The 72,089-nt window shown below is 45.5% G+C and overlaps 3 protein-coding genes and 1 pseudogene across 5 annotated transcripts; 2 read left to right on the plus strand and 2 right to left on the minus strand.

Annotated features, from left to right (window-relative positions):
• Positions 1-2,430: 2,430 nt before the first annotated feature.
• Positions 2,431-14,564, minus strand: LOC142915643 (uncharacterized). 3 transcript variants are annotated; one of them, XM_076061367.1, is made up of 8 exons: positions 14,367-14,564; positions 11,189-11,331; positions 10,968-11,045; positions 10,117-10,209; positions 9,829-9,934; positions 8,369-8,535; positions 7,232-7,483; positions 2,431-3,216 (listed from the first exon to the last, which is right to left on the minus strand). In XM_076061367.1, exons 2-8 carry the CDS (start codon positions 11,277-11,279, stop codon positions 3,029-3,031), a joined length of 975 nt encoding a protein of 324 aa, XP_075917482.1. In that variant the 5' UTR covers positions 11,280-11,331; positions 14,367-14,564; the 3' UTR covers positions 2,431-3,028. The 3 variants fall into 3 exon arrangements, with proteins under 3 accessions (XP_075917482.1, XP_075917481.1, XP_075917483.1); XM_076061366.1 differs by having other exon boundaries at positions 10,956-11,045; XM_076061368.1 differs by lacking the exon at positions 10,968-11,045.
• An 11,283-nt stretch (positions 14,565-25,847) lies between these two features.
• LOC142915644 (uncharacterized) lies at positions 25,848-28,885 on the plus strand (annotated as a pseudogene).
• Positions 28,886-30,218: 1,333 nt separating this feature from the next.
• LOC142915645 (uncharacterized) lies at positions 30,219-36,460 on the plus strand. The gene is made up of 3 exons (XM_076061369.1): positions 30,219-30,294; positions 32,115-32,209; positions 34,319-36,460. The coding sequence occupies exon 3, from the start codon at positions 34,329-34,331 to the stop codon at positions 35,304-35,306; it is 978 nt and encodes a 325-aa protein (XP_075917484.1). The 5' UTR covers positions 30,219-30,294; positions 32,115-32,209; positions 34,319-34,328; the 3' UTR covers positions 35,307-36,460.
• A 3,902-nt stretch (positions 36,461-40,362) lies between these two features.
• On the minus strand, positions 40,363-47,270 carry LOC142915620 (gap junction gamma-1 protein-like). Its single transcript, XM_076061345.1, has 3 exons — positions 46,943-47,270; positions 45,039-45,503; positions 40,363-40,918 (listed from the first exon to the last, which is right to left on the minus strand). The coding sequence occupies exons 1-3, from the start codon at positions 47,242-47,244 to the stop codon at positions 40,738-40,740; spliced, it is 948 nt and encodes a 315-aa protein (XP_075917460.1). The 5' UTR covers positions 47,245-47,270; the 3' UTR covers positions 40,363-40,737.
• Positions 47,271-72,089: the final 24,819 nt, after the last annotated feature.

Below are 72,089 nucleotides of genomic sequence, written 5' to 3' on the forward strand. Positions count from 1 at the left end.
TGAACAGCACCACTCACCTTCATTACAGTGGAGATAACCCATGTATATCAGTTCACCAACATTGATCTGTTGTTCACACATTACTAAGGTTGTGGTTATGGTGGTGGAAACAGAAAAATGCATTTGTGGGGGCTACCGTCCCCCGCCATCACCGAATTGTCGGGGCCGTTGGCCCCCGACTCCCCCGTTAAATTCATACCACTACCACAACTGCAACACCCGTTGTATGATTATGCCCGTGGGTACCCGTGTACCTCACGGCGCAGCTCTACTCACGCAGTAACCACCGCCAGCAGCATCGCGTGCTTGAATTGTGTAATCTTGTTTCATTTACCTTCGCAGCCGGTCGGAAGCAACTAATTAGGCCACGCTGCGCAATTCCCGCTCACCAATTGATCTCTACACGCTACACGCGCGGCGCGTGCCGTGAGCGCCGCTGCTCCTGCACGTCCCCGTACTGGCGCGGGCGAAGTGCAACCAGTACCACACAATGCAGAGGCTCACCACACCACGCACGAGTGCATTTAATGATCGAAGGACCCGTACTTTAATTCCCAGGGCGATAGCACGTTGCTGCTGCCCCGGCATGCGCGTCAAGCCCCGAGTGGACTCACCCGTGCGAGCGTAAACACATGGGTAAAATTACTCACTCACGCGCAAACAAAAGAATCACCGCGGGCAGACTCGCCACACCACACACCGCCCCTCCGTACTCACAGAAACAACACAATACGGTTTATACCCTACGGACGGTTTATTCCCCACGAATAAACGAACTAGACTGTGCGTGTCAGTACGGACCAGCAGGACAGGTCTAACCTATCTCGCTACTGCCTGATACTTAATCGACCTGTCTGCCCTCTATTTTCTCTCCCCGTGCTTCCCCAAAGCGTCCCTTTTTATCCTCCTTTCAAAGCCCTCGCACCGCCCATCCGCGGTGCATCACGGGTCAGGCCGTTAATCTGCGGTGCATCATGGGTAGGGCCGTTAATTCGCGGTGCATCATAGGTAGGGCCGTTAATCCACGGTGCATCATGGGTAGAGACGCTAACCCGCGGTGCACCATGGGTAGAGACGCTTAACCCGCGCTGCCCCGCTCCCCACCTGTCTGCTGGTCCGCGTGTGTCCTAGGCATCTCCTCACTGCAGTTCTCAGCGAGTTCTCCGTGGTAGGTGAGTGAGTGGGTAGGTGAGTGAGTGGGTAGGTAGGTGAGTGGGTGGGTAGATGAATGGGTGGGTAGGTGAGTGAGTGGGCGAATGACTGGATGGGTAGATGAGTGGGTGGGTTGGTAGGTGAGTAGGTGGGTAGGTGAGTGGGTGGGTAGGTGAGTGGGTGGGTAGGTGAGTGAGTGGGCGAATGACTGGATGGGTAGATGAGTGGGTGGGTGGGTAGGTGAGTGGGCGAATGACTGAATGAGTAGATGAGTGGCTGGGTAGGTGAGTGGGTAAGTGAGTGAAAGGGTGGGTGAATCGGTTGGTGGGTGAGTGGGAGGGTGGGTGTGGATGTGTACTGTGATGCATCTGCCAATTGTCTCAAGTCAGTCAACCCATGGCATCTGGGTCTGTCCCGTGACCTGTCAGCGAACTTGGCCTAAGCTCCGTGGTGATCTCACGGGTGGTCGGGGCATTTAAACTGGAGCATGATGTGTTTATTTTGCTCCCCATAGAATGTGGAGATTTTACGTGGTAACAACTTCTTTAAACACCACCGAGGCGTCGTTAAGCGTCTCTTTCAAACCGTGATAGTTTGCGAACGGTAGTTTCCCTTATCTCCAGATATATAAAAGGCAAAGTTGTGATTATGTGTGTCTGTTCAAAATGTTTAGCGTACTTCCCGACATGCAACAAACTTTAAATTTGCCATGTGGGTACTTTCCAGACTGTACACTGTGCAAACATTATAAAAATACACTTTTAGCTTCTATTTTAGGGGGGGGGGGGGAGCTCAATAATGCATTTATTTTTTGCACGGCAAGTGAGCTGTGACATCAAATCTGTCACGTGACCCGCGCACGTGGAAGCGTAACGCATTGTAGTGTAGCGGTTAGCGTTGTCTGTGTGTGTCTGTGTGTGTGTCTGTGTGTGTCTGTGTGTGTGTCTGTGTGTGTGTCTGTGTGTGTGTCTGTGTGTGTCTGTGTGTGTGTCTGTGTGTCTGTGTGTGGCTGTGTGTGTGTCTGTGTGTGTCTGTGTGTGGGGGGGGGAGCGGTAGTGTAGTGGTTAGCGCTACGCTGCGCTACGAACCCGGCGACCCGAGTTCGATTCCCGCTCACGGCCACCACCGGTGACGATTATTTCAACCGGTCCTGGGCCTCCCCTAGGTCGACTCAGCCTCAAACGTGTAAATGTTGTGGTGTGAACATCGGGAGACAAAGGTGGCCGGACGTGGTGAATCCAAGTCCCGGGTGAAGCCGGGTAGTTAAAGCTCGTGCTGTTATATTCACAATCAGATGTTTTTATTTCGACTCGAGGAAAATCGGTGAAATCGGAAGCCAACGATAGGCCCCAGTTGTGGGCCCTTCTGAACCTGGTAACAAAATAATATTCTTAATCAGTGATGTCCTCACCTAAGCGTGTGAGACGAGACGGACGCACAAGACTCTAGTCTCCCGTTGCTGTACATCACTCACAGAGCACCACAGCGCCCCCCCCCCCCCCACCAGATCCACAACAGCGTTCGCCCCGCAAGACTAAGGCAGCTTCTCCCTGCCTCAGCTGGACCATCAACAACGGCAACATTTGTGTCAACAACAGCAGCAACAGCTAACTTGGCGCCTTTATCATTACGTCTTCAGCACGGCAGCAGCAGCAGCATGGAACAACTTCAGGGCATGACTCAGTCGCAACTCGCGTTTAAAATCGTCACGCAAGACGGCTCTCCGCGAGACGTCGCGGGCACACGGCGCGTCACTTTTCTCCCCCAATAAAACTCGGACAACGTGAATGCGTGGAAACGAGAAACGATGTCGGAACGCAACGGGGCATCGCAAATCGTAAAGATTTTTGCGAGAGCGAGAAAGAAAAGCTTCCTTCTAGACGTCGCCGCCGCGCGCCAACGACGGCACCAGCGTGAGCAGAAGCGCCGTGGCCCAAGCGGCACCGGGGCAGCAAGACGCCTTGCTGGTGGCAGACGCCCGCCCCGCTGACGTCGTCGCCGCCGCTGACGTCGTCGCTGATGACGTCGTCGCCGCTGATGACGTCGCTGATGATGTCGTTGCCGCTGCAAAGGGGCAAGCGGAGAAACGAGACGTCAGTCGCCATCGCTATGATGAGAGCAATGTACGAGTACCGGGGGGCCTCTTACAACCCTCCGCCTCCTCCTCCATCTCCACCACCACCAACACCACCAACATCACCACCAACACCACCACCAACACCACCACCAACACCACCACCAACACCACCAACACCAACACCACCACCAACACCACCAACACCACCACCACCAACACCACCAACACCACTAACACCACCAACACCACTAACACCAACACCACCACCACCAACACCACCAACATCACCATCACCAACACCACCACCAACACCACTAACACCACCACCACCAACACCACCAACACCACCGCCACCATCTCCACCACCACCAACACCACCACCTCCTAGGAGATGGAAGATTTGTTGGAGGTTGTTGATAGTTGAGACTGAAACCTCTTCCTCACTAGTTCACTCTGCCACTCACCCAATCATTCAGAGAGACGATCCATAACACTACGTTTAAAGCTATTTGGTAAATTAAAACGCCGACTGTCACATCATCGACGTTGGGTGCCCGATTGTAACTCCTCTGCGGTGAGCGGTGGACCACCACCAACACCCGAGTGTCAACAACGCTCTTTGCCAAAACAGCAAACCCCTGCCTAGAGTTGCGATGCTGAGAATCTTTTTTTATTTTCAAAGCGTTCTTTTATCTCCGTTTGACCGGAACTTTGTTGACTGCCCTCGATGTGTGCACCTCCGTGAGTCTATGGGAGCCTTTAACATTGAAGTCTATGGGACCCTTTAACAGTGAAGTCTATGGGAGCCTTTAACAGTGAAGTCTATGGGAGCCTTTAACAGTGAAGTCTATGGGAGCCTTTAACAGTGAAGTCTATGGGAGCCTTTAACAGTGAAGTCTATGGGAGCCTTTAACAGTGAAGTCTATGGGAGCCTTTAACAGTGAAGTCTATGGGAGCCTTTAACAGTGAAGTCTATGGGAGCCTTTAACATTGAAGTCTATGGGAGCCTTTAACATTGAAGTCTATGGGAGCCTTTAACAGTGAAGTCTATGGGAGCCTTTAACAGTGAAGTCTATGGCAGCCTTTAACATTGAAGTCTATGGGAGCCTTTAACATTGAAGTCTATGGGAGCCTTTAACATTGAAGTCTATGGGAGCCTTTAACAGTGAAGTCTATGGGAGCCTTTAACAGTGAAGTCTATGGGAGCCTTTAACAGTGAAGTCTATGGGAGCCTTTAACAGTGAAGTCTATGGGAGCCTTTAACATTGAAGTCTGTGGGAGCCTTTAACATTGAAGTCTGTGGGAGCCTTTAACATTGAAGTCTGTGGGAGCCTTTAACATTGAAGTCTGTGGGAGCCTTTAACATTGAAGTCTGTGGGAGCCTTTAACATTGAAGTCTGTGGGAGCCTTTAACATTGAAGTCTGTGGGAGCCTTTAACACTGAAGTCTGTGGGAGCCTTTAACATTGAAGTCTGTGGGAGCCTTTAACAGTGAAGTCTATGGGAGCCTTTAACAGTGAAGTCTATGGGAGCCTTTAACAGTGAAGTCTATGGGAGCCTTTAACAGTGAAGTCTATGGGAGCCTTTAACAGTGAAGTCTATGGGAGCCTTTAACATTGAAGTCTATGGGAGCCTTTAACATTGAAGTCTATGGGAGCCTTTAACATTGAAGTCTATGGGAGCCTTTAACATTGAAGTCTATGGGAGCCTTTAACATTGAAGTCTATGGGAGCCTTTAACATTGAAGTCTGTGGGAGCCTTTAACATTGAAGTCTGTGGGAGCCTTTAACATTGAAGTCTGTGGGAGCCTTTAACATTGAAGTCTGTGGGAGCCTTTAACATTGAAGTCTATGGGAGCCTTTAACATTGAAGTCTATGGGAGCCTTTAACATTGAAGTCTGTGGGAGCCTTTAAAATTGATGACTGTGGGAGCCTTTAACATTGAAGTCTGTGGGAGCCTTTAACAGTGAAGTCTATGGGAGCCTTTAACATTGAAGTCTATGGGAGCCTTTAACAGTGAAGTCTATGGGAGCCTTTAACATTGAAGTCTATGGGAGCCTTTAACATTGAAGTCTATGGGAGCCTTTAACATTGAAGTCTGTGGGAGCCTTTAACATTGAAGTCTGTGGGAGCCTTTAACATTGAAGTCTGTGGGAGCCTTTAACATTGAAGTCTGTGGGAGCCTTTAACATTGAAGTCTGTGGGAGCCTTTAACATTGAAGTCTATCGGAGCCTTTAACATTGAAGTCTATCGGAGCCTTTAACATTGAAGTCTATCGGAGCCTTTAACATTGAAGTCTATGGGAGCCTTTAACATTGAAGTCTATGGGAGCCTTTAACATTGAAGTCTGTGGGAGCCTTTAAAATTGATGTCTGTGGGAGCCTTTAACATTGAAGTCTGTGGGAGCCTTTAACAGTGAAGTCTATGGGAGCCTTTAACATTGAAGTCTATGGGAGCCTTTAACATTGAAGTCTATGGGAGCCTTTAACATTGAAGTCTATGGGAGCCTTTAACATTGAAGTCTATGGGAGCCTTTAACATTGAAGTCTGTGGGAGCCTTTAACATTGAAGTCTGTGGGAGCCTTTAACATTGAAGTCTGTGGGAGCCTTTAACATTGAAGTCTGTGGGATCCTTTAACATTGAAGTCTGTGGGAGCCTTTAACATTGAAGTCTGTGGGAGCCTTTAACATTGAAGTCTATGGGAGCCTGTAACATTGAAGACTATGGGAGCCTTTAACATTGAAGTCTATCGGAGCCTTTAACATTGAAGTCTATGGGAGCCTTTAACATTGAAGTCTATGGGAGCCTTTAACATTGAAGTCTGTGGGAGCCTTTAAAATTGATGTCTGTGGGAGCCTTTAACATTGAAGTCTGTGGGAGCCTTTAACAGTGAAGTCTATGGGAGCCTTTAACAGTGAAGTCTATGGGAGCCTTTAACAGTGCAGTCTATGGGAGCCTTTAACAGTGAAGTCTATGGGAGCCTTTAACAGTGAAGTCTATGGGAGCCTTTAACAGTGAAGCCTATGGGAGCCTTTAACAGTGAAGTCTATGGGAGCCTTTAACAGTGAAGTCTATGGGAGCCTTTAACAGCGAAGTCTATGGGAGCCTTTAACATTGAAGTATATGGGAGCCTTTAACATTGAAGCCTATGGGAGCCTTTAATATTGAAGTATATGGGAGCCTTTAACATTGAAGTCTATGGGAGCCTTTAACATTGAAGTCTATGGGAGCCTTTAACAGTGAAGTCTATGGGAGCCTTTAACAGTGAAGTCTATGGGAGCCTTTAACAGTGAAGTCTATGGGAGCCTTTAACAGTGAAGTCTATGGGAGCCTTTAACAGTGAAGTCTATGGGAGCCTTTAACAGTGAAGTCTATGGGAGCCTTTAACATTGAAGTCTATGGGAGCCTTTAACATTGAAGTCTATGGGAGCCTTTAACATTGAAGTCTATGGGAGCCTTTAACATTGAAGTCTATGGGATCCTTTAACATTGAAGTCTATGGGAGCCTTTAACATTGAAGTCTGTGGGAGCCTTTAACATTGAAGTCTGTGGGAGCCTTTAACATTGAAGTCTGTGGGAGCCTTTAACATTGAAGTCTGTGGGAGCCTTTAACATTGAAGTCTGTGGGAGCCTTTAACATTAAAGTCTGTGGGAGCCTTTAACAGTGAAGTCTATGGGAGCCTTTAACAGTGAAGTCTATGGGAGCCTTTAACAGTGAAGTCTATGGGAGCCTTTAACAGTGAAGTCTATGGGAGCCTTTAACAGTGAAGTCTATGGGAGCCTTTAACATTGAAGTCTATGGGAGCCTTTAACATTGAATCCAAGCATGAATGGAGCAAGCACTTGGGAACCCGAGCAGCCAATGGAGATTCACGGGGTGGCCAGAAACCCAGTTTTTTTAAAACCCAGGACTTTCCGCGCCGCCGACCTCATTGGGCTGACCACGGCCATTTGCATCGTCAGGGTGGACAGACGATCCAAGCCGCCGCCCTCCCGCGTACCTGGCGAGGTAGCTAACAGCTCGTCGTCGTCATCCTCGCCATCGTCAGCACCGCCGTCACGGCCGCTACCGGCGTTGGGGGCCGATGGCGAGGACGTAGAGGCCTCCTTGCCATCGTCCTGGCCCTCCTCCTCGTCCTCCTCGTCCTCCTCCTCGTCCTCCTTGTCCTCGTCCTCCTCCTCGTCCTCCTCCTCGTCCTCCTCCTCGTCCCCCTCCTCCTCCTCCTCGTCCTCCTCCTCACCGTCCGACGCCACTGTGGGGGTGGTTGTGGGGGTGATGGTGGTGGTAGTTAATGGTGGTGGTGGTGGCGGCGGCGGGTGTAGCGGTCTACGCCGTGCTACGCCGCGCTACGAACCCGGCCGAACCCAAGTTCGATTCCCGCTCACGGCCACCAACACGCGGTGATGATTATCTGAACCCGTCTTGGGTCTCCCCTAGGTCGACTCGGCCTCAAACGAGCACCCGGCGCGGTGTGTGGCGAACATCGCCAGCACCGGGGAGACAAAGGCGGTCGGGCGTGGCGCTGGCCACCCACCCCCTCGTGCGCCGTGCCGGCCTTCACAGGTGCTACTTGCTAACAGCGCTTGCCCCTGCGGCCTGTTGAGGCTACACCAGACGTGGGCAATGTACGGCCCCCGGGCCTTCTAGGGCCCGTTGGGCTTTTTAATCTGGCCCGCCGAACTTGTCCAAATATTATTATTATTAAATTAAATTTTACCTTTCTCCTGTAATGCCCCCATTTCCCCATTAGACGGCGCTGTTTTCACGATGTTTGATCAGTCACGTTACGACATGTTTTTGTATTGTTCAGATTCGTGCAATTTGTTAAATTGCCTTGCAAATAAATGCTTTGCTACCTGTTAAAGGCCAAATCCTTTCACGTAATGATTTTTAACACGCCATTTATATTTAGTTCACACAAACACTCCATCCATCTGTTCCTGGCCCGGCCCCTCTGTCAAATTTTAGAACGCACTGTGGCTCGCGAGTCAAAACATTTGCCTACCCCTGGGCTACACGGTGGGGGATCTTCGTCTTCGATGGCGGCGGTTGCGGTGCGGCAGCGGTTAACGGCTCGGCGCCGGATCGGAGAGGAATTCCGGCCGGCGGGTTTGTTGCCGGCGGCGACTTTGCTCACCTTCCACGGAGAGGTGCGCCCGCAGCTGGCCGGTGTTCAGGTTGTTGATGGCGAAGCAGGTGTAAGTGTTCGAGTCCTCGCGCCGCAAGTCCACGATGTGAAGGGTGCCATTCTCGAAGATCTGGAAGCGCTCGCCCTCAACATTCAAGCTCTGGTAGTTCCTGAACCTGGCGGTGCGCGGGAAGGCGTGGGGGGCGTGGGGGGCGTGGGGGGCGTGAACCGTTGAGGTTTGACGGCGATGCCGTCGGGGGATTTGAGATCCGGGGTCGGCTGCTTCGCGAGACGCGGAGGCGAACGTCCCGGGGGACGTTGGGGCGGCGAGGTTCACGCGGCCCTCCGCCGCGTTGAGTGCCCCTCTCTCGCTCTCTCGCTCTGAGCCACGTCTGCGTGGCGGCCATCGACAGTCGCCCTACCCCGCCCCCGCGCGCGCGAAATTATAAATGTTAGCCTATGGGAGCCTTTAACATTGAAGCCTATGCGAGCCTTTGACATTGAAGTCTATGGGAGCCTTTGACATTGAAGTCTATGGGAGCCTTTAACAGTGAAGTCTATGGGAGCCTTTAACATTGAAGTCTATGGGAGCCTTTAACATTGAAGCCTATGGGAGCCTTTAACATTGAAGTCTATGGGAGCCTTTGACATTGAAGTCTATGGGAGCCTTTGACATTGAAGTCTATGGGAGCCTTTAACAGTGAAGTCTATGGGAGCCTTTAACATTGAAGTCTATGGAAGCCTTTAACATTGAAGTCTATGGGAGCCTTTAACATTGAAGCATATGGGAGCCTTTAACATTGATGCCTATGGGAGCCTTTAACATTGAAGTCTATGGGAGCCTTTAACATTGAAGTCTATGGGAGCCTTTAACATTGAAGTCTGTGGGAGCCTTTAACATTGAAGTCTATGGGAGCCTTTAACATTGAAGTCTATGGGTGCCTTTAACATTGAAGTCTATGGGAGCCTTTAACATTGAAGTCTATGGGAGCCTTTAACAGTGAAGTCTATGGGAGCCTTTAGCATTGAAGTCTATGGGAGTGTTCTATGTTGAACTTCTTTCGCTCCGTACGTGGCCAGCCATGCAAACCCGCTGGCGGCATTCCAAAACAGACTCGGCTCTCGTGCCTCTGATTAGCACGGTTGGCCACATAGGGTGCGAAAGAAGTTCAGGGCACGTACACATACAGAGAGACCCACAGACACCCAGATCCACGGAGGCACAGATTAGCACGGTTGGCCACGTAGGGTGCGAAAGAAGTTCAGGGCACGTACAGCCCTCGCGACAGGGAGCTTCGAGGCGCGTCGTCAGGGCCGTCGTTTGCGACATGGCCGGGTAGCTTCTGAAAAACAGCTGCACGGCTCGGTGGGCATCAGGCGGTGAAATAAACAAAAAGAGTCTCCAGCGAGCGGAGAGCGAGAGGAGAGGCGGAGAGGGACGGACGCTCAGGCGCGGCGTTCGGTCTCACCACAGGATGGTGGCGGGCGGCCACACCGAGCACTCCATGTACACCGCCTCTCCCTCTCTCGCCCTGTACATCCTGTCTTGCTCCGACAGCATCGACGGGGGGTTGGCTGTGTGAGGCGGTGGTGGGGGGGGGGGGCAGAGACAGCGAGCGGGCAGAGGTCGCTCCCGAGGGTGGGGGGGGGGGGGGTCGCTCCGGGCCGAGCAAGTACTTGCAGTGTTGCACCTTAACAAACTGCGTACTCAACTGGGCCCTGTACGTGTGTGTGTATGTGATGTCGCAACCGTGCACCTTTCCGTCGTGTTTCCGGAGGTTGCTGCTTTGCTGCATACACCTGATGTGAGCTTCTTTGGTACCGTATGTGGCCAGAGATGATAACCGCAGCTGCGGGCGAAAATACAGCAGAGTGTTAGTAGGGTCTCTGTGTGAGTAGTGTGTGGGTCTCTGTGTGAGTAGTGTGTGGGTCTCTGTGTGAGTAGTATGTGGGTCTCTGTGTGAGTAGTGTGTGGGTCTCTGTGTGAGTAGTGTGTGGGTCTCTGTGTGAGTAGTATGTGGGTCTCTGTGTGAGTAGTGTGTGGGTCTCTGTGTGAGTAGTGTGTGGATCTCTGTGTGAGTAGTGTGTGGGTCTCTGTGTGAGTAGTCTGTGGGTCTCTGTGTGAGTAGTGTGTGGGTCTCTGTGTGAGTAGTGTGTGGGTCTCTGTGTGAGTAGTCTGTGGGTCTCTGTGTGAGTAGTCTATGGGTATCTCTGTGAGTAGTGTGTGGGTCTCTGTGTGAGTAGTCTGTGGGTCTCTGTGTGAGTAGTGTGTGGGTCTCTGTGTGAGTAGTCTGTGGGTCTCTCTGTTAGTAGTGCGTGGGTCTCTGTGTGAGTAGTCTGTGGGTCTCTGTGTGAGTAGACTGTGGGTCTCTGTGTGAGTAGTGTGTGGGTCTCTGTGTGAGTAGTGTGTGGGTCTCTGTGTGAGTAGTGTGTGGGTCTCTGTGTGTGAGTAGTGTGTGGTTCTCTCTGTGTGAGTAGTGTGTGGGTCTCTCTGTGTGAGTAGTGTGTGGGTCTCTGTGTGAGTAGTATTTGTGTCTCTGTGTGAGACCCACAGAAACCCACACACTACTCACACAGAGACCCACACACTACTCACACAGATACCCACAAGTGTTTCGAGTACTCGGCCCCGCTTGAACGTCGAAGTGCTTCGTTGAAGCCATCATTTGCAAGAGCCGGGGCGCTTCTGAAAAAAATAAGAGCCACGAAGCTCAGTGGGCATTGCCTGGTGAAGTCAAAAGTGTCGAGTTTAATCGATGGCCTTTAGTGGGAGTAGCTTTGAGAGGGGGCATCGTCTCAAGTGGGGTAGCGGCGCTGTTTGCTACTCACGGTCAAGCGGCAGGGCGAAGGGGTTGTGACGGTCGCCCAGCACAACGATCAGCAAGGCCACTAAACGGGTGGTGGTGTGGAAAGCCTCCATTGGGGGGGGGGGGGGGTGGCAGATGGTCGGCCTGGAGGCTTCCTTCACTTGGCTAGGAGGGGTGAAGGGGAGGGAGTAGGAGGAGCAGTGGAAATGATATTTATTTAGACTGCAAGAGGAGGAATCCAAAGCGCTACGAAGCTCTTTTTGTCACAGATGTCCAGCTGTGGCACTGGGTCAAAACATGACAACAAACACTAAACAAAAACACGGCGTGAGTGCAGAGTTACAGGAAGAGTAAACAAATCACTTTAAAAAAATCTATACTAATAAAAGTAACCAATGTTTAATGTTGCCACGTGAAGCACACCACCGTGCTACATAGCTCTTTTTAAGAAGAGACCTGGCCCACAAATAGTGGGCTGATATCAAGTGGACATTCAGGGCAAAATACTCTAAACGCGTGGCGTTTCGGAATGTGGAGGGGAAAAAACCGGAGGACTCGGGGAGAGAAATCCACGCGGCCGCGGGGCGCGAGAAACGTCAACTCCAAAGATACAGCAGGGAGTGTCAGGGTCGGTATCAAACCCCACGACCTCCTGTGCACCAGGTGACAACCATGCCGGGTTAAAGACCTCCTCCTTCACAAGGGACAATTGGATGCATGCCTAAGGCTCCCTCGTTGATGGACACGTTCCTCCTGCGTTGAGCAAAATGTTTAGGTTCTCATCGTTTCGCAGAGGCTGCATTTTTTGCCACCGCAGAAAACGAACGTTGGGGGAAACGCCTCCTCACATCGGACTCTTTGTTTTTTGTTCGCTAAAGTCACGTAGGTAAAAAAATCAATAAAATAAATAAATTTTAAAAACAACTCAATTAAAATCACGACGTTTCGGAGGCAGTAGCACAAGCTTCCGTCTTGAGGTGGAAACCATCACGGTAAAAATTGCTACATCAAGTGAAGAGAACTCTAAGCCAATTCTAGATTTAAAGCTTTCGTGACTGCAAGGATCCATACTCTTTGGTTCTATTCGGTAAAGTCACGTAGGTAAAAAATAAAACAACAAAAATCACGACGTTTCGGCCACAACACAAGCGGCCTTCATCAGGTGAAGGGATCAGGCTGTCTCGAGGGCAGCACTGGAGTGAAACACAGCCACGCTCAGACCGTGGACAGCTTAAAGGTCGCGGTCTGAGCATGGCTGTGTTTCACTCCAGCGCTGTCCTCGAGACAGCCTGATCCTTTCACCTGATGAAGGTCGCTTGTGTTGTGGCCGAAACGTCGTGATTTTTGTTTTATTTTTTACCTACGTGACTTTACCGAATAGAACCAAAGAGGAACTCTAAGACACCCGAGATTGTATACAGGTTAAGGGGGGGGAGAGACAAGAAGGGCCGTGGGGGGGGGCTAAGTTAAGCCGCCTTCTGTTATGCTGCAGGGGGTTGGGGACGGAGAGATGGCCGTGTGCAGGTTGAAGAGCATTACACACGTGAACCAGAGGCAGGAGGCAGTAGTTAAGCTGACAAACTGGTTGCCTTGCAGAGCATACTGCTGTAAACTATAAGGCTGCTAAAGTTTAACTTGGGTTTAACTTTATTTTTTTTACCTCCGCGACTTTACCGAAAATAAGCCAGAGTATGAATCCTTGCACATCACGAAAGCTTCAAATCTAGCGCCTCACATCGTGTTAGTTTGGCACCGATGTTCGTGCTGATTGTTTTAAACTAGATCAATAAAACAACATTGATTACACCCCCAGCTCAGGTTTTTTTTTCCCATCAATGAAACAGCCCCTGAAGTGAGAGCACCTTCCAGGATAGAAACCAACACTGCCGCACGTCTGTCCAAGAGCTGTGTAAAAAAACAATTGAGTTGAAAAAAATGTCAAGCCGACAGGGAAAGGGGCTCCTGGCAACTTTGACCGCCAGCCAGGTCGATGTATTGGTAATGAGAATGTGCAATTTGTTTTATCCTTGGAAACACGGACTATGAATAAAACGAGATATTCTTAGCTCTTTCGGTAAAGTCACGTTGAAGGGAAACAATAAAATAATAATATATATAAAACAATAAAAATTCTCACGACGTTTCGACCATAACACAAACGGTCGTCATCAGGTCGAATTGTCGTGAGAATTTTTATTGTTTTATATATTTTATTGTTTCCCTTCAACGTGACTTTACCGAAAGAGCTAAGAATATGAATTACTGCAGTCACGAAAGCTTTAAATCTAAATTTAAAACGAGATACTCGCAGAGTTTACGCTTCTGAATGTGCACTTGTTCAAGCGATTCACTCGGTCTAAGAGGCAGACGCACAGTAAATTATTGGGCGGCACTTTGTAAGCTCCTAAGGTAGACAAAGCGAGCTTGAACACGACGCGCTCGAGTGAAGTCTTTGAGCGACGCATAGTTCATAGTTCATTTATTTGGTATAGCCCTGTGAGCCATTCGGCTCTTGAATCGGGTGCAACCGCAACAAACAAAAAACATGAACAAGAAAACATCTTAAAGTGATTACGTGACTGTGCAAACAGAAAATACAGGAAAAAAATATCAAAATATTCCTGAAATAGCACCGTACACCAACGCTGTGTGCAAAAATCCCAGTGGGATGCAAGTCAAATAACAACAACAACCACAAGACAACTAAGATTAAAGCCATCAGTCTAACTCCGTACTACAATAAACAAAAACATGGCCAAAACAATTTTTTTCGAAATCACCAAAATAAAAGCCATAAATGCAATGTAACAGTGATCATAGGGAGTGTGACCGAATTTTTAACAATAAACTACATAAATAAATTATAACACCAAAATCTAGAGCCATAATTTAGGCCACTGAATAGCAGTGGCAGCTAGGGTTCTACAACTCCTCTAGAGCACATTGACACGCGTGCATTGCAAATAATTCAAGTTTAAAACACGCAGCAAAGATTCGTTACAAAGGCCTAGCGGCAGCCTTCACGCATCCTTTGGAAGCTTGCTAACCCACAACATAACCTAGAGACCATCTTCCAGGTCTCTATGGAGACCATCGCATGACAGCGGCATCTGTAGCCGGCCAAAGTGCCGCCTCGGCCGGCTGGGCAATCTAGCCGAGACCGGTGACACTCCCGGAATAGGCCTCAACGCGGCACTCACCAGCGCAACGCTGCGTAGGTGTCTGGGGAGGGGGTCTTAAGCTATATCCTCCTTCGTGGTGAGGTTATAAACAAAACAATGTCCTCGTGTGGTCGTGGTGGAGGAGGAGATTCGACGTTCCGTGCCTCGAATCACAGGCAGGCGACTCGGTGGGGCTGTTATCACGTGAGGCCTTAGCAGGGCGCTTTTATAAATCGTAGTGCGGATAGGCGAACACGCAGTGCGAGCGAGGCTCAGATTCTGTAGAACTGATAAACACTGCCCATAGACTCAGCACTGCCCATAGACTCAACACTGCCCATAGACTCAACACTGCCCATAGACTCAACACTGCACCATAGACTCAACACTGCCCATAGACTCAAGACTGCACCATAGACTCAGAACTGCACCATAGACTCAACACTGCCCATGGACTCAACACTGTCCATAGACTCAACACTGTCTATGGACAGTGGCCTAAAATATGGCTCTAGATTTTGGTGTTATAATTTATGTAGTTTATTGTTAAAAATTCGGTCACAGTCCCTATGATCACTGTTACACACAGTGTACACACATTGTGTACACACACGGTGTACACACACAGTGTACACACACACAGTGTATACACACAGTGTACATACACACATAGTGAACACACACACACAGTCTACACGCACAGTGTACACACACACAGTGTACACATACACACAGTGTACCCACACAGTGTACACACACACAGTGTACACACAGTGTGTATACACATATTGTATACACACAGTGTACACACACACACAATGTACACACAGTGTACACACAGACAGTGTACACACATACACAGTGTACACACACACACATACAGTGTATACACACAGTGTATATACACACACAGTGTACACACACAGTGTGTAAACACACAGTATACACACAGTGTACACACACACAGTGTATACACACAGTGTACACACACACAGTGAACACACACACAGTATACATGCACAGTGTACACACACATAGTGTATACACACAGTGTACACACACAGTGTACACACACAATGTACACACAGTGTACACACACACAGTGTACACACACACAGTGTACACACATACACAGTGTACACACACACACAGTATACATGCACAGTGTACACACACACAGTGTATACACAATAATGTCCACGTTGTTGTTGTAGCTGAGCCCACGCACCCAAGGGAGGGAGCAATGAAAATGAATCTAAATCAACTTAAACTCCAATCCCGCTGTGACGTCACCACTCAGCTTTACCTCATTGGCGTGAAACGCCAAGGGGAGGTGTACCTCGCTAGTGACGTCATGTCATCAAGGTATTCACCCCTCCCCCGCGCTCTTGAACAGAGGTCACCTCCGCTTGGGTCACTGCCAATATCGTTCCAGTGCCAATCCTTATTTGGGCAAAGCTACGCCCAGTGACTGGCGGCTCATTAACATAATGTGTTCGTTAAAGCCGTCGCGAGTTTATTGCGACGGGTTCAGCACTCACGACATAACGGACGGCAACATTAACATAATTTATTCATTCTCTAATTTAATTAGTTACGGAGCAGCTCATTGTGGGAGGAGCGTGTCTCGTTCCCAGGAAGTGACGTCACGTCACCTGCTACCGCGTGACGTCCCGAGGTGAGAAATTCTCATTGCGATTGTGGTTGTGGTGGTGGTTGTTGTTTACCAAGGTAGAGCCTCTCTCTCGTAGGGATGTCAGTTGAGTAGCAGCGAGCATGGGAATCGATGTCCAGGTTGGAACTTTACAACGCGGGGCCTAGCCACGCGGGGCCTTGCCTCCTGCCCTCGCCTGATTGCATTCACTTTAATTATCTCGCTTAAGTTTAATTTGTCTTCACCCGGCTCGCCACTTTGTAACTTTGTTTTATCGTGAATATTCACGCAGTTTTTATTTTCGTTCTTTTGTTTGCAGGCCAAGCCCGCTTGAGCTGCTATACCGCTCTTGTTATCAGAAGCGACCTGCCCACAACAACACAAGGTGAGGCTTTGTCAACGTGTGTGAATGTTTTGACTTAAAACTTTGGCGACTGCAGGAATTAATGTTCTTGGTTCTTTCGGTAAAGTCACGTAGATAGAAAATAAAATAAAAGATAATAAATTTAATGAAAAATAAAAAAAATGGAAAATGAAGCAAAAAACCCACGACGTTTCGATCGCAACACAAGTGGTCTTTATCTTATTAAATTTAATCTGTTATTTTTATTTTCTATCTATGTGACTTTACTGAAAGAACCAACAATACGTGTGTCAATGTATCTATCGGTCAAAGACGCTAAGCGCGTGCCGCTGTTGACTCTGAATGTGTGGAGGGGAACACCTTCACGGGGAGAGAGAGACAGAGACACGGATAGCCTCGGCTATGTTGATGATCCTCGATTCATTACTTGATGGAGTGAGGAAGAATTAATGCTGAGCAGATGAAGGTGGCCAGGCATGGTTCTGGTCACACCACCACCTGTTTACTCATGGCAGTGTGTGACAGTGTCAAGTTTGTGTTTGCAGTAAAGTCTATTAACTCTGTTGAACACGAGGATATATAAAACAATAGTTTCTTTTAGTTTTCCTCTGGAACTCTTTGTAAGAATGGAAACAGGAGGTGAACACAGCACACACATGCAGCTGAAGTCGGAACTGTTCATCCCCAGCATTCAAGGACATAGCCTGGATTCACACCTGAGTTGCGATTGAACGTTAATTAATGCATTTCTGCATAACAGAAATAGTATTGTTTTCAACACCCTTTGCTATGTCAGCTGAATTTAGCTTTCATAAATATTCCTTTTGTAGTCAGCCGAAATTGTGTGCTTAGAGATTTGCGTTACCATTCATCTTGAAGATATGAAGGCTTCCAGGCATATTAATGACATTTCCCCTCTCATTGTGTGCCATAACAGCCCGTGGAGAGAAACCCTTCAGGTGCACTCTGTGCGGGAAGGCGTTTGCACGTTCATCAAATCTGATGAATTTGAGAAACTTTTCATTGCATCATGAATATATTAATTAGTATAGACGTGTAAGTCACGTGTGACTATATATGCATTCCTCTGTGCCTCAATACTGACGTGTAGATGGTGTGTATATTATTTTTTTCTGTCTGCAGCTGACGCTGCCACTTTGTAAATTTGTTTTATTGTAAATATTCACGCAGTTTTTATTTTCTTTTGTTAGCAGGCCAAGCCCGCTTGAACTGCTATACCGCTCTTGTTATCAGAAGCGACCTGCCCACAACAACACAAGGTGAGGCTTTGTCAACGTGTGTTAATGTTTTGACTTAAAACTTTGGTGACTGCAGGAATTAATATTCTTGGTTCTTTCGGTAAAGTCACGTAGATAGAAAATTAAATTAAAATAACAGATAATAATTTTTCTTTTTTACAATGAAGCCTAAAACCCCACAACGTTTCTATGGCAACATTAATGTTGAAGATGCGAGGGCTTACAGGAATATTTATGACATTTGCCCTCTCATTGCGTGCCATGACAGTGCTGTTTGCACAGTCACACATAATCACTGTAAGATGTTTTTCTTGGTCGTGTTTTTGTTTTGTTGCTTGTTGTGGTTGCACCCGATTCAAGAGCCGAATGGCTCACGGGACTCTAAGCAAAATAAATCAAACTGAAAATAAAAAAACTGAAACCGCGTGATGAATTTTGGGAAAGTTTTTCACTGCATCTCCAAATATATAAAGGCAAAGTTGTGATTGTGTGTGTTGTCTGTTCAAAATGTTTAGCATACTTCCTGACATGCAACAAACTGGAAATTTGCCATGTGGGTACTTTCCAGACTGTACACCGTGCAAACATTATACAAATACACTTTTAGGTTCTTTTTGGGGGGTAGAGGGGAGCTCAATAATGTATAGATTTTTCCACGGCAAGTGAGCTGTGACGTCAAATCTGTCACGTGACCCTCGCACGTGGAAGCGTCACGCATTGAAGTGTACCGGTTAGCGTTGTCTGTGTGTGTGTCTGTGTGTGTGTGTCTGTGTGTGTGTGTCTGTGTGTGTGGAAGAGTAACACATTGTAGTGTAGCGGTTAGCGCTACGCTACGAACCCGGCAACCCGAGTTTGATTCCCGTTCACGGCCACCACCGGTGATGATTATTTGAACCGCTTCTGGGCCTCCCCTAGGTCGACTCAGCCTTAAACGAGTAACTGTTGTGGTGGTGTGAACATCGCCACTGGGGAGACAAAGGCGGCCGGACGTGGTGGATCCAAGTCCCGGGCGAAGCCGGGTAGTACAGCTATTCATGAATATATGAATGAATATAGACGTGTAAGTCACGTGTGACTGTATATATTAATTCCTCCATGGCTCGATACTGACGTGTAGATGGTGTGGATATTCTTATTTTCTGTCTGCAGCTGAGGCTGGTCTGATGGAGCAAAGGCCCTCAGCACAGCAGCTCGGTACGACAAGTCAACAATGCGACCGGCGTGCATACAGCACGGATCGGACTGGAAATTTGACACAGCACCAGAGAACACACACGGGAGAGAAACCCTTCAAGTGCAGTGTGTGTAGGAAGGCGTTTTCAGATTCATTTGCTCTTAAAACACACCAGAGAACACACACGGGAGAGAAACCCTTCAAGTGCAGTGTGTGTGGGAAGGCATTTTCAGATTCATCTCATCTTCAAAGACACCAGAGAACACACACGGGAGAGAAACCCTTCAAGTGCAGTGTGTGTGGGAAGACATTTTCAGATTCATTTGCTCTTAAAACACACCAGAGAACACACACCGGAGAGAAACCCTTCAAGTGCAGTGTGTGTGGAAAGGCATTTTCACAGTCATTTGCTCTTAAAAAACACCACAGAACACACACGGGAGAGAAACCCTTCAAATGCACTGTGTGTGGGAAGACATTTTCAGATTCATCTACTCTTAAAAAACACCAGAGAACACACACGGGAGAGAAACCCTTCAAGTGCAGTGTGTGTCGGAAGACATTTTCAGGTTCATTTGCTCTTAAAACACACCAGAGAACACACGGGAGAGAAACTCTTCAAGTGCAGTGTGTGTGGGAAGGCATTTCCAGATTCATCTAATCTTAAAAGACACCAGAGAACACACACGGGAGAGAAACCCTTCAAGTGCAGTGTTTGTGGGAAGGCATTTTCACGGTCATCTGCTCTTAAAAAACACCAGAGAACACACACGGGAGAGAAACCCTTCAAGTGCAGTGTGTGGGGAGGCATTTGCACAGTCCCCACATCTTCAAGTACACCAGAGAACACACACAGGAGAGAAACCCTTCAGGTGCATTCTGTGCAGGATGGCGTTTGTGCATGTGTCACATCTTCAAAGACACCGGAGAACACACGGGAGAGAAACCCTTCAGGTGCATTCTGTGCGGGATGGCGTTTGCACAGTTGCCACATCTTAAAGTACACCAGAGAACACACACGGGAGAGAAACCCTTCAAGTGCAGTGTGTGTTGGAAGGCGTTTGCACATTCATCTGCTCTTGTAGTACACCAGAGAACACACGGGAGAGAAACCTTTCAAGTGTACTCTGTGCAGGCAGATGTTTGCAAATTCATCAAATCTTCAAGTACACCAGAGAACACAAGCATCAGAAGATCCACAAGGAGTGGAGTCTGAAATCGGCTTGTGAAAGTCAAAGTGCCACCATGAGCCCATCCCTCATGAAACAGGAACCGGAAGAAAATCCCAGCTTGGACACTTTTAAAGGTATCAGGGTGAAATATGAAGAGGTGATGGTGAAGAGGGAAGAAGTGATGGTGAAGAGCGAAGTGATAGTGAAATGTGAAGAAGTGATGGTGAATAGCGAAGAAGTGAAGGTGAAATGTGAAGATGAATATTCAACTCAAAAATGGGATCTTCACATCGACGGAGGCAACGTGAAGCAGGAGGAGAATTCTGACTATGAGGCAGAGCGAGGCAACTCCCAGCAGTTTGTGTGAAGTGGAGGTGTGGGTGGACTTCCTAGACAATCCAAAGTCAAGTGGAGACCCGGTAGATGTGTAAGCCAGAGACGATGTCGCTCCAATAGATGCACCTTTGTCACAGGCCTTTAATGACAAGAATGTGAAGTTGAAGACTAATTTCTTAGGTTCATCCTGCAGAGTAAGAGCGGCCAGTCTTTGTGGACCTGTGGGTTGGGTTAATCTCTCACCAGGAGCGAGAGCTAATAAGCTCCCAAGCATTCACGATGTTCTCATGATAATTGCTTTTACGCTTTGCTCGCTTAATCGCCTCGGCAACTCGGAGTTTCATGTCTATCTCGTCTGAGACGCTCGAAGAGCATCCCCAAGTAGCAGCTGCCCCTGTGTGGCACAAGGTGGTGGCCCTGCACCGGCCTGCATGTGGAAAAGAGCCTGTCAGTAGGGGGCGATGATTGATGCGTCATCTCGGTTGTGTAGTTTGTAGGCAATCTTGATTCGACGCTTTTGTGATTGCAGGAATCCACACTGTCTAGTTATTTCGGTAAAGTCATCACGTGGGTAGAAACATAACAGACCACGGCGTTTAGATCACAACACAAGCACTCGTCATCAGGTGGGGCAACCACAGCAAGAAGAAGACGCTGAAGTAGGCGCCTTCTTCAGCAGTTTTGTCTTCTTGCTGCTGCGATTGTCCCACCTGATGACGATTGCTTGTGTTGCGATATTTGTAGCTAATGTTTAGAATTTTCTACATTTTGACCCAGACGCCAGCATGCAACGGCCTACTCGTTTTGAATGACACTACAATAATTTGTTGTACATACACTGTTAAGCAGGCGGTGCGTATTTTAAAAATAGCTTCTTCTTAATACGATGTAACCTGATGCAGTATATTTCACTGCAGTAATTACATTTTGTTAATATGCCTGTCAATAATTACGAATGAATACTTGTCTGTGCGTATTTTAAATGTTATTCTTTTATAAGGTGATGTTGATATCGAAAACTGACACATAACTGGCATGCCATGAATAGGAAATCAACTCTGCTTATTCGAATCAATGTATTCATATATCTTGATAAACTGTTTTCAAGCAGATTGTCTCTAACGGCGACTACAGGGACCACGTGATTGTTTAAAAATGTCTTTGATTATAACTATAATTGCCTACAATTCATCATGTGTAGCTTATTTAGACTATAATTTATTCACTACCCAAACTGTATTGACTTGAAAACATAGAGCTGATATTTGTAAGCAATGTCTTTGTTATTTATACGTTTGAAAAAAAATATTTGCACAAATTGAACTTGTTCAGATACAAGGTGAATTCACAAGGCTTTGTCAAAAATCCAATATTTCAGAATTTTGCCTTAACGGAGAATATTTTTTTAAATGTTGGTAAAAATAAAGATTCAGAAATATATATTGTGCCGTGTCTACAATTTTACTGTAAAGTGGAATTGGTAAAAAAAATTGATGGTTCAATGAGCCACTCTGTCTACGGGAAAGCTACCCATACGGATGCTTACCTGAAACCGGATTCCCACCACCATCCATCCCAGAAGAATTCCCTCATCAAGACTCTGCACCATAGAGCCCAATGCATATCTGACCAGGAACACATAGGCAGTGAACTCAAGCACGTACACCACGCTCTTAAGGCTAATGGTTACTCCGACTACAATCCACAAAGCTATCACTCAAACCATGAAGAAGGACCCTCTTGAGGCTTTCAAAACCATCACTTTGCCCTACATTGCGGGGATCACAAAAAAGATCTCCAAAATCTTGAATAAACACAAGATCCAGGTCCGTTTCAACACATTACATAAAATCCGTGATCTGGTTCCGTCTGTAAAAGATGTGATTCCAGACATACAGTACCCTGGTGTCTACAAACTAAGTTGCCTCTGTGGTAGTAGTTACATTGGAGAAACCAAACGCCATGTCTCGGACCGCATTCGTGAACACAAAGCAGACCTTAAACACGGTAGGACCAACACCTCGGCCGTGGCAGATCACTGTTACAATTCAGTAGGCTCACATGACATTGACTTCTCCAAGACGGAGGTTCTTTGCAATCCATCTGGCTACCATGAGAGATTCGTTCATGAGGCTCTCCACATATACAAGCACAGAGACAATTTCAACCGAGAGGAAGGAATTCTGGCTTAGCAATCATTGGAAGGTATTGATAAACCATTTCGGGTCTTTTGATTGTTCACGCTTACGGTGGCTTTCAGACAGCATACATTAATTTTTCGTCTCCCCCCTCCTCTTTTCAGTACATAGATGGACTCGTCTTTCTGAATGACTGCCAAATCGCTCTCCATGGTGCTAACGTTTATAAATAAATAGATACAAACCGCCACTTCTTTCAAATGTTTCTTGCCGTTGGTTTTCACACCTGATGATGACTGCTTGTGTTACAGTCGAAACGTCGTGAGAGTTTTATTGTTTTATATATTTTTTATTGTTTCCTTTCAACGTGACTTTACCGAAAGAACCAAGAATATAATTCATTGTTTGTTATGGTCGTGTTACATTTTAAACAGAAAATGTTTATGTTTGCGGGACCTCTTTGGCCCAGAATTAAAATGGTGACAGAGAAAGGGACGTGGCGTGAACACCTACACACACTCAGTGTACACACAGAGTGTACACACACAGAGAAAGGGACGTGGCGTGAACACCTACACACACTCAGTGTACACACACACACAGAGTGTACACACACAGAGAAAGGGACGTGGCTTGAACACCTACACACACTCAGTGTACACACACACAGAGTGTACACACACAGAGAAAGGGACGTGGCGTGAACACCTTCTGCCTATAAACAAACAGCAGCAGCAGCAGTGGCTGTGAAGGTGTTGATCTGACTGGTGTCAGAACATCACAACAACAACAACAACCACCACCACCAGGGTGATGGAGGGTGGTGGTGAAGGGTGGTGGGGGTGGGGGTAGTAGTGGAGGGTGGTGGGGGGGGGTGGAGGACTCCCCGGGACTGCCAAGTGGTGGCCTGTGTCTGTATGTGTACACACAGACAGTGTACACATACAGAGTGTAAACACACAGTGTACACACACAGTGTACACACACAGTGTACACATACAGAGTGTAAACACACATGTCGTGAGAATTTAATTGTGTTATTTTATTAATTTATTATTTTATTCTCATTCTACGTGACTTTACCGAAAGAACCAAAAAAGATGAACACACACAGTGTAAACACAGTGCATACACACAGTGTACACACACAGTGTAAACACAGTGCATACACACAGTGTACACACACAGTGTACACACACAGAGTGTACACACAGTGTACACACACACAGTGCATACACACAGTGTACACACACACACAGTGCAAACACACACAGTGTACACACACACGGTGTACACACACACAGTGTACACACACACACAGTGTACACACAGTGTACACACACACAGTGTACACACACACAGTGTACACACACACAGTGTATACACAACAATGTCCACTTTGTTGTTGTAGCTGAGCCCACACACCCAAGGGAGGGAGCAATGGAAAATGAATCTAAATCAACTTAAACGCCAATCGCGCTCTGTGACGTCACCTCTCAGCATTACTTCATTGGCGTGAAACGCCAGGGGGAGGTGTACCTCGCTAGTGACGTCATGTCACCAAGGTATTCACCCCTCCCCGTCCACCGCGCTCTTGAGCGTGACGTCACCTCCGCTTGGGTCACTGCCGATATCATTCCAGTGCCAATCCTTATTTGGGCAAAGCTACGCCCAGTGAATGGCGGCTCATTAACATAATGTGTCCGTTAAAGCCGTCGCGAGTTTATTGCGACGGGTTCAGCACTCACGACGTTAACGGATGTCTACATTAGCATAATTTATTCATTCTCTAATTTAGGAGCGTGTCTCGTACTCCGGAAGTGACGTCATGTCACCTGCTGCCGCGTGGCGTCACGAGGTAACAGGAAGTTATCGCTTCCTGCACTGAAACCCGAGGTGATAAATTCTCATTGCGATTGTGGTTGTTGTGGTGGTGGTTGTTGTGGTGGTGGTTGTTGTTGTTGTTTACCAAGGTAGAGCCTCTCTCTCTCTCGTAGGGATGTCAGTTGAGTAGCAGCGAGCATGGGAATCGATGTCCAGGTTGGAACTTTACAACGCGGGGCCTAGCCATGCGGGGTCTTGCCTCCTGCCCTCGCCTGATTGCATTCACTTTAATTATCTCGCTTAAGTTTAATTTGTCTTCACCCGGCTCGCCACTTTGTAACTTTGTTTTATTATAAATATTCACGCAGTTTTTATTTTCTTTTTCACCAGGCCAAGCCCGCTTGAGCTGCTATACCGCTCTTGTTATCAGAAGCGACCTGCCCACAACAACACAAGGTGAGGCTTTGTCAACGTGTGTGAATGTTTTGACTTAAAACTTTGGTGACTGCAGGAATTAATATTCTTGGTTCTTTCGGTAAAGTCACGTAGATAGAAAATTAAATGAAAATAACAAAAAAAATGTAAATAAAGCAAAAAAACTCACGTCGTTTTGATCGCAACACAAGTGGTCTGTATTTAATGTAATTGTATTATCTGTTATTGTTATTTTCTGTCTACGTAACTTTACCGAAAGAAACAAGAATACGTGTGTCAATGTCTATCGGTCAAAGACGCTAAACGGAGTGACACACAAACTCCAAATATACAGCAGGCGTCAGGGTCGGGATCGAACCCACGACCTCCTGTATACCAGGTGAGGTAGTTAACATCTCACCACGGAGAGAGACACGCAAACTCCAGTTAGCCTCGGATATGTTCGTTGATCCTCAATTAATTACTTGGTGGAGTGAGGAAGCATTAATGCTCAGCAGATGAAGGTGGCCAGGCATGATTCTAGACACGCCACCGCCTGTTTGCCCAGTGACAGTGTACAGTTTGTGTTTGCAGTAAAGTCTATTAACTCTGTTGAACACGGAGGTTATATCATAACAGTAGTTTACTTTTCTTTTCCTCTGGAACTCTTTATAAGAATGGAAACAGGAAGTTAACACAGCACACACATTCAGCTGAAGTCGGAACTGTTCATCCCAGCATTTAAGGACATCTGAGCCTGGATTCACACCTCTAAGTTGCGATTGAACATTAATTTATGAATTTCTGCCTAACACAAATAGTATTGTTTTCAACACCCTTTGCTACGTCAGCTGAATTTAGCTCTCATAAATATTCCTTTTGTAGCCAGACAGCTGAAATTGTGTACTCAGAGTTTTGGGTGAACATTCATTTTGAAGATACGAGGGCTTCCAGGCATGTTCATGACCATTTGCCCTCTCATTGTGTGCCATAACAGCCCGTGTGATGAATTTGGGACATTTTTCCACTATATCATGAATATGTGAATAAGTATAGACGTGTAAGTGACGTGTTACTGTGTATATATGCTTTCCTCTGTGCATCGATACTGACGTGTAGATAGTGTGGATATTATTTTTTTCTGTCAGCAGCTGACGCTTCCTCTGATGCTTCCTCTGCAGAATTGGTCTCATGGAGCAAATGCACTCAGCGCAGCTCGGTATGACAAGGCTCCAATGCGACCGGTGTGCATACAGCACGGATCGGACTGGAGATTTCACACGGCACGAGAGAACTCACACAGGAGAGAAACCCTTCAAGTGCAGTGTGTGTGACAAGGCGTTTGCACGTTCATCTGCTCTTGTAGAACACCAGAGAACACACACGGGAGAGAAACCCTTCAAGTGCAGTGTGTGTGGGAAGGCGTTTGCACATTCATCTACTCTTGTAATACACCAGAGAACACACACGGGAGATAAACCCTTCAAGTGCAGTGTGTGTGGGAAGGCATTTGCACATTCATCTGCTCTTGTAATACACCAGAGAACACACACGGGAGAGAAACCCTTCAAGTGCAGTGTGTGTGGGAAGGCGTTTGTACAGTCATCTAATCTTGTAGAACACCAGAGAACACACACGGGAGAGAAACCCTTCAAGTGCAGTGTGTGTGGGAAGGTGCTTGCACATTCATCTGCTCTTGTAATACACCAGAGAACACACACGGGAGAGAAACCCTTCAAGTGCAGTGTGTGTGGGAAGGCGTTTGCACAGTCATCTAATCTTGTAGAACACCAGAGAACACACACGGGAGAGAAACCCTTCAAGTGCAGTGTGTGTGGGAAGGCGTTTGCACATTCATCTACTCTTGTAATACACCAGAGAACACACACGGGAGATAAACCCTTCAAGTGCAGTGTGTGTGGGAAGGCGTTTGCACATTCATCTGCTCTTGTAATACACCAGAGAACACACACGGGAGAGAAACCCTTCAAGTGCAGTGTGTGTGGGAATGCGTTTGCACAGTCATCTAATCTTGTAGAACACCAGAGAACACACACGGGAGAGAAACCCTTCAAGTGCAGTGTGTGTGGAAAGGTGTTTGCATATTCATCTACTCTTGTAATACACCAGAGAACACACACGGGAGAGAAACCCTTCAAGTGCAGTGTGTGCGTGAAGGCGTTTGCACGTTCATCTCTTCTTGTAGAACACCAGAGAACACACAGGAGAGAAACCCTTCAAGTGCAGTGTGTGTGGGAAGGCGTTTGCAGATTCATCAAATCTTCAAGTACACCAGAGAACACACACGGGAGAGAAACCCTTCAGGTGCATTCCCTGCGGGATAACGTTTGCACAGCAACCACATCTTCAAGTACACCAGAGAACACAGAAGCATCAGAAGATCCACATGGAGTGGAGTCTGAAATCAGCTTGTGAAAGTCAAAGTGCCGCAATGAGCCCATCCCGCATGAAACACGAACCGGAAGAAAATCCCAGCTTGGACACTTTTAAAGTTATCGAGGTGAAATATGAAGAGGTGATGGTGAAGAGGGAAGAAGTGATGGTGAAGAGGGAAGAAGTGATGGTGAAATGTGAAGATAAAGATTCAACTCCAAAATGGGACCTTCACATTGATGGAGGCAACGTGAAGCAGGAGGAGAATTCTGACTGTGAGGCAGAGCGAGGCAACTCCCAGCAGTTTGTGGAAGTAGAGATGTGGGTGGACTTCCTAGACAATCCAAAGTCAAGTGGAGACCCGGTAGATGTGTAAGCCAGAGACGATGTCGCTACAATAGATGCACCTTTGTCACAGGCCTTTAATGACTAGAATGTGAAGTTGAACACTCATTTCCTAGGTTCAACCTGCAGAGTAAGAGCGGCCAGTCTTTGTGGACCTGTGGGTTGGGTCAATCTCTCACCAGGAGCGAGAGCCAATAAGCTCCCAAGCATTCACGATGTTCTCATGATTATTTCTTTTACGCTTTGCTCGCTTAATCGCCTCGGCAACTCGGAGTTTTGTGTCGTACCTCGTCTGAAATGCTCAAAGAGCATCCCCAAGTAGCAGCTGCCCCTGTGTGGCACAAGGTGGTGGCCCTGCACCGGCCTGCATGTGGACAAGAGCTTGTCAGCAGGGGACGATGATTGATGTGTCATCTCAGTTGTGTAGTTTGTAGGCAATCTTGATTCGAAGCTGTCGTGACTGCAGGAATCCACACTCTTGAGTTCTTTCGGTAAAGTCACCACGTAGTAGAAACATAACAGATCACGGCGTTTAGATCACAACACAAGCAATCGTCATCAGGTGGGACAACCACAGCAAGAGAAACTGCTGAAGTAGTAGGCGCCTACTCCAGCAGTTTCCTCTTATTGCTGCTGTGCTTGTCCCACCTGATGACGATTGCTTGTGTTGCCATCGAAACTCCGTGATCTATTATTTGTAGCGTAATGTTTAGAGTTTGCTACATTTTGACCCAGACGCCAGCATGCAACGGCCTACCCGTTTTGAATGACACAACAATAGTATGTTGTACATACACTGTTAAGCAGACGGTGCGTATTTGTAAAATAACTTCTTGTTAATACGATATAACGTGATGCAGTCAATTTCGCTGCAGTAATTCAATGTTGTTGATATGCCCGTCAATAATTTAGAATTAATACTTGTCTGATTGTGCGCGTACATGTAATATTTTGTCTGAGGGTCACACATTGAATAAGTGATGTTAGGACAAAGTGTGTGTGTGTTTTGGAAGTAACCTGTACAGAGAACTCTTGTGTTTCACGAAGCGTCTGCCTCTGGAGCAACTCATCGTCTTTGAAATAGGGAGCACGCTCGGATCATTAATCAGTTACAAGGCATACCACTTGAAAGTTACACGTATAGGAGGAGGTACATTCTCTACAACACGAATTGTAGTTTTGTCTTACGTGTTGACGTAGATTTTGTCTAACTAGGACTAGAAATGATCCTTGCTGATTCACATCTGGATGTTCGTTACCTATCGGTTGAAGCAAACCCCACTGCTGTTGTTGAGACGCTGTGCACCAATAATGGTCCAACAGATTGACGGCCTTCAGGCCAGGAAAGTCACAACATTTACGGCACACGAAGGACGCATTCACGCAAGTACCCCATGCTCCGTTTTGAAGTTTTAAAATGAAACATCTTTGAATTGTGTTGTGTTTTGAATTAGATGATTTTATTTCTTCATTAAAAGCTTGTATCAATTTACATCTGGAAGACTTCATTGAAAAGGACATTTCGTGTGAATTTTCTCTCGTCATTAAGTAGATGGCCTTGCCGGGGGTTCGGACACAAACAGTGTACACACAGTGTACACACACACAGTGTACACACACAGTGTATACACACATAGCATACACACACAGTGTATACACAGTGTACACACACACACAGTGTACACGCACACTGTACACGCACACAGTGTATACACTGTACACATACACAGGGTATACACTGTACACACCCACAGTGTACACACATACAGTGTATACACAGTGTACACACACAGGGTACACACACAGGGTACACACACAGTGTACACACACAGTGACACACACAGTGACACATAGTGTACACACAGTGTACACACACACAGTGACACAACAACCGCCATTCGCCACTAAGTGGTGGTGACGTCACCACGACGCTTGTGCCAGGCACAGTGACACAGTGTACACACACACAGTGTGTACACACACACAGTGTACACACACAGTGTGTACACACACTGTACACACACAGTGTACACACACAGTGCACACTGTACGTGTACACACAGTGTACACACACACAGTGTACACACACACAGTGTACACACACAGTGTATGCACACACAGTGTACACACACAGTTTACATACACACACAGTGTGTACACAATAGTTTCAGTTGATATATATCTGGTATACCCCTGTGAGCCATTCGGCTCTTGAATCAAGTGCAACCACAACAAACAAGAACAAGAAACACATCTTAAAGTTACTACTTTGTGTGACTCTGCAAACAGAAAATCCATGAAAAACAGCAAAATGTTCCTGAAAAAAGCACCGTACACCAACGCTGTGTGCTAAAAATCCCAGTGGGATGCAATGTCCACGTTGTTGTTGCTGAGTTCAAGGGAGGGAGCAATGGAAAATTAATCTAAATCAACTTAAACTCCAATCCCGCTCTGTGACGTCACTACTCAGCATTACCTCATCGGCGTGAAACGCCAGGGGGAGGTGTACCTCGCCAGTGACGTCATGTCACCAAGGTATTCACCCCACCCCGTCTACCGCGCCCTTGAGCGTGACGTCACCTCTGCCTGGGTCAACTTGCGTTATCTGTTCAAGTACAATCCTTATTTGGCCAAAGCTACGCCCGGTGACTGGCGGCTCATTAACATAATGTGTTCGTGTCGACCGTCGCGAGTTTATTGCGACGGGTTCAGCACCCACGCCCCATCCCTCCACGTATGGGCCGGGCTCATTAACATAATTTATTTAAATTAAGACCCGCTCGTTGCGGGAGGGGAGTGTTCTTGTACCACGCAAGTGACGTCATCTCCTGCTGCTGCGTGACGTCACGAGGTAACAGGAATCTGCCGCTCTGCGCGTGAACTGAAATCCGAGGTGAGAAATTCTCATTGCGATTGTCGTTGTGGTGGTGGTTGTGGTGGTTGTTGTTGTTGTTTACCAAGGTAGAGCCTCTCTCTCTCATAGGGATGTCAGTTGAGTAGCAGCGAGCATGGGAATCGATGTCCAGGTTGGAACTTTACAACGCAGGGCCTAGCCACGCGGGGCCTTGCCTCCTGCCCTCGCCTGATCGCGTTTGCTTCAATTATCTCGCTTAGTTGAGCAATCTTTGTAAGAAAGTAATCTACCAGGCTATGCGTTCATTGTGTGTTGACCGACTTTCTGTGTTGGATTGCATTACATTTCCAAATTTTACTCAGTTTATTTGATTAAGTGTGGTTTTGATTTAAAGCTTTCGTGACTGCAGGGATTCATATTCTTGGTTCTTTCGGTAATGTCACCACGTAGAAGGGAAACAATAAAATAAGAAACCACAGCAGGAAACCACAGCAAGAACATTTTCTTGCTATTGTTTTTGCACCTGATGATGATTGCTTGTGTTGTCGAAATGTCGTGAGAATTGTATTGTTTAATATTTTTATTATTTTATTGTTTCCCTTCTACGTGACTTTACCGAAAGAACCAAGAACATAAGTGTGCTTTCTCTCTCTCTCTCTGTGTCCTCGTGTTATTATTCCTGCAGTCACCAAAGTTCCAAATCTCTCATTGACACAAGGCTGTAATTATAATATGTTATAATAATTATATTATATGGGGGGGGGACATATCCCCCCCCAATAATCAAATATGCTCAAAATGTCCACCCAATATATTGCTATAAAAATATTTTTTAAAAGAATAATTGCGATGCTATGTTAATAAAAACAATTTGCTAAACCTTGGCCACAAAATGTGGACTTGTCTTCATATAACAATGCATAGATTTCTGTTTATATGATTGCAGTGTACTTTATGAACCCTAATCTCTGCCATTACATACTATGAAACAAGAAAAGGTAAAAAAGAAAAAACAGAGCAATGTAATACAACATTATACATTATTGTATCAAATAAAAAAATCCATCCCATGTGTTAGTGAAATTTTTCAATATTTTATGAAATGTCAGGAAATTAGTTTTCAAATTTAGATTTTTTTTTCTGCGGGGGACCCCAGACCCCCTGGAAGATTTGGTCCCCCCCAATGTTGACTCCATGGCTACGGCCTTGCATTGACATGCTAATATCTCTACACCCCCTCCCCTCTCTGCCCCCCTCTCTCTCTATTTAAGGCCTCAACACAGAGGCGTTGTTTCTCTGTGCCTATGTGTGTATCTCTCTCTGTGTGTCTCTGTTATCTCTCTCTATGAGTCTCTGTGTCTGTGTTTTGTCTCTCAAATTGAGCAATCTTTGGAAGAATGTTATCAACCAGGTGGGGTGTTGACTGTTATGTTAGCCGACTCTCTGTGTTGTATTGCATTACATTTCTAAGTTTGCTAGGTTTGTTTTCTCTTTCATTTGTACCTGATGATGATTGCTTGTGTTGCAATCGAAACGTCGTATGCTATTTGCACACAGCGTTGGTGTACGGTGCTTTTTGTGGAATATTTTGCTGTTTTTCCCTGGATTTTCTGTTTGCACAGTCACATAGTCACTTCAAGATGTTTTCTTGTTCATGTTTTTTGTTTGTTGCGGTTGCACCCGATTCAAGAGCCGAATGGCTCACAGGGCTATACCAAATAAATGAAACTGAAACTTTTAATTAAATAATTTTTTCTACGTGAATTTACCAAAAGAACCAAAGAGTATCTTGCTTAAGTTTTAATTTCTCTTCACCTGGCTCGCTACTTTGTAACTTTGTTTTTTTTTAATATTCACAGTTTTTTTTATTTTTTTACCGGGCCACGCCCGCGTTGAGCTGCTGTACCGCTCTTGTTTTCAGAAGCAACCTGCCCACAACAACAATAACAACAAGGTGGGGCTTGTCAACAGCGTGGTGGTGTTCACTATAGACGCGTGGCGGTGTTCACTCTAGACACGGGGTGGTATTCACTCTAGACGCTTGGTGGTGTTCACTCTAGACGCATGGCGGTGTTCACTCTAGATGCATGGCGGTGTTCATTCTCTACATGTAGAGGGGAGACCGGGAGATCGGGAAGGAAATCCACACGACCACGGGGAGAAAGAGAGACACGCAGCCTCGGCTGTGTTGATTGATCCTCAATTAACTACTTGGTGGAGTGAGGAAGCATTAATACTGAGCAGGTGAAGGTGGCCAGGCATGGGTCTGGACAAACCACCACCTGTGAATCATACCAGTGTGTGACAGTGGTGGAGGCAGTGGGGGTGGGGTGGCACGTGCCCCCCCAACGATTCGATCGAAATCCCTAATTTTGATAGGATCATTGGGGTTTATTAGTAACGAGCTTTACTACCCAGCTTCGCCCGGGACTTGGATTCTTGTCTTGGATTAACTTCACATTCTCTTCTATTTCACTGAAATAGAAAGAAAAAAGCCGAAACAAATAAATTTACCTAAATCGGATGTTTTCACTCAAGGAAATTCAACCTTACCCGACTTCTACGTTAGGTCGATTTTGGCCACTTGGGAAGGGAATAATGACGTGGCGAGCTGAAAATAGTCACGTTCACTTAGAAATTCCAGACCGTGTTAGCTGTGCAAATTTTCATGACGCCAGAGCTCAGCATTGGAGAGGTTTTTCCTGCTTCACACAAACAAACAGATGGAATGTTCTGCTTCATATTTTAGATAGCAGTTCTACCCGTTCTTCGCACGGAGGATGTGTGTTGAACTCCGAGAAGCCAATGGCTTCATCGGCCAGGAGCGAAGCGCCAACTAAAATCTCCCGGCACGCTGTTAACAGCTCTAAGCATTGCAGAGCGCTTAACTCAGAGGTGTTGCGGGTTGACGCCAGACACTTCATGGTCATTCCCCCCCCAAAATACAAAAGACCATTTTTATATTTTTTTACATTGTGTACGGTATGAAACATACCCACATGCCAAATTTCAAGTGTGTGGCACGTTGGGAAGTATGCTAAACATTTCAAACAGACACACGTATCCACACATTTCCCTTTCATATATATAGATAAATCAGCATTTTGTGACCCCCACTGCCACCGTGTGGCATATTATTACGTGCCAGGGACTCTATGAGAGTACAACAGTCCGAGTCCATAATTGGCAATAAGTAACGGCAAAACAATTGTAAGCGACTCACAGAATTTTGCGCAGTTGAGTATACAGAGTACACGACTTCCCTGAAGGCAAACACCTTCAGCGAGCGCAATGCCGATCACACGCGTCGAATAAAAAGTAAGGGACAAGTCATTACTTACTAACAACTCCTTACTAACAACTCCTTACTTACTAACAATTATCATTTTTCATTGCTGGAGGGGTTGCCCCCCCTACCTGAAAATCCTGGCTCCGCCTCTTGAGTGTGTGACAGTGTCAAGTTTGTGTTTGCAGTAAAGTCTATTAACTCTATTGAGCACGGAGGTTATATCAAAACAGTAGTTTAGTTTTGTTTTCCTCTGCAACTCTTTGTAAGAATGGAGTCAGGAAGTTAACACAGCACACACGTGCAGCTGAAGTCGGATCTGTTCATCCCCAGCATTCAAGGACATCTGTGCATGTCTTCACACCTCTAAGTTGCGATTGAACATTAATTTATGCATTTCTGCATAACACAAATAGTATTATTTTAAACACCCTTTGCTATGTCAGCTGAAGTTAGCTTTCATAAATATTCCTTTTGAAGCCAGACAGCTGAAATTGTGTGCTCGGAGTTTTTGGTTAACATTCATTTTAAAGATACGAGGGCTTCCAGGCATGTTTGTAACCATTTTCCCTCTGTATTGTGTGCCATAACAGCCCGTGTGTTGAATTTGGGACACTTTTCCACTATATCATGACTATATGAATAAGTATAGACGTGTAAGTCACGTTTTACTGTGTATATATGCTTTCCTCTGTGTATCGATACTGACGTGTAGATGGTGTAGATATTATATTTTTATGTCTGCAGCTGACGCTTCCTCTGACGCTTCCTCTGCAGAATTGGTCTGATGGAGCAAAGGCGCTCGGCGCAGCTCGTTACTACAAGGCAACATTGTGACTGGTGTGCATACAGCACGGATCGTACTGGAAATTTGACACGGCACGAGAGAACTCACACAGGAGAGAAACCCTTCAAGTGCAATGTGTGTGGGAAGGCGTTTGCACGTTCATCTACTCTTGTAGAACACCAGAGAACACACACGGGAGAGAAACCCTTCAAGTGCAGTGTGTGTGGGAAGGCGTTTGCACAGTTATCTGTTCTTGTAATACACCAGAGAACACACACGGGAGAGAAACCCTTCAAGTGCAGTGTGTGTGGGAAGGCGTTTGCACGTTCATCTCTTCTTGTAGAACACCAGAGAACACACACGGGAGAGAAACCCTTCAAGTGCAGTGTGTGTGGGAAGGCGTTTGCACAGTTATCTACTCTTGTAGCACACCAGAGAACACACACGGGAGAGAAACCCTTCAAGTGCAGTGTGTGTGGGAAGGCGTTTGCACGTTCATCTCTTCTTGTAGAACACCAGAGAACACACACGGGAGAGAAACCCTTCAAGTGCAGTGTGTGTGGGAAGGCGTTTGCACGTTCATCAAATCTTAAAGTACACCAGAGAACACAAAAGCATCAGAAGATCCACAAGGAGTGGAGTCTGAAATCAGCTTGTGAAAGTCAAAGTGACGCAATGAGCCCATCCCTCATGAAACAACCGGAAGAAAATCCCAGCTTGGACACTTTTAAAGGTATCGAGGTGAAATCTGAAGAGGTCAAGGTGAAATGTGAAGAAGTGAAGAGCGAAGAAGTGAGGGTAAAATGTGAAGATGAAGATTCAGCTCCAAAATGGGACCTTCACATCGATGGAGGCAACGTGAAGCAGGAGGTGAATTCTGACTGTGAGGCAGAGCGAGGCAACTCCCAGCAGTTTGTGGAAGTGGAGGTGTGGGTGGACTTCCTCCGAGACAATACAACTCAAATGGAGACCCGGTAGATGTGTAAGCTTGAAACGATGTCGCTCCAATAGATGCACCTTTATCACAGGCCTTTAATGACAAGAATGAAGTTGAACACTCAATTCCTAGGTTCAACCTGCAGGGTAAGAGCGGCCAGTCTTTGTGGACCTGTGGGTTGGGTAGATCTCTAACCAGGAGCGAGAGTCGAATAAGCTCCCAAGCATTCACTAGGTTCTAATAATTCCATTTATATGGTGCTTGCTTAATCGCCTCGGCAATTCGGAGTTTTGTGTCGTATCTCGTCTCAAACACTCGAAGAGCATCCCCAAGTAGCAGCTGCCCCTGTGTGGCACAAGGTGGTGGCCCTGCTCCGGCCTACATGTGCACAAGAGCCTGTCAGTAGGAGGCGATGGTTGATGTGGCATCTTAGTTGTGGAGTTTGTAGGTAATGTTTAGAATTTGATAAATTTTGACCCAGACGCCAGTATGCAATGGCCTACTCGTTTTGAATGGCGCAATAGTATGTTGTACATACTAAAATAGCTTCTTGTTAATGCGATGTAACCTGATGCAGTATATTTCAGTGTAGTAATTGAATTTTGTTAATATGCCTGTCAATAATACTTGTCTGATTGTGTGCATACATGTACCATTTTGTCTATGAGGGTTAAACATTGAATAAGTGATGTTAGGACAAAGTGTGTGTTTTGGAAGTAACCTGTACAGATAACTCAGGTGAGACTCATTGTTCTTGTCATACAGGTCAAAGGGTATTTTGTGTTTTCAGGAAGCTTCTCCCTCTGGAGCAACTCATTGTCTTTGAAATAGGGAGCACACTCGGATCATTAATCAGTTACATGGCATACCTCTCAAAGGTTACACGTAGAGGAGATTCATTCTCTACAACACAAATTGTAGTTTTGTATTACGTGTTGACGTAGATTTTGTCGAACTAGGACTAGAAATGCTCCTTGCTGATTAACGTCTGGATGTTCACAACCAAGGGTTGAAGCAAGGCTGACCGCCTGCGGCGCCCCTCACAACCATTTGCGGCCTTGGGCCAGGAAAATCACGAAATAAATTGCACAAGAACGACGCATCCACGCAAGCTCTCAATGCTCCGTTTTGAAGTTTGAAAATGAAACAACTTTGAATTGTATTATGTTTTGAATTAAATAATTGTATTTCTTCATTAACAGCTTATTCATTGAAAACGATATTTCGTGTGAATTTTCTCTCGTCGTTAAGTAGATGGCTTTGCCAGGGGTTCGGTTCGATGCGGACTTTCACCTGGTTGGGATCGCGGGATCGAGATGAGGCGACACAAAGCTTGCGAGAAGACCGTCGTCTGCAGATCGATTTCAACACGATTGAACGTCTGTTCCTGCGCCTCCGTCGTTCATGCAGGGGGCGCGTAGGTTTGCAGCACCCCATGCATGAAAATGACGGAACGTGCAGTGTTCGTCACGAAGTTGTGCGTAAGCGCCATAACAAGGCACTGTAAGCTGACCTGCCACCACGTTCACGGGTCAACGGGGCAGCCGAGAGAGAGCGCGGTGCGTAGGGGTCGACCAAAGGTTAACCCCCCCCCCCCCCTGTGAACGGAGACTGACACCCCTGACCCCCCACCCGTCCCTAAGGCCCCTTAAGACCTTTCAGAAGGTTCTGGGAGGGGGGGGGGGGTCAGGAGGGGAGGGGTGACCCCGACCTGGGGATAAAAGGCCGGCCCTCTGGACGGGCCGAGGCAGTGTTCGCTAACTCAAGCCTGAAGACATCCGAAGACCTGAAGACTGGACCGGCACCCGGGGACCCTCAACCGAGGCTCTTGTTAGAGTCGGGTTGTAGCGGACCTAGGTGGCTCGGACACCCTGGGACCCTCCCCAGGCTCTAGCCAGAGCCGGGTTGTAGCAGACCAGAGGTGAGCTCCCATACCCTGGCTATGACGGTTCATCCAGTCTTCCCTTAACGCCGGGCTAAGGGACCTGTGGGTAGCAGAGCCCGGAGTGTGCAGGCTGCGATAGAAGGTAGGCTGTCACTCCCGTAGGCGATCGGGAGGAAGGGGACGTACCCCTTCGTGTTTCAGTAATGTGTAGAGCCGAGTTCGAAAGAGTTATAATAAATGCGTTGCCTCAACCAGATGTCTCCGTGTGGTTAGTTAAGGACACAACACTTATATACAGTGAGGGAAAAAAGTATTTGATCCCCTGCTGATTTTGTACGTTTGCCCACTGACAAAGAAATGATCAGTCTATAATTTTAATGGTAGGTTTATTTGAACAGTGAGAGACAGAATAACAACAGGTGTCTTTTATACAGGTAACGAGCTGAGATTAGGAGCACACTCTTAAAGGGGGTGCTCCTAATCTCAGCTTGTTACCTGTATACATAAAAAAACATCTGTCCACAGAAGTAATCAATCAATCAGATTCCAAACTCTCCACCATAGCCAAGACCAAAGAGCTCTCCAAGGATGTCAGGGACAAGATTGTAGACCTACACAAGGCTGTAATGGGCTACAAGACCATTGCCAAGCAGCTTGGTGAGAAGGTGACAACAGTTGGTGCGATTATTCGCAAATGGAAGAAACACAAAAGAACTGTCAATCTCCCTCGGCCTGGGGCTCCATGCAAGATCTCACCTCGTGGAGTTGCAATGATCATTAGAACGCTGAGGAATCAGCCCAGAACTACACGGAAGGATCTTGTCAATGATCTCAAAGCAGCTGGGACCATAGTCACCAAGGAAACAATTGGTAACACACTATGCCGTGAAGGACTGAAATCCTGCAGCGCCCGCAAGGTCCCCCTGCTCAAGAAAGCACATATACATGCCCGTCTGAAGTTTGGCAATGAACATCTGAATGATTCAGAGGACAACTGGGTGAAAGTGTTGTGGTCAGATGAGACCAAAATGGAGCTCTTTGGCATCAACTCAACTCGCCGTGTTTGGAGGAGGAATGCTGCCTATGACCCCAAGAACACCATCCCCACCGTCAAACATGGAGGTGGAAACATTATTCTTTGGGGGTGTTTTTCTGATAAGGGGACCGGACAACTTCACCGCATCAAAAGGACGATGGACGGGACCATGTACCGTCAAATCTTGGGTGAGAGCCTCCTTCCCTCAGCCAGGGCATTGAAAATGGGTCGTGGATGGGTATTCCAGCATGACAATGACCCAAAAAACACGGCCAAGGCAACAAAGGAGTGGCTCAAGAAGAAGCACATTAAGGTTCTGGAGTGGCCTAGCCAGTCTCCAGACCTTCATCCCATAGAAAATCTGTGGAGGGAGCTGAAGATTGAGTTGCCAAACGTCAGCCTTGAAACCTTAAGGACTTGGAGATCTGCAAAGAGGAGTGGGACAAAATCCCTCCTGAGATGTGTGCAAACCTGGTGGCCAACTACAATAAACGTCTGACCTCTGTAATTGCCAACAACGGTTTTGCCACCAAGTACTAAGTCATGTTTTGCAGAGGGGTCAAATACTTATTTCCCTCATTAAAATGCAAATCAAATTATAACATTTTTGACATGCCTTTTTCCGGATTTTGTTGTTGTTATTCTGTCTCTCACTGTTCAAATAAACCTACCATTAAAATTATATACTGATAATTTCTTTGTCAGTGGGCAAACGTACAAAATGAGCAGGGGATCAAATACTTTTTTCCCTCACTGTAAAAGAGTAAAGCCAGTGGGTTTTCAAAGTACCTTCCTTTTACAGAATACATTTCACGTGAGCCCACCGCATTAAAACAATGCTCAGCTGAGCGGGGCGAGCCACGGGGGGGGGGGGGGGGGGGGGAGCACCTTTGTCACATTCTGTAACTCACGTGACTTCTGCCGCGACAATGTCGGGATGTTTCGCCTGAGGATGACTGCTCGTGTTGTGATCGAAACATCGTGATTTCTTTTTTTATTATTATTATTATTTTTTCTTCTACCTACGTGACTTTACTGAAAGAACCAAAGAGTATGAAAGACGTCTTGTCTGCTGATCTTGTTCATATCCGTGTACATCGATATCCCACATTGCTTACATGTACACACCACACACAATGAAATAAATAGAAACTAGAAGACTTTCGGGGATGGGCAAAGATCGAGGAATCTCTTTCAATGGAGCGAGTTAAGTGTTCGATTCAACATCTCTCTGTACGTCTGTATCTCTGTTTGCCTCTGTGTCTCTCTCTGCCTGTGTCTCTCTGTCTTTCTTTCTCTGTCTCTGTGTTCCTCTTGTCTGTGTCTGTCTGCCTGTCCTGTCTGTCTGTGTGTCTGTCTAAAGCACAGCAAGTTGGCACAGTAGGGGGCACAGGTGGTGCATCAGCCAGTCATCTCAGTCATCTCAGTCAGTCGACCAGTGGCACCTGGGTCTGCCCCGTGACATGCCAGCGGGCGTTCGACACTTCACTTGGCCTCAAGGTGCACATAGCCTGGCACAAGCGTCGTGGTGACGTCACCACCACTTAGTGACCAATGGCGGTTGTTGTCTATCATAAAATAAAATAATAAACCACTAATGTAGACTGTAGCCTGGTATCAAAGCAATATTGCTGACGGTTTCCATCTGAAAACGGAAGCTTGTGTTGCCTCCAAAACGTCGTGATTTAATTTAGTTTTCATTTATTTTATTTTACCTACGTGTCTGTGTTTAGTGGGGGTGTGCGTGTGTTTAGTGGGTGTGTGCGATTGATCACATTAAACTTACTCAATTAGCATCAATTAACATGAAATACACAATAATAATTTACATTTCCCAAATTATTGAATATTTTTCAGAAAAACAATACATACAACACTGTGTCACCTGCCGTTCAGATTTGGCCACAGCTGTTCACAAACCGCATAGCCAGCATCTTAAACGCCTTTTGGTTTGACAAAATATAAATCGGAGCAGGCTGTTACGGTATAATAACGACGTGCCCGCTAAACTCAGGCCCTCTTATCCACCGATGAACGAGGAAGTTTAATAAAACAACGAAAACAGAAACTCACGCAAATTAAGAAGTAAGCTAAAGTAACAAAAATATTTGGGTTGCTTTAATCAAAACACACCTCCATATTGATTAAAAACTCACGCAAACATTCCCCCCCCCCCCCCCCGACTCGTGCATTTATACGTTGGCCGAATGCGAAAGCCACAATGCCACACAAAACGCGTTCTAAGGAGATTTGAACTCTCAACGCTCTGGGTTACAAACCCAGCGCCGAATCCCCCGAGCCACGAGGCTGGGTGCCGGCGTGCCCCCCGTGCCGTCGCGAGCGGGTTAGCGGGGTGCCCGCGCTCTGCCGCTTGAATCGTAAAAGCGCAGACGGTCGCCTCCGATTGAATCTCGACGGAAGAATGTCAAGAAGACCTTCAAAGTCGAGACGATCCAAATGGCGGCGGCGCATTGGGGGGGCCGAGTAAATGGAACGTGGGATGGCAAAAAGCGATTGAGCGATAACGACGCCCGAGAGTAATACTAGCACGCTAAACCCAAGACTTGCGGGAGGCGTCGCCAGCGTCTTGCTCGGGGGGCTCCTGGTGGGGCCTCGACGTCACTCCCAGCTCCGTCTGAAGTTGCTGCACCTCGTCAAGGAGCTGCCACAATTCTGACGGTGACATCGCTCTGGGACCCGTCGTCGATTCCGGCTCGACGGCATCTGCGACCCTAGAAACGAGTCGAATTTCAAGAAGAGTATTTTCATTAACAAAAAAATATATATACACTCTCCATGATAGAGGTTTTTTTGGTTATATCGCATGTATAGTGCAGTGTATAGTGTAGTATAAAGTGCAGTGTATAGTGTAATGTATAGTAGTATAAAGTGCAGTGTATAGTATAGTGTATAGTAGTGTATAGTGTAGTGTATAGTGTAGTGTATAGCGTAGTGTATAGTAGTGTATAGTGCAGTGTATAGTGTAGTGTATAGTGCAGTGTATAGTATAGTGTAGTGTATAGTGCAGTGCATAGTGTAGTGTATAGTGCAGTGGATAGTAGTGTATAGTGTAGTGTATAGTGTACTGTAGTGTGTAGTGTAGTGTACAGTGTAGTGTATAGTGTAGTGTATAGTGCAGTGCATAGTGTAGTGTATAGTGCAGTGGATAGTAGTGTATAGTGTAGTGTATAGTGTACTGTAGTGTGTAGTGTAGTGTACAGTGTAGTGTATAGTGTAGTGTATAGTGTAGTGTATAGTGCAGTGCATAGTGTAGTGTATAGTGCAGTGGATAGTGTATAGTGTAGTTTATAGTGTACTGTAGTGTATAGTGTAGTGTATAGTGTAGTGTATAGTGTAGTGTATAGCGCAGTGTATAGTGCAGTGTATAGTGTATAGTGTAGTGAATAGTGCAGTGTATAGTGTAGTGTATAGTGCAGTGTATAGTGTAGTGTATAGTGCAGTGGATAGTGCAGTGGATAGTGCAGTGTATAGTGCAGTGTATAGTGCAGTGTATTGTAATGTAGTGTATAGTGCAGTGTATAGTGCAGTGTATAGTGTAGTGTATAGTACAGTGTATAGTGCACACAACATCTACATACATATTCTTAGCTCTTTCGGTAAAGTCACGTTGAAGGGAAACAATAAAATAATAAAAAATATATAAAACAATAAAACCGGATTCCCACCACCATCCATCACAGAAGAATTCTCTCATCAAGACTCTGCACCATAGAGCCCAATGCATATCCGACCAGGAACACATAGGCAGTGAACTCAAGCACGTACACCAAGCTCTTAAGGCTAATGGTTACTCCGACTATACAATCCGCAAAGCTATCACTCAAACCATGAAGGACCCTCTTGAGGAGCCTTTCAAAACCATCACTTTACCCTACATTGCGGAGATCACAAAAAAGATCTCTAAAATCTTGAATAAACACAAGATCCAGGTCCGTTTCAACACATTACATAAAATCCCTGATCTGGTTCCGTCTGTAAAAGATGTGATTCCGGACATACAGTACCCTGGTGTCTACAAACTAAGTTGCCTCTGTGGTAGTAGTTACATTGGAGAAACCAAACGCCATGGTTCGGACCGCATCCGTGAACACAAAGCAGACCTTAAACATGGTAGGACTAACACCTCGGCCGTGGCAGATCATTGTTATAATTCAGTAGGCTCACATGACATTGACTTTTCCAAGACAGAGGTTCTTTGTAAGCCATCTGGCTACCATGAGAGATTCGTTCATGAGGCTATCCACATATACAAGCACAGAGACAATTCCAACCGAGAAGATGGATTCTGGCTTAGCAATCATTGGAAAGATTTGATTAACCATTTCAGGTCTTAATTGATTGTTCACGCTTACAGTGGCTTTCAGACAGCATACATTAATTTTTCGTCTCCCCCCTCCTCTTTTCAGAACATAGATGGACTCGTCCTTCTAAATAAACTGCCAAATCGCTGCGCGTGGCGCTAACGTTTTTTTTAAATAAATAAAAACACTGCAAAAAAATAAATTAATTAATGCGAACCGACACACCTGATGATGACCGTTTGTGTTATGGTCGAAACGTCATGAGAATTTTTATTGTTTTATATATATATTGTATTATTTTATTGTTTCCCTTCAACGTGACTTTACCGAAAGAGCTAAGAATATGAATTACTGCAGTCACGAAAGCTTTAAATCAAAATCTATATACATAGCTATCAACACATACACTACACTATACACTACACACACAACATCGATATACATAGCTATCAACACATACACTACACTATAAAATATACACAACATATATATAGCTATCAACACGTACACTACACTATACACTACAAACACAACATCTATATACATAGCTATCAACACATACACTACATTGTACACTACACTATAAACTACACACAACATCTATATACATAGCTATCAACACATACACTACACTATACAGTATACACTACACACACAACAGCTATATACATAGCTATCAACACATACACTACACTACACACACATCTATATACATAGCTATCAACACGTACACTACACTATACACTACACACAACATCTATATATATAGCTATCAACACATACACTACATTATACACTACACTATAAACTATACACAACATCTATATACATAGCTATCAACACATACACTACACTATACACTACACACATCTATATACATAGCTATCAACACATACACTACACTATAGACTACACACAACATCTATACATAGTTATCAACACATACACTACACTATACACTATAAACTACAAACATCTATATACATAGCTATCAACACATACACTACACTATAAACTACACACATCTATATACATCGCTATCAACACATACACTACACTATACATTACAAACACAACATCTATATACATAGCTATCAACACATACACTACACTATACACTACAAACACAACATCTATATACATAGCTATAAACACATACACTACATTGTACACTACACTATAAACTACCCACAACAGCTATATACATAGCTATCAACACATACACTACACTATACAGTATACACTACACACACAACATCTATATACATAGCTATCAACACATACACTATACACTACACACAACATATATAGCTATCAACACATACACTACATTATACACTACACTATAAACTATACACAACATCTATATACATAGCTATCAACACATACACTACATTATACACTACACTATAAACTATACACAACATCTATATGCATAGCTATAAACACATACACTACATTATACACTACACTATACAATACACACAACATATATATACATAGCTATCAACACATACACTACATTATACACTACACTATAAACTATACACAACATCTATATATATAGCTATCAACACATACACTACATTATACACTACACTATACACTACACACAACATCTATATACATAGCTATCAACACATACACTACATACTACACTATAAACTACACACATCTATATACATAGCTATCAACACATACACTACATTATACACTACACTATAAACTATACACAACATCTATATATATAGCTATCAACACATACACTACATTATACACTACACTATAAACTATACACAACATCTATATGTAGCGGTTGGGAAGCTGACGGAACCGTTATTATTTCCCTTCCACGTGACTTTACCGAAAGAACCAAGAATAAGAGACAGCTTTGTTTAGAGCCTAGTCTCAAACAGTGTTAGATGAGAGGACAATGCCACTACGAAGACATTGACAGCTCGGGGTGAGACACACGAGGCTCTAAAGAAAGCTGTCTCTGGTGTGGAACAATCAGTTTCAAAGACAATGCATCATCATCTCGTAGACTACCAGAGCATGTTTTTTTCTGTTTGCATGTTCATTACAAGTACCGTGTGCGTGGCCAATGCAGTGAGATGATTCCTTGCAAGAGGTTTACGTTTGGTGTTATCACGTTCACACAGCTGTTTTATTACTAGAAAGGGTAAAACCAATTCTTATATTTTGTTACTGGCAAGGGAGGTCCCATGATGTTTTTTGCTGTTGTCATCATCGGCGAAACGTCACGGAAACTCGAATCGTCGGCGTAGTTGGGGGTCACTCTCTGACACGCAGCCGGCGAGTGTCGAGCCGGTAGCGACCCGGCACGTTTCGTTTACGTGACGCAACGCCGCTACTACAAGTTGACGGCTTTGACGAGACGACGCTTTAGTTTCTCGCGATCCAACACCGAAGCCGACAACCTCCGACACAGTCGGTCGCACGCGTGCCGAACTTCTTCCGCACCCCCCCCCCCCCGACCGTGGCCAACCGCGCCAGCGAGGCCCCCCACCTGCTCCGTAGCCGGTGCCTCCCGCTCAGCGAGTCGTGGATGGTGCCCAGCCCCAGGTAGGCAATCTCGGACAGTTCGAGCAGGAGGCTGAGACTGGCGACTGCGTACATGACCAGAAGGAAGACGGTCTTCTCTGTGGGGCGCGACACAAAGCAGTCGACGCTATTCGGGCAGGGGTCACGGACGCACTTGAAGCGCGGGGCCACCTCCAAGCCATACATCAGGTACTGCCCCACCAGGAAGCCAACCTCGGCCAGCGTGCGGGCCAGCAGCTGGAGGGTGTAGGCCACCATCAGGCCGTCCGTCTTGATCCACCACCGCTCGTTGTGCTGCTTCCCCTTGCCATCTTCTTCACCCTCCACCTCCTCCACCTTCTCCTCCTCTTTCTCCGTGCATTCAACCACGCGGTCGGGGCCGCCGGCTCGCTTGGCTCGCTTGGTTTGTTCGTCTCGCTTGTACTCGATCCTACCACGACAGAGAGCGGCGGCGTTTAAGTTTCACCCCTCAGTGTGAAACGTCGCGAGCAAATGGAAATATGCACTCGCTATGAAACGCGACATTACGACGAACAGCGACAGCTACGAGGCTGTCCGGGATTCCACTTTCACTTCTGATCGTCGCCTCTGAGAGACCACTTAAAGTGTCCGTGCCGGTGGCAATGATCTGAATCGGTCCTGGGCCTACCCTAGGTCGACTCAGCCTCGAATGAGTAGCTGATGCGATTTGTAAAAACTTTGCCAACTGGGGAGAAAAATGCAGCCCGGCGTGGCTTTGGCCATAGACCCCCCTCGTGTGCTTTGAGGCGCCGCTCACGAGCAGCGCTTATCCCGACAGCCTGTGAAGGCTACATGGGGGATTTTTGTCTTTGTGTGCGTGTGGCCCCGTGTGCGTCCGCGTGTGTCTGTGTGTGCGTGGCCTTACCGTGCACGTAGCCTGGCACAAGCACCGTGGTGACGTCACCACCGCTTAGTGGCAAACGGCGGTTGTTGGTGTAGATGTCTGTGCGCTACAAGCAAGCCAGCATCGGGACTCGAGGTAAGTGAAAATATTTACCTTCCTTTATTTTACGCTTTATTTACTACTAGCGGGAAGCACCCGGCGTTGCCCGGGGGAAAATATATTGAAAAACTTCTCAAAACTTAAAAACATAACATATACAAATGAAAAAAAAACGATGATCATTACCTCATTCATAAAAATTAGCGCAGCGGAAAAAAAACGTACGCTCGTGCGCCAAGATTCGATTCTTTAGATCGCGCAAAGGAATTGAAGTTTGTAGATTTCTTTAGAATCGGCCTATTCCCGTTTAATTGATACCACAAAAGCTCACCAGATATCGATTCTCGCCACACTTCATCATCATTCCCCCCCCACCCCCCCCAAAAAAAAACAAGTCTATTTTTATAATGTTTGCATGGTGCACAGTATGGAAAGTACCCACATGGCAAATCTCAAGTTTGTTAAATGTCAGGAAGTACGCTAAACATTTTGAACACATTCACAAATTTCCCTTTTATACATATAGATACACTATGCAATTATAATATCGCATGCAAATGTATTATATTTCTTATTGTTGAAGAGTTTAACAATGCTTCCCTTTTTGCTGTTGAACCGCAGAATATATTTTACGACGCTGACCATATGCGTGTTTAAACACAGCGCACATTCGCCCTCCTGAACTGAACTAGCCGTTCGGACATACTGACAGGGGGCTCGGGAACGGAACTCCGTTCCTAAGTCAAGGGGAAACCTTGCCGGCCCTTTCACCGTTCAAACTCGTGACCAAATCGACGGCGCAGCCTAATTAAAAAACAAATTAAAACATTTCCAACTGCGGGCAGCCATTCAAATTTCCACCGTAGCTCCCCCGCTGTGAAAACTCCCTCCGGGTACCTCCGCACCTGGTGATGAGATGCACGGCGAAGCCGAGGTACATGATGGTGGGCGTGGCGACCGCGATGATCTGGAACACCCAGAAGCGGACTTGGGAGAGTGGGGCGAAGCTGTCGTAGCAGACGTTCTCGCAGCCGGGCTGCTCCGTGTTGCACGAGAAGCTGCCCTGCTCGTCGTAGTAGATGGACTCGCCGGCGACCGTCGTGAGAATGATGCGAAAGATGAGGAAGGTGGTGATCCACAGCTTGCTCAGGAAGGTGGAGTGCCGATGAACCTCCTCCAGCAGCTGCGTGAGGTAGCCCCAGCTCATCGTGGCCGCCAGTCAGATGCAGCGATGCCGCTGCGGGGAAACGTTCACCCGAGTTTGTACAGGCACTACTCTACTTACAAACCTTCAACTTAAAGACTTTTAGAGATAATAAAAAAAACCTATCCCGTTTGCCCATCAGATTTACCATGGAGGTCGAAAAAGATGGCAAACTACCCTTTCTGGATGTCTTAATTAAAAGGAGACATGATGGTTCAATGAGCCACTCTGTCTACAGGAAAGCTACCCATACAGATGCTTACTTGAAACCGGATTCCCACCACCATCCATCCCAGAAGAACTGCCTCATCAAGACTCTATACCATAGAGCCCAATGCATTTCCGACCAGGAACACATTACCAGTGAACTCAAACACGTACACCAGGCTCTCAGGGCTAATGGCTACTCCGACTACACAATCCGCAAAGCCATCACTCCAGTCATGAAGAAGGATCCTCTTGTGGAGCCACTCAAAACCATCACCTTACCCTACATTGCAGGGGTCACTAAAAAGATCTCCAAAATCCTGAATAAACACAAGATCCAGGTCCGATTCAACACAGTACACAAAATCCGTGATTTACTTCCATCTGTAAAAGATGCTCTTCCAGACATACAGTACCCGGGCGTTTACAAACTAAAGTGCCTCTGTGGTAGTAGCTACATTGGAGAAACCAAAAGACATATCTCGGATCGCATCCGCGAACATAAAGCAGACTTGAAACACGGTAAGACGAACTCCTCTGCCGTGGCAGATCACTGTTACAATTCAGTGGGCTCACATGACATTGACTTCTCCAAGACGGAGGTTCTTTGCAAACCAACTGGCTACCATGAGAGATTCGTTCATGAGGCCATTCACATATACAAGCACAGAGACAATTTCAACCGAGAAGATGGATTCAGGCTCAGTAACCACTGGAAAGATGTGTTAAATCATTTCTGTTCTTAATTAATTGTAATTTTACGATGACCTTCAGACCGCAGCTCTTTCGCCAGCATTGCCTCTTAATACCTCTCACACCACGGTTAATGGTATGGTTTACAACATGGAGTATACTAGGGCTTCGCAGCTGTCTCTCTCCCCCTCCTCTGTTCCGACCATGGACGAACTCGTCCGTCTGAACGGGGCCCGTAGCTATCCGTGGTACGGAAATTTGAGGGTAAGAATCCACCCATTTTTTCGCCATATAGCATTGTGATATATAACGACTTATGGTTGGTAGCTTAGCTGATTGGAGAATATAGAGTTTATTGATAACATGAAGGTAATTTATATTTTAGTTTTTATTGGTTCACTATATAGTACTGTGAATAGCTCAGATTTGTAGTCATTTCTGTGACCAGTCACTAGCAAATCACCCAGTTATTTCAATGCTAAATTCGCCTAGTTATTTGAATGCTAAATTCTCCTGTTTTGATTTGTACTAAGTGCCTCGGTGAATGTGTATGCTCTGACTTCAACGTAACTATTTCTGTAGCAGTTACAAGCGAATGCCTTAATTTAGCTATTTCAATGCTAAATTCTATGCTAATTCCTTTTAACAATGGGTGCCTCTGCGGATGTGTATGCTTTGACTTTTAACATAGCTATTTCTGTGACCAGTCACAAGCTAATCATTCAGCCTTTTCAATGCTAAATTTTATGCTAATTCCTTCGTCAAGGCTCTTTGTTCCTCTCACACAGCTTAAAAGCCGTGATCTGAACGTGGCTCTCTCACTCCAGCGCTGTCCTACCAGACAGTCTCGCTCCCTTCACCTGATGAAGGCCGCTTGTGTTGTGGCCGAAACGTCGTGAGAATATTATTGTGTTATTTTATTTTATCAATTTATTATTTTATTCTCATTCTACGTGACTTTACCGAAAGAACCAAAGAAGATAATTCACTCCTATTGTGCTGTATTGTCTCTATTAATAATAATTTGCTAGCTTTGTGTAGTATTTGGTTAGCTTTAGAAGACTTTATGTGATGTGTTATTTTAACTGCGTTTGGTATTACCTTTGAATCTCTGCACCTTTTGAGGAACGCCAGTGAAGATATCAATTTCATCCGCTTAATGCGAAGCTTCTCCAATTTTCTGGTTTTAAGAAAAGTATCCTCCCCATAGAGGTTAGTCAGTTTAACAGTATCATCAATGAGACAGTATCATCAATGACTGTACAATTTCACTTTGATAACACATGGTCCCCGCATGAAGCGATGGTTATTAGTGAAAGAGAGAGTTATTAGAACATGGAAATGCTATACTAAACAAAAAACGTAACTTATAATGAATGATTATACTTGAATTATTCCCGCAGTATCGCAATCGTTATTGATCATAGATCATATGCAACCCTTATCACGTTGTTAGCACACTGGGTCACAGAACAGGTGATTATTCTGTAGAGTACGTGAGAACGTGCGGCGATTACGAACGAAAGGTACTTTAAAGATTATACGATGATAAGAAAAACAATTAAAACAGTTATTATTCTCAAAGGCACAAATCTCAACAGATACATCGGCAGATTATCTGACTACATAATGGCTTGGAGTAAGGGCATGCGATGGGGTGCTCCTTTCTCCTGAAGACCTCCCCTGATACCAAGTTTTAATTAATTGTGGACCAGATCGCCTGATGAGGATCTGGTGGGACACACCCTTCCCCACAAGAGCGTGGCTCTACGGGAGAAGGTGTCAAAAGTAAATTCGTATTGATGGATCTGTTGAATATTTATGCGATTAAGAGTACAGCCCACTAAATAGTAAAGAGGACAACTATGGATATGCTTATAACGACACATGTATGAACACTCGGTCTCGTCGTGACGCCTTCACAGCCACTGATGCCCGATAGACTTGAGTGTTGGCTTCTGGTTTAAGGACCCGTGTATGTTTGAGTGACATGAATTGTTTTGAATAGTCAGTGTTCGGAGTCGAACTTCGTGTCAAACAGACGCCTGCTTGTCGTGTGGTGAGGGGGCGGTGCGCGTCATACGTATCAGTCGATTCGGCGGTCACCGTGTTGAACGGATTCGGATGTCGTCGATACGCTGCTGCAGGTCAGGATACGGTCGGTAGATGGCGCCACAGCTCGCTCGCAGCGTGCACGGTGGTTGAGTGTTGACCCGGGTGCGCACTCGGCTGGCGATGCATGGTGTGCACGCAGCCTTGTCGCCAAACAGCGACCCTCACCACCCCGGCGGCAGCAGAGACCTCCGTGTCGGCAGAGGCTGACCCACGCAGGGGCGAGTTGAGCTGTCAAGCGGGTCTTGCCCGCCTGCAGATGAGATGGGGAGCTGCTCCAATGAGTCGAGCCCCCGATGGCCGGCTCCGGTGAGCCGATCGAACTCAGCTGAGTTTCCGATGAACTGCGGACGAGTCGAGCCGACCCGTTGGCCGCAGCTCGCTCCTGAGTCGACCCCCCCGGTCGAACTGAGGTTTCAATGTTCAGGATCCTCTTTTTATGCCCAAAAATCCCTTCACTCGGACCCTGCCCACAAGGCGGGGTTTCTTCCGATTTTTGCTGTGTCAGGGTTTGTCCGTATGTATCTGCGTCCGTGTGTGTGTCAGTGTGTGTCAGTGTGTGTTCTTGTGTGCATATTCCGTTGTCACCCTCCTTCCATAAAACCCACAAGTAAAACAATCAAATGTTATAAATTGTCTCGAAGGCGCCTCTCTGTCTGGGTACACAACCTGGAGGGAGGGGCGATATTCCCTCCGACTTTCACCGACGCACCAAGAAACGGTTAAGGTTTTTAAAGTTAACATTTATCCCTCACAGTTTCACAGTTATGCTCTGTATGTAACCCAAGGTCTGGGTTAGCTTCCGTTGTGGTATTGTACTTAATGTCAAGGGAAGGTTTTCCCCCCGAGCGTATACACACTCCTACCCCGCGCTGCGGGGATACAAAGACGGCCGGAATCTCCCTTTCTTTCCAACCTTGGGTTTAACACCACCCAAGTCATTATGCAGTTTATGTTTTGTGTAAGCCTCGGTGAATGGTGCCAACACGAATGTTAAGTAGGAAATAATGCACTGTGATTTTTATTAGCCTGGTATTTTCGCTGAAATGCGTTGACACTCTAAGGTCCCGCCCTTATTCTCTTTTCAGTCTCTCTACACTCTTTGGCCCTCACTCTCTCTAGCGCGTGGTGACCGCTGTTTTCGCTGACGCCGCCAATTCAAGGCCTCATTAATTTCCATCACTCCGTGTAGGTGAGGGCGGGTTAGCCCTGGAGTCAGTTCTGGTTTTCGTCTGCCTCTCAGCACTTGGTCTGTGACCTCTGACCCCGGGATTTATCTAATTTGATGGCCTGTCTAGCCCCGGCTTGCTGTTGTTAGGTTGGTTGGTTGTTCCTGGCTTTTTGCCTACGTTTGCAGTTTGCTGCGCTTATTTTCCTTTCTTCTCCAACCTTATATCCACTCTGCTCATTATTCGCTCATGTCTGGGTTAGAACATTCATGTTGACTTCGGAAAACCTGATTGTTATAGGCTTTGGGTCCAGTCGTATAAAAATTATTAAAATATGAAAATAGATTTAATGTTAAACCAATAGACGGTTGATGGTTACATTGATGTAGCTATTGGCAGGGTTCAATTGAAGTTGGTGTGAAGATCAATAACTTTAGCCTACCCTATCGTTGAATTCCGATGTTAAGTTACTTTAATAGTAATGTAGAACCAATCAGCTTTTTGACTGAACTATATCTAGGCTAACGCAAACTCCCAGTGACCCTGGCTTGGTGTGTTTACGTCAGCCCCTTGCAATCCGCTGTGCTCTGCTCTCTATCTGCTCCCTCTGACCCTGGGAGGGCTCTTAATGTCAAAATCGTATTAGTGGGTCATGGTAAAGAGAACCTCCACATGCCATGCGGAGGCCTGGTTTGGTGTTTTTATTCATTATTATATTAAAAAAACAATAGAAACATGTATCTATATGTATCGGAAAATTACCTGTTAACATTAAGATGGAAAAGGGGCCTAGATACAACAGTGTCAGGTGGTGTGTGTGAGGTGGTGTGTGTGAGGTGGTGTGTCACGTGGTGTGTCAGGTGGTGTGTGTGAGGTGGTGTGTCACGTGGTGTGTGTGGTGGTGTGTGTGAGGTGGTGTGTGAGGTGGTGCGTGTGAGGTGGTGAGTGTGAGGTGGTGTGTGTGAGGTGGTGTGTCAGGTGGTGTGTGTCACGTGGTGTGTGTCAGGTGGTGGTGACCCGGGGTTCGATTCCCGCTCACGGCCGACGCCGCCGGCGACGATCATCTGAACCGGTCCCGGGCCTCCCCTAGGTCGACTCGGCATTAAATGAGTACCCTGGTGCGTTGTGTAAACATCGCCACTGGGGAGACAAAGGCGGCCAGGGGTGGTGCCGGCCACCCGCCCCCTCGTGTACCGTTCTGGCCTTCATAGGTGCTCGCTAACAGCACTTGCCCCTACAGTCTGTTAAGGCTACACGGGGGATCTTTGTCTCTGCGTGCGCGTGCCAAATTGGTAAGAGTTTGCCGATAAGTTTAGAGCTCTGCTCATCGTCGTCGTCATTATAAAATCCTGGAGGAACTTTCCGCCCGGTTTCCTGCTCGCTGTACGAGTTGACGTTGGTCGCGACAGCCAACGGGGACGTGTCAAACTAACACCGACAAGACCTGGGGATTCCTTCGCCGGTCGCTTTTATTGTACCACATCTGCCCCTGGCGCCAAGGGAAGCGTCTCATCGGTCGGTGTCCAGGGTGAGAATCCGTCAGAATGTACGCGGGGCAGTCGTGGTGTAGTGGTGGTGGTGGTACAAAGTGTTACAGTCGTGGTGTGGTGTAGTGTGGTGTAGTAGTAGTGTAGTAGTGGTGGTACAACGTGTTACAGTTGTGGTGTGGTGTAGTGTGGTGTAGTAGTGGTGTAGTGTGGTGTGGTGTAGTGTGGTGGTGTGGTGTAGTGTGGTGTAGTGGAGTTGTGGTGTTGTGTGGTGTGGTGGTGTTGTGTGGTGTAGTGTGTAGTGTGGTGTAGTAGTGGTGTGTAATGGTGTGGTGTAGTAGTGGTACGTGTTACAGTCGTGGTGTGGTGTTGTGGTGTAGTGGTGGTGTGTAATGTACTGCAGTGGTGAAGTGGTGTGGTATTGTGGTGTAGTGTAGTATGTAGTGTACTGTAGTGGTGTGGTATTGTGGTGTAGTGTAGTGTGTAGTGTACTGCAGTGGTGTAGTGGTGTGGTATTGTGGTGTAGTGTGGTGTGTAGTGTACTGCAGTGGTGGAGTGGTGTGGTAGTGTGGTGTAGTGTAGTGTGTAGTGTACTTTAGTGATGTGTGGCTGGGCGCAGTTTGGTGATGTAGTTGTAACTGAGGGTGTCGTTTCAAACGAGACGTACAACTTAAGAGAGAGAGAGACAGAGAGACAAACTCCCTTTACTGCCGAAACACGCATGAACACTCGTAAATGTGCACAGTCACCAGTGACACACGTGTTATAACCAACTCACTCACCAACTCACTCACCAACTCCCTCACCAATCACTCACCAGTGACACACGTGTTATAACCATCTCACTCACCAACTCACTCACCAATCACTCCCTCACCAACTCACTCACCAACTCCCTCACCAATCACTCACCAGTGACACACGTGTTATAACCATCTCAGGCATGCCACGTACGGTGCAGCCCCTATCTACAATGTCACCAAGCTTTTCAGTTCCAATCAACAAAGCTGAATGGGTGGGTGGGTGGATCAATGGGTGGGTGGGTGAGTGGGTGGGTGAGTGGGTGGGTGAGTGGGTGGGTATGTGGGTGAGTGAGTGAGTGGATGAATGGGTGGGTGGGTGGGTGAGTGGGTGAGTTGGTGAGTGGATGAATGGGTGGGTGGGTGGGTGAGTGGGTGGGTGAGTGGGTAGGTATGTGGGTGGGTGAGTGGGTGTGTGGGTGAGTGAGTGAGTGGATGAATGGGTGGGTGGGTGAGTGGGTGGGTGAGTGGGTGGGTGAGTGGGTGTGTGGGTGAGTGAGTGGATGAATGGGTGGGTGGGTGAGTGGGTGGGTATGTGGGTGGGTGAGTGGGTGTGTGGGTGAGTTTAGGCCTGGGCTCTGGGTCGTTCTTCGTGCTTTTGGAGTACCTGACCCTCTGCTCATGATCATTAAGGACCTTCATGATGGTGAGCGGGCCCGGGTAAAACTACGTGGCCGGGAGTCAGAGCCATTCCCTGTACACCTTGGGGTGCGACAGGGATGTCCTCTGGCTCCCACATTATTTAACATCTATTTTGACCACGTAGTTCGTGAAGCCTTCAATAGCTGTACCGGGGGAATCTCCATATGGTACAGATATAATGGGAGGCTAATCGATGCCCGGGTGCGGTCAAGGGATGGCTCCCTATTGCTCAACCACGTTATGTATGCTGATGACTTGGTAATAGCTGCTCAGTCAGAGGAGGAGTTGGAGACGCTGCTGCTGAGACTGGAGCGTGCCACTAAGAGGTGGGGCCTTACCATCAGCCCCACCAAAACTAAGCACCTGCCTGGGTATTTTGTACCATCGGACACTCCACCCCCACAACTCCCAATCGGTGATGGGGCAGTTGTGGAGAGAGTGGAGAGTTTCCCATACCTGGGCAGTGTGCTTATGACTGGCTCCAGTTTAACAGCAGAGGTCTCACTCCGAATCAGTCGAGCGGCAATATCTTTTCATCGGTTGCGTAACGCTGTGTGGAAGCTACCTGGTCTGTCGCTCCGCACTAAGCTTCAGGTCTTCTCGGCCACGATCATTCCCTCCCTTCTCTACGCTTGCGAAACGTGGACCCCCCTAATGGAACATCTTCGCCGGTTAGAAACATTTAGGCTGACCTGCCTACGATCCATCCTGGGTTTAACCAGACTGGATTGTGTGAGGAGCTCACAAATCCTTGAAAGATCTGGGCAGGGTCCCATCGGTGAGCTCCTCCGGCAGGCAAGGCTGCGATGGCTGGGTCATGTAGCCCGCATGCCCAGCCACCGCATGCCGAAACAGCTTTTGTTTGGCCGGATTGAGGGGGCTAAGCGGGCGCGGCACGGGCTAGAGAAGAGATGGAGTGATGTGGTACAGGAGGACGTGGAGCTGAGTGGACTTGCCGATGACTGGAACCAGCGGTGTCAAGATCGGCCTCTGTGGAGGAGGCTCGTGAAGGATGCTACTGGGCAGTTGGAGGCAGTCGCCCTCCAACAACAACGGAGGGCGGAGGAGCGACGCTCACAACAGCGAGCGGAGCGCCGGGTGGCTAAAGCACAGCAGGTTGGCACAGTAGGGGGCACAGGTGGTGCATCAGCCAGTCATCTCAGTCAGTCGACCCGTGGCACCTGGGTCTGCCCCGTGACCTCCTGCCAGCGGGCGTTCGACACTTCACGTGGCCTCAGGGTGCACATAGCCTGGCACAAGCGTCGTGGTGACGTCACCGCCACTTAGTGGCGAATGGCGGTTGTTGTTGTGTGGGTGAGTGAGTGAGTGGATGAATGGGTGGGTGGGTGAGTGAGTTGGTGAGTGAGTGGATGAATGGGTGGGTGGGTGAGTGGGTGAGTTGGTGAGTGAGATTCTAGTTATTTACCACAAGACGGCAGCATTGAGTTGCGAAATAATTTGTGTGGGGGGAGTGGTGGTGCAGTGGATAGTGCACGTTGTGTGTGTGTGTGAGTGGGGAGTGGTGGTGCAGTGGTTAGCTCACTCACTGACCAACTCACTCATCAACTCACCAACTCACTCACCAATCACTCCCTCACCAACTCACTCACCAACTCCCTCACCAATCACTCACCAGTGACACACGTGTTATAACCAACTCACTCACCAACTCACCAACTCACCAACTCACTCACCATTCACTCCCTCACCAATCACTCACCAACTCCCTCACCAATCACTCACCAGTGACACACGTGTTATAACCATCTCACTCACCAACTCACCAACTCCCTCACCAATCACTCACCAGTGACACACGTGTTATAACCATCTCACTCACTAACTCCCTCACCAATCACTCACCAGTGACACACGTGTTATAACCAACTCACTCACCAACTCCCTCACCAATCACTCACCAGTGACACACGTGTTATAACCATCTCACTCACCAACTCCCTCACCAATCACTCACCAGTGACACACGTGTTATAACCAACTCACTCACCAACTCCCTCACCAATCACTCACCAGTGACACACGTGTTATAATCAACTCACTCACCAACTCCCTCACCAATCACTCACCAGTGACACACGTGTTATAACCATCTCAGGCACGCCACGCACGGTGCAGCCCCTATCTAAAATGTCACCAAGCTTTTCAGTTCCAATCAACAAAGCTGTCAAAGAGCAAAAAATACCGAAATCAAAACCAAAAAATAGGGCATGCTAAAAACCCGTACGTTGCACACAAAATGCACACGTTTTATTTTAAAACGGCTATGTGTGGATAAGCAGCATTTCCTAAATAGCTGCATTGTGGTCCTCTTGCTTGAGGTCATTATCAACCCCACGTGGAGTAAATGTCACTGACAGCAGCAGCAGCAGTGATACACTGCAGTGATACACTGCTGCTGCTGCTGTTCTAATGCTGTTCTAATTTACACTATACACTACACTATACACTACAATATACACTACTATACACTACACTATACACTACTATACATTACACTACACACCACACTATACAGTACACTATACACTACTCTACATTACACTATACACTACACTATAAACTACACTATACATTACACTATACACTACACTATACACTACTATACATTACACTATACACTACACACTATTATACATTACACTATAAACTACACACTATACACTACACTATACACTACACACTGTACACTATACACTACTATACATTACACTATACACTACATTGTACACTACACACAATACACTGCACTATACACTACACTACAACACTACTATGCACTACACTATATACTACACTAAACACTACACTATACACTACACTATACATTACAGTAAACACTACACTACACACTACACTATACACTACACTACTATACACTACACTATACACTACACTATACACTACACTATTATACACTACACTACTATACATTACACTATACACTGCACTATAGACTACACTATACACTACACTACTATACACTACACTACACAGTACACTATACACTACACTAAACACTACTATACACTACACTATACACTACACTACTATGCACTACATTATACACTACACTACTATACACTACACTACTATACACTACACTCCTATACACTACACTACTATACACTACACTACTATACACTACACTATACACTACACTACTATACACTATACATTACTACACTATACACTACTCTATAAACTACACTACTATACACTACACTATACACTACACTACTATACACTACACATTACACTACACTACTGTACACTACACTATACACTACTATACACTACACAATACACTACTATACACTACACACTAAACTACTATACACTACTATACACTACACTATACACTACTATGAACTACACTATACACTACACTATACACTACTATACACTACACTATAAACTACACTATACACTACACTACTATACGCTACACTATACACTACTGTACACTACACTATACACTACCCTATACACTACTATACACTACACTACTATACACTACACTACTATACACTACACTATACTACACTATACACTACTATACACTACACTATACACTACACTACTATACAATACACTATACACTACACACTACTATACACTACACTACACACTACACTACTATACACGAAACTACTATACACTACACTATACACTACTATACACTACACTATACAATACTATACACTACTATACACTACACTATACACTACACTATACACTACTACACACTACACTATACACTACTATACACTACACTATACACTACTACACACTACACTATATACTACACTATACACTACACTATACACTACACTAAACACTACACTATAGATTACACTATACACTACACTATACACTACACTATACATTACACTATACACTACACTATACACTACAGACTACACTACACTACACACTACTATACACTACACTATACACTACACTACACACTACACTATACACTACACTATACACTACACTACTATGCACTACACTACACACTACACTACTATACACTACACTATTATACACTACACTACTATACACTACACTATACACTACACTATACACTACTATACACTACACTATACACTACTATACAATACACTATACACTACTATACACTACACTATACACTACACGATACATTACACTATACACTACTATACACTACACTATACACTACTACACTATACACAACACTACTATACACTACACTTTACACTACTATACACTACACTATACTACTACACTGTACACTACACTATACACTAATATACACTACACTATAAACTACACTATACACTACACTACTATACACTACACTATACACTACTGTACACTACACTATACGATACATTACACTATACACTACCCTATACACTACTATACACTACACTATACACTACTACACTATACACTACTACACACTACACTATAATACACTACACTACTATACACTACACTATACACTACTATACACTACACACTACACTACTATACACTACACTATACACTACTATACACTACTATACACTACACTATACACTACTATAAACTACACTATACACTACACACTACTATACAATACACTATACACTACACTATACACTACACTATACACTACACTACTATACACACCACTACTATACACTACACTATACACTACTATACACTACACTATACACCACACTATACACTACACTATACACTACTACACTACTATACACTACACTATACACTACTATACTCTACACTATAAACTACACTATACACTACCATATACACTACACTATACTATACACTACTATAAACTACACTATACACTACACTATACACTACAGTATACTATACACTATACACTGTACACTACTATACACTACACTGTACACTACTATACACTACACTATACACAACACTATTATACACTACACTACTATACATCACACTATACACTACTATACACTACACTATACACTACACACCACACTATACTACTATACACTACACTATACACTACTATACACTACACTATACACTACACTACACACTACTATACACTACACTATAAACTACACACTACACTATACACTAAAGACTACACTATACACTACAGACTACACTACACTATACACTACTATATACTACACTATACACTACACTATACACTACACACTACACTACTATACACTACTCTATACACTACTATACACTACACTATACACCACTATAAACTACACCATACACTACACTATACACTACTATAGACTACACTATACACTACTATACACTACACTATACACAACACTACACTACTATACACTACACATACACTACTATACACTAGACGATACATTACACTATACACTACTATACACTACACTATACACTACTACACACTACACTATAAACTACTATACACTACACTATACACTACTATACACTACACTATACACTACTATACACTATACTATATATTACACTATACACTACATTATACACTACTATACACTACACTATACACTACACTATACACTACACTATACACTACTACACACTACACTACTATACACTACACTATACACTACTACACTATACACTACACTATACACCACACTATACACTACAATATACACTACACTATACACTACTATACACTACACTATACACTACACTATACACTACACTAAACACTACACTATACAATACATTACACTATACACTACTATACACTACACTATACACTAAACACTACACTATACACTACACTACACTATACACTACTATACACTACACTATACACTACTATACACTACACTATACACTACTATAAACTACACTATACACTACACTATACACTACACTACACACTACTATACAATACACTATACACTACACTATACTATACACTACACTATACACTACACTACTATACACACCACTACTATACACTACACTATACACTACTATACACTACACTTTACACCACACTATACACTACACTATACACTACTATACACTACACTATACACTACTATACTCTACACTATAAACTACACTATACACTACCATATACACTACACTCTACTATACACTACTATAAACTACACTATACACTACACTATACACTACAGTATACTATACACTATACACTGTACACTACTATACACTACACTGTACACTACTATACACTTAACTATACACTACACTATACACAACACTATTATACACTACACTACTATACATCACACTATACACTACTATACACTACACTATACACTACACACCACACTATACTACTATACACTACACTATACACTACTATACACTACACTATACACTACACTACACACTACTATACACTACACTATAAACTACACACTACACTATACACTAAAGACTACACTATACACTACACTATACACTACAGACTACACTACACTATACACTACTATATACTACACTATACACTACACTAAACACTACACTATACACTACACTACTATACACTACACTATACACTACCTTACACTACTCTATACACTACTATACACTACACTATACACCACTATAAACTACACCATACACTACACTATACACTCCTATAGACTACACTATACACTACTATACACTACACTATACACAACACTACACTACTATACACTACACATACACTACTATACACTACACGATACATTACACTATACACTACTATACACTACACTATACACTACTACACACTACACTATAAACTACTATACACTACACTATACACTACTATACACTACACTATACACTACTATACACTATACTATATATTACACTATACACTACATTATACACTACTATACACTACACTATACACTACACTATACACTACTATACACTACACTATACACTACTACACTACTATACACTACACTATACACTACTACACTATACACTACACTATACACCACACTATACACTACAATATACACTACACTATACACTACTATACACTACACTATACACTACACTAAACACTACACTATACAATACATTACACTATACACTACTATACACTACACTATACACTAAACACTACACTATACACTACACTACTATACACTACACTATACACTACTATACACTACTATACACTACACTATACACTATTATACACTACACTATAAACTACACTATACACTACACTACTATACACTACACAATACACTATACTATACACTACACTATACACTACTATACACTACGCGATACATTACACTATACACTACTATACACTACACTATACACTACTATACACTACACTATACTACTACACTACACTATTATACACTACACTACACACTACTGTACACTAGACTATACACTACTATACACTACTACCACCACTACCACCACAACTGCCACAACTACTACCACCACTACAACTAATACCACAACTACTACTACCACAACTACTACTACTAACACTACAACTACTACTACCACAACTACTACTACCCCAACTACTACTACCACAACTACTACCACCACTACCACCACAACTGCCACAACTACTACAACTACTACCACCACTACCACAACTACTACCACAACTACTACTACCACAACTACCACCACTACAACTACCACAACTACCATAACTACCACCACAACAATTACCACAACTACTACTACCACTACTACCACTACCACAACTACCACCACTGCTACCACAACAACTACCACCACTACCACAACTACCACCACTACTACCACCACTACTACCACTACCACCACCACTACCACAACTACTACCACTACCACAACTACTACAACAACTACCACAACTACCACCACTACTACTACTACCACAACTACCACAACTACTACCACCACAACTACCACCACTACTACTACTACCACAACTACTACCACCACCACTACCACCACTACCACCACCACCACTACCACCACTACCACCACTACCTCTACTACCACCACTACCACAACTACCACAACTACCACCACTACTACCACCACTACTAACACTACTACCACCACTACCACTACCACCACAACTACCACCACTACCACCACTACCACCACAACTACCACCACTACCACCACTACTACCACAACTACCACCACTACCACTACTACCACCACCACCACCACCACTACCACAACTACCACAACTACTACCACTACCACAACTACCACAACTACCACCACTACTACCACTACCACCACAACTACCACCACTACCACTACTACCACTACTACCACCACTACTACCACTACCACTACCACAACTACCACAACTACTACCACAACTACCACCACTACTACCACAACTACCACCACTACTACCACCACAACTACCACCACTACCACAACTACCACAACAACTACCACCACTACTACCACCACTACTACCACCACCACTACCACCACAACTACCACCACTACTACTACTACCACAACTACTACCACTACCACCACTACCACCACCACCACTACCACCACTACCACCACTACCACTACTACCACCACTACCACAACTACCACAACTACCACCACTACGACTACCACTACTACCACCGCTACCACCACAACTACCACCACTACCACCACTACCACTACCACCACAACTACCACCACTACCACTACTACCACAACTACCACCACTACCACTACTACCACAACTACCACAACTACTACCACAACTACCACCACTACTACCACTACTACTACCACTACCACCACAACTACCACCACTACCACCACTACCACTACTACCACAACTACCACCACTACCACTACTACCACCACCACCACTACCACAACTACCACAACTATCAAAACTACCACCACTACTACTACTTTCTTTTTTGTGTTTGAAGCAGCCTGTATCACCAGAGGCAGGGGCTAACAAACCATCATCACCATCATCACCATCATCATCATTGTCATCATCATCATCATCACCATCGTCACCACCATCACCATCATCACCATCGTCACCACCACCACCATCGTCATCATCGTCACCATCACCACCACCATCATCGTCACCACAACTACCATCACACTGGGCAGTGAGACACTGGTGGTGAGGGAGACTTTGAGGGTTTGTTGGAGCTGCAGCTTCCTCCTCAGTGTACGATGACGATGTCACGGCACACCGGACACACGCCACTCTCCTAAGACACACACACACACAGACACACACACAGTGACACACACACACACACAGACACAGTCACACACACACACACAGACACACACACACACTGACACAGTCACACACACAGACACACACAGACACACACACACAGACACACACAGACAATCACACAGACACAGTCACACACATAGACACACACACACAGACACACACACACAGATACACACACACACAGACACACACACACACAGATACACACACACACACAGACACACACACACAGACACGTACACACACACACGTACACACACACACAAAGATCCCCCATATAGCCTTAACAGACTGTAGGGGCAAGTGCTGTTAGCGAGCACCTATGAAGGCCGGAACGGTACACGAGGGGGTGGGTGCCCAGCACCACGCCCGACCGCCTTTGTCTCCCTAGTGGCAATGTTTACACACCGCACCAGGTACTCATTTGAGGCTGAGCCGACCTAGGAGAGGCCCGGGACCGGTTCAGATAATCGTCACTGGTGTTGGCCGTGAGCGGGAATCGAACCCTGGTCGCCAGGTTCATAGCGCAGCGTAGCGCTAACCGCTACACAACCGCTCCCCATACACACAGACACACACACACAGACACACACACAGACACACACAGAAACACACAGACACACACACAGACACACACACACACAGACACACATACACAGACACACAGACACACACAGACACACACAGAAACACACAGACAGACACACAGAGAGACACACAGAGATAGAGAGGCAGACACAGAGACAGAGAGACGGACAGAGAGAGAGACACACAGAGAGAAAGAGAGAGACACAGAGAGACACAGAGAGACAGAGAGAGAGACAGAGACACAGATAGAGACACAGACAGAGAGAGACAGAGAGAGACACAGAGAGAGACACAGAGAAACAGAGCGAGACAGAGAAAGACACACAGAGACACACAGAGACAGAGAGAGACACAGAGCCAGAGAGAGAGACACAGAGACAGAGAGAGACACAGAGAGAGAGACACACACAGACCGAGTGAGAGAGACAAACACAGAGACAGAGAGAGACACACAGAGAGAGAGAGACAGAAAGACACACAGAGACACAGAGACAGAGAGAGAAACAGAGAGAGACAGAGAAACAGACAGACAGACAGAGAGAAAGACAGAGAGACAGAGAGAGACACACAGAGACACACAGAAACAGAGAGATACACACAGAGACAGAGAGAGAGACAGAGAGAGAGTAGGAGAGAGACAGATACACACAGAGACAGATACACACAGAGAGACACAGACACACAGACCGAGTGAGAGAGACAAACACAGAGACACAGACAGAGAGAGACAGAGAGACACACATCATCATCACCAGCATCACCAACAACAACAACATCATCACCAGCATCATCAACAACAACATCATCATCACCAGCATCACCAACAACAACATCATCATCACCAGCATCAACATCATCATCACCAGCATCATCAACAACAACAACATCATCATCATCACCAACATCACCAACAACAACAACATCATCACCAGAATCAACAACAACAACATTATCACCAGCATCACCAACAACAACATCATCACCAGCATCATCAACATCATCATCACCAGCATCATCAACAACAACATCATCATCACCAACATCACCAACAACAACAACATCATCACCAGCATCAACAACAACAACATCACCAGCATCACCAACAACAACATCATCATCACCAGCATCATCAACATCATCATCACCAGCATCATCAACAACAACATCATCATCATCACCAGCATCACCAACAACAACATCATCATCACCAGCATCACCAGCATCATCAACAACAACATCATCAACAACAACATCATCACCAGCATCATCAACAACAACATCATCATCACCAGCATCATCAACAACATCATCACCAGCATCATCAACAACATCATCATCACCAGCATCATCAACAACAACATCATCATTACCAGCATCATCAACAACATCATCATCACCAGCATCATCAACAACAACATCATCATCACCAGCATCACCAGCATCAACAACAACAACATCATCATCACCAGCATCATCAACAACAACATCATCATCACCAGCATCACCAAAAACAACATCAACATCACCAGCATCATCATCATCATCACCAGCATCATCAACAACATCATCACCAGCATCATCAACAACATCATCATCACTAGCATCATCAACAACATCATCATTACCAGCATCATCAACAACATCATCATCACCAGCATCATCAACAACAACATCATCATCACCAGCATCACCAGCATCAACAACAACAACATCATCATCACCAGCATCATCAACAACAACATCATCATCACCAGCATCACCAAAAACAACATCATCATCACCAGCATCATCAACATCACCAACAACAACAACATCATCATCACCAGCATCATCAACAACAACATCATCATCACCAGCATCATCAACAACATCATCATCACCAGCATCACCAGCATCAACAACAACAACATCATCATCACCAGCATCATCAACAACAACATCATCATCACCAGCATCACCAACAACAACATCATCATCACCAGCATCATCAACATCACCAACAACAACATCATCATCACCAGCATCATCAACAACAACATCATCATCACCAGCATCATCAACAACAACATCATCATCACCAGCATCACCAGCATCAACAACAACAACATCATCATCACCAGCATCATCAACAACAACATCATCATCACCAGCATCACCAGCATCAACAACAACAACATCATCATCACCAGCATCATCAACAACAACATCACCATCACCAGCATCATCAACAACAACATCATCATCACCAGCATCATCAACAACAACAACATCATCACCAGCATCATCAACAACAACATCATCATCACCAGCATCAACAACATCATCATCACCAGCATCACCAGCATCATCAACAACAACATCATCATCACCAGCATCACCAACATCATCATCACCAGCATCATCAACAACAACATCATCATCACCAGTATCACCAACAACAACATCATCACCAGCATCACCAACAACAACATCATCATCACCAGCATCACCAACAACAACATCATCATCACCAGCATCACCAACAACAACATCATCATCATCACCAGCATCATCAACAACATCATCATCACCAGCATTATCAACAACAACATCATCACCAGCATCACCAACAACAACAACATCATCATCACCAGCATCATCAACATCATCATCACCAGCATCATCAACAACAACATCATCATCACCAGCATCACCAACAACAACATCATCATCACCAGCATCATCAACAACAACATCATCAACAACATCATCACCAGCATCATCAACAACAACATCATCATCACCAGCATCATCAACAACATCATCACCAGCATCATCAACAACAACATCATCATCACCAGCATCATCAACAACAACATCATCATCACCAGCATCACCAGCATCATCAACAACATCATCATCACCAGCATCATCAACAACAACATCATCATCACCAGCATCACCAGCATCAACAACAACAACATCATCATCACCAGCATCATCAACAACAACATCATCATCACCAGCATCACCAACAACAACATCATCATCACCAGCATCATCAACATCACCAACAACAACAACATCACCAGCATCATCAACAACAACATCATCATCACCAGCATCATCAACAACAACATCATCATCACCAGCATCAACAACAACAACATCATCATCACCAGCATCATCAACAACAACATCATCATCACCAGCATCACCAGCATCAACAACAACAACATCATCATCACCAGCATCATCAACAACATCATCATCACCAGCATCATCAACAACAACATCATCATCACCAGCATCATCAACAACAACATCATCATCACCAGCATCATCAACAACAACAACATCATCATCACCAGCATCATCAACAACAACATCATCATCACCAGCATCAACAACAACAAACATCATCATCACCAGCATCACCAGCATCATCAACAACAACATCATCATCACCAGCATCACCAACATCAACATCATCATCACCAGCATCATCAACAACAACATCATCATCACCAGTATCACCAACAACAACATCATCACCAGCATCACCAACAACAACATCATCATCACCAGCATCACCAACAACAACATCATCATCACCAGCATCACCAACAACAACATCATCATCACCAGCATCATCAACAACATCATCATCATCATCACCAGCATCATCAACAACATCATCACCAGCATCAACAACAACATCATCATCACCAGCATCACCAACAACAACATCATCATCACCAGCATCATCAACAACAACATCATCATCACCAGCATCACCAACAACAACATCATCATCACCAGCATCACCAACAACAACATCATCATCACCAGCATCATCAACAACATCATCATCATCACCAGCATCAACAACAACATCATCATCACCAGCATCATCAACAACAACATCATCATCACCAGCATCACCAGCATCATCAACAACATCATCACCAGCATCACCAGCATCATCATCAACAACAACATCATCATCACCAGCATCATCATCATCATCATCATCACCAGCATCATCAACATCACCATCACCAGCATCAACAACAACATCATAATCATCACCAGCATCACCAGCATCATCAACAACATCATCATCATCATCACCAGCATCATCAACAACAACATCATCATCACCAGCATCATCAACAACAACATCATCATCACCAACAACAACATCATCATCACCAGCATCACCAGCATCATCAACAACAACATCATCAACAACAACATCATCACCAGCATCATCAACAACAACATCATCACCAGCATCATCAACAACAACATCATCATCACCAGCATCATCAACAACATCATCATCACCAGCATCATCAACAACAACATCATCATCACCAGCATCACCAGCATCATCAACAACATCATCATCACCAGCATCATCAACAACAACATCATCATCACCAGCATCAACAACAACATCATCATCACCAGCATCATCAACAACAACATCATCATCATCACCAGCATCACCAACAACATCACCATCACCAGCATCACCAGCATCACCAACAACAACAACATCATCATCACCAGCATCACCAACAACAACAACATCATCATCACCAGCATCATCAACAACAACATCATCATCACCAGCATCACCAACAACAACAACATCATCATCACCAGCATCATCAACAACAACATCATCATCACCAGCATCACCAGCATCACCAACAACAACATCATCATCACCAGCATCATCATCATCACCAGCATCATCATCATCACCAGCATCACCAGCATCACCAACAACAACAACATCATCATCACCAGCATCATCAACATCATCAACATCGTCACCACCACCACGAGCTGGTGGGCATCACCTGTAGCCAGGTGTGGATGCAGGCTGCGTGGAAGTGTGCATGCTGGCAGGGCAGCCTGCACATCACGGCTCCATCCACAAGCACCTCCAGGCAAATGATGCAGCTGGGGGGCGAGAGGGGGGGGGAAATGAATGTGTGAGTGTGTGTATGTGTGTATGTGTTTGTGTGTATGTGTGTGTATGTGTGTATGTGTGTGAGTGTGTGTGTATGTGTGTGTGAGTGTATGTGTGTGTGTATGTGTGTAGTGTGTGTGTATGTGAGTGTGAGTGTGTATGTGTGTGTGTATGTGTGTGTGAGTGTATGTGTGTGTATGTGAGTGTATGTGTGTATGTGTGTGTATGTGTGGGGAGTGATAGTGTAGCGGTTAGCGCGCTGCGCTATGAACCTGGCGACCCGGGTTCGATTCCTGCTCACGGCCAACACCAGTGACGATTATCTGAACCGGTCCCGGGCCTCCCCTAGGTCGACTCAGCCTCAAATGAGTACCTGGTGCGGTGTGTAAACATCGTCACTAGGGAGACAAAGGCGGTCGGGCGTGGTGCTGGCCACCCACCCCCTCGTGTACCGTTCCGGCCTTCATAGGTGCTCGCTAACAGCACTTGCCCCTACAGTCTGTTAAGGCTATACGGGGGATCTTTGTCTTTGTCTTTGTATGTGTGTGTGTGTGTATGTGTGTGTATGTGTGTGCATGTGTGAGTGTGTATGTGTGTGTATGTGTGTGTGTGAGTGTGTGGGTGTGTGTGTATGTGTGTGTATGTGTGTGCATGTGTGAGTGTGTATGTGTGTGTATGTGTGTGTGTGAGTGTGTGGGTGTGTGTGAGTGTGTGAGTATGTGAGTGTGTGTGAGTGTGTGTGAGTGTGTATGAGTGTGTGTATGTGAGTGTGTGAGTATGTGTGTGTGAGTGTGTGAGTGTGTGAGTATGTAAGTGTGAGTATATGAGTGTGTGAGTATGTGAGTGACTGTGTGAGTATGAGAGTGTGTGTGTGAGTGTGTGTTTAATTGTGTGAGTATGTGAGTATGAGTGAGTGAGTGTGTTTAATTGAGTGTGTATGTGAGTGACTGTGTGAGTATGAGAGTGAGTGCGTGAGTATGTGAGTATGTGTGTGTGTGTGAGTTTGAGTGTGTGAGTATGAGAGTGTGTGTGTGAGTGTGTGACGATGATGATCATGATGATCATGATGGACATGATGATGGTGATGATAACGACGATGATGTTGATTGTGATGACGATGAGAGTAATGAGTACTGTGTTGACGTCTGGTCGAGGCTGGCTGAGTATCTGTGTGTGGCGAGTCTTCTTGTTTCCTCAACACTGAGCTGGTACACAGGATCGTCACGCAGATAATCCTAAAGAAACATCAAAACCATCACCAGCATCACCATCGTCATCATCATCATCGTCATTATCATCACCATTATCATCATCATCTTCGTCATCATCATCACTGCCATTATCATCGTCATCATCACCACCTTTATCAACATCATCATCACCACCATTATCATCGTCATCATTATCATCATCGTCATCATCTTCGTCATCATCATCACCACCATTATCATCGTCATCATTATCATCGTCATTATCGTCATCATCATCACCACCACCATCATCGTCATCATCACCACCATTATCACCATCATCATCACCACCATTATCATCGTCATCATTATCATCATCGTCATCATCTTCGTCATCATCATCACCACCATCATCATCATCGTCATCATCACCATTATCGTCATCATCATCACCACCATTATCATCGGCATCATCACCACCATTATCACCATCATCACCACCATTATCATCGTCATCATTATCATCTTCGTCATCATCATCATCACCACCATTATCATCGTCATCATTATCATCATCGTCATCATCTTCGTCATCATCATCACCACCATTATCATCGTCATCATTATCATCGTCATTATCGTCATCATCATCACCACCATCATCATCATCGTCATCATCACCACCATTATCACCATCATCATCACCACCATTATCGTCATCATTATCATCGTCATCATCTTCGTCATCATCATCACCACCATCATCATCATCGTCATCATCACCATTATCGTCATCATCATCACCACCATCATCATCATCGTCATCATCACCACCATTATCACCATCATCATCACCACCATTATCATCGTCATCATTATCATCATCGTCATCATCGTCGTCATCATCATCACCACCACCATCATCATCATCGTCATCATCACCATTATCGTCATCATCATCACCACCATTATCATCGGCATCATCACCACCATTATCACCATCATCATCACCACCATTATCATCATCATCATTATCATCATCGTCATCATCTTCGTCATCATCATCATCACCACCATTATCGTCATCATTATCATCATCGTCATTATCGTCATCATCATCACCACCATCATCATCATCATCACCACCACTATCACCATCATCATCGTCATCATCATCACCATCGTGATCACCACCGTGACCATCGTCACCAGCGGTACGTATGTACGTACATATAAAGACACAGATCCCCCGTGTAGCCTGGAACAGGCTGTAGGGGCAAGTGCTGTTAGCGAGCAGCACCTATGAAGGCCGGAATGGCACACGAGGGGGTGGGTGGCCAGCACCACGCCCGGCCGCCTTTGTCTCCCCAGTGCTAGCGATGTTGACTACACATCGCACCAGGTACTCATTTGAGGCTGAGTCGACCTAGGGGAGGCCCAGGACCGATTCTAAAAATGGCTGTCACTGATGGTGTTGATGGCTGTGAGCGAGCGGGAATCGAACTTGGGATCACACACACAGACACACACAGACACACACACACAGACACACAGACACACACACACAGACACACACACAGACACACAGACACACACACACAGACACACACAGACACAAATACACAGACACACACAGACACAGACAGACACACACACAGACACACACACACAGACACAACAACAACAACCGCCATTCGCCACTAAGTGGCGGTGACGTCACCACGACGCT

Source organism: Petromyzon marinus, unplaced genomic scaffold (genome assembly GCF_048934315.1).
Source record: "Petromyzon marinus isolate PM22_M1 ecotype Great Lakes invasive population unplaced genomic scaffold, UKy_Petmar_22M1.pri1.0 PM_G_Scaffold_33, whole genome shotgun sequence".
Classification (NCBI taxonomy): Eukaryota; Metazoa; Chordata; class Hyperoartia; order Petromyzontiformes; family Petromyzontidae; genus Petromyzon; species Petromyzon marinus.

Coding starts and splice junctions, on each gene's coding strand:
- LOC142915643 (XM_076061366.1), bottom strand. CDS start 11,279: ATGGAGGCTTTCCACACCACCACCCGTTTAGTGGCCTTGCTGATCGTT. Junction 8,536..9,828: donor CCGCCCGCCACCATCCTGTG/GTGAGACCGAAC, acceptor GCGCACCGCCAG/GTTCAGGAACTACCAGAGCT. Junction 7,484..8,368: donor GGCGCACCTCTCCGTGGAAG/GTGAGCAAAGTC, acceptor CCACCCCCACAG/TGGCGTCGGACGGTGAGGAG.
- LOC142915645 (XM_076061369.1), top strand. CDS start 34,329: ATGGAGCAAAGGCGCTCGGCGCAGCTCGTTACTACAAGGCAACATTGT.
- LOC142915620 (XM_076061345.1), bottom strand. CDS start 47,244: ATGAGCTGGGGCTACCTCACGCAGCTGCTGGAGGAGGTTCATCGGCAC. Junction 45,504..46,942: donor GCCGTGCATCTCATCACCAG/GTGCGGAGGTAC, acceptor CTGTCGTGGTAG/GATCGAGTACAAGCGAGACG. Junction 40,919..45,038: donor AGGCACCGGCTACGGAGCAG/GTGGGGGGCCTC, acceptor ACTCGTTTCTAG/GGTCGCAGATGCCGTCGAGC.